General features: G+C 34.3%; 4 protein-coding genes across 4 annotated transcripts; 3 read left to right on the top strand and 1 right to left on the bottom strand.

Moving 5' to 3' along the window:
* The first annotated feature begins 12715 nt into the window (after positions 1–12715).
* Positions 12716–13695, top strand: LOC131056719 (uncharacterized). Its single transcript, XM_057990977.2, has 2 exons — positions 12716–12881; positions 13019–13695. Exons 1-2 carry the CDS (start codon positions 12716–12718, stop codon positions 13693–13695), a joined length of 843 nt encoding a protein of 280 aa, XP_057846960.2.
* Positions 13696–43682: 29987 nt separating this feature from the next.
* On the bottom strand, positions 43683–46337 carry LOC131056718 (probable LRR receptor-like serine/threonine-protein kinase At4g36180). The gene has a single exon (XM_057990976.2). It carries the CDS (start codon positions 46335–46337, stop codon positions 43683–43685), a length of 2655 nt encoding a protein of 884 aa, XP_057846959.2.
* Positions 46338–54225: 7888 nt separating this feature from the next.
* LOC131857105 (receptor-like protein 33) lies at positions 54226–54828 on the top strand. The gene is made up of 2 exons (XM_059209192.1): positions 54226–54370; positions 54488–54828. The coding sequence occupies exons 1-2, from the start codon at positions 54226–54228 to the stop codon at positions 54826–54828; spliced, it is 486 nt and encodes a 161-aa protein (XP_059065175.1).
* Positions 54829–55205: 377 nt separating this feature from the next.
* Positions 55206–56879, top strand: LOC131056717 (LRR receptor-like serine/threonine-protein kinase ERECTA). Its single transcript, XM_059209189.1, has one exon. The coding sequence runs from the start codon at positions 55206–55208 to the stop codon at positions 56877–56879; it is 1674 nt and encodes a 557-aa protein (XP_059065172.1).
* The last annotated feature ends 15210 nt before the right edge of the window (positions 56880–72089 follow it).

Raw genomic sequence — 72089 nt, 5'->3', positions numbered from 1 at the left:
TATCTCTCTCATCTCTTATTTGGGCTCGTTCAGTGCTTTAACTCTAGTTTTTATGCCATATGCACCTACCAAATGATTCTCGAGAGGGGTGTCCACTTTAGGCCTTAATTTTGGTCCCTGGTCGAGGAGCCCTTCAATGGGAGCTAATTTTCAAGAGAAAGATGAGACCTATCTCTCTAAAAAGAAATAAAATTGGTGGCTCTATATGACTCTCAAAGGTTGGCCTAATTGGTAAATTGACCTAAGATCCCATATATAAAGGCATTTGATCAACCTAATTTCATCCTAGCAAGTTCTAAATCTCCATATCCTAGAAATCAAGTATTCAAGCATTGAAGCATTCATTATCAAGGTTGCATTTCATCCATTCAACCATTGTGGAGAAAAAATTACATTATTCTTATGCAAGCATGTGTGTGTGATTAGGGTTTTGTCATGTTCATGCCATTTCATACAACATATGTGATTACATTCAAGAAGAAAATCATCATTTTGAGTCATTGCAAATCTGAGGTATATCTTTCCATTGTTTATTTCAGTATTTGCAATATTTCATTTAAGGTTAATTCCTAAATCGGGGTTTGAGGTAGGAAAACCCCTATTCCCAACCTATTTCTCTTCTCTAGTGTGCGCATGAATAGGTAAGTAGTTGTGATCTTCATAATTGGCTTTATCTACAGTGATGAGTATATTACACTTTGGACAATGAAAAGTGTAGAGGATCAATGCAATAGGTATACGAATCTGTATATTTAAGGAGCTTGTTCTAGGAATAGATTTGAATATACTTACATTCCTCAAATATAGGTTTGTGTCTTGATTCGGTGAATTTAGCTTACTATTCACACATAATCACATCAATTCCAACACATTTACCCTAATTTCAACATTTTTACAAGTCAACTTAAAAGAGGGTAATCAATTCAAATCGAGTAAATCCAATAGAATTCTTAGCCCTATCCTTGTTTATTTGTGGCTAGATCTATTAGGTTTACCCCTCTTTAATGTACTGGTCCCTAAGCCTAAAATTATTGGTTTATACTATATCTAATTGTGGAAACCTTAGTTTTACACCATTATAGTCCCTAACTGAAGGTCCCCATTCCCTTACAAAATAATCTTTGATCCTTTCTATATTTAGGAGATTTTTAAAATTGGATATGCTCCCTAAGAATCTTGCCAAAATTAAGCACTCCTACCATAAGTAATATCCCAAGAAAATTATTCCAAAATAATGTCTATATTTTAGTATAAATTTCTAGACCCTCAATCGGTGGATTTGATGCTCTATCTCAAGAAAATTGTTTTGAAACAATATCTCTACATTTTAGTATTAAATTCTAGATCCTCGACCCTTTAGGAGGATTTGATGATCTAAAAATGCCAATAGGATTAAAATCTTCTAAATATTTGCCTTGTATAATTCGAACCCATTTAAGATTAGGTTCCTTAAACATCTTCCATACCAATTTGGCACCTAAATCTTTTTTTTCCATAAATGATTTCTCAACCGTACCCCACTTGCTTCTTTAGGTTTGCAAATTTTATCCCACGGTATACTTTCAACAACTCCTTTCCAAAAAAAATCTCGTTTTTGGAATTAGATTCAAATTTGTTCATGTTGAGAGAGGAAAACATGACATTTCATATATTGGAAAAGATGAAAAGACTACCTTAAGTAATGTAGTTCTACCTACCTAGGATAACCATTTTCCTTTCCAAGGTGACATCCTCTTATCCATCGTTTCCTCAAGCAGATTCCAAACATTATTTGATATTATCCCTTTATCAAGAGGAAGGCCTAGATACTTATAAGGACACTGTCCTGCTCTAAAACAAAGGGTTTTCAGAATGATTCTTTCTTCCAGCTATTCAATAAAGCAAAAAAATATTTTTGATTTTTCTTGATTAATCATTTGACCTAAGTCCTAGTAGTATTTGTGAATAGTTATATTGAGATAAGCTACTTCTAGCCCCTCTCCTTCTCCAAAAAACATTATGTCATCCACAAACTATTGATGGGTGATAGATAGCATTGAAATTAGTAATTCTAATTCCTTTGACTAAGTCTAACTCTTGTGATTTTCTTATGCTCCTACCTAAAGCCTTTTCCATAATAATTAAAAGAAAGGGCGAGACTGGATCCCCTTGTCTAAGCCCTCTTGATGATTCAAAAACCCTTTAGGAGTCTTGTTGATAAGCACTGAAAAATATTGGAATAGAAATGAAAAAAAAGATTAGATTTATGCACTGCTTACAAAAATCAAGGGCTTCCATGCACTTGCAGCGGAATCTCTAATCAACTTTATCATAACCTTTCTTTATGTCTAATATCATGAGCATACTCAGGTATTTATTATTCTCAAATGAGTGAATAACTTCTTGAGCTATTATTACCCCATCTAAAACTGATCTTTCAGGAACAAATCTTGTTTGTTCCTCCAACATAATGAGAGGAAGGATCTTCTTCAATCTGTTGGCCAAGGAAAATTTAATAAATTGTATTGCAAAGTGCTATTAGTCTATAGTCCTCTCATCCCTCTGTATATTCCTTCTTATAAATAATAGTTATAAAAATGTTATTAATCTGTCTTAGAAATCTCCCTGAGTTCGTAGCTCTTTCAATGGCTTCCACTAATTCAAATCCTATAATATGACAACATTTTTGGAAGAAACCCAATGGATAACCATTTGGGCTAGGAGCTTTATTTGGATAGAGTTGGTTCAAGGCTAGCTTAATCTCCATTTAAAAGAATTTTTCAATTAATATCTTGTTTTGTTCCCCTTAAATGATTTTTGGAATATTCTCCAATAGAGCTACTTGGGCATTATAATTAGATCCTTCCTAATTATTTATAATACTCTCAACAAAGTGAAAAACTTCCTTTTCAATGTTCTCATGATGCTCTATGATTCTATCATCACTACTTTTTACTTTAGATATTCTATTAGTGCTCCTTCTTATATTAGTGTTCTTATGGAAAAACTTCAAATTTTTATCTCCTTTGGCTAGCCAAGTCTCTCTTGATTTTTGTCTACAAAAGATCTCCTCTTTTTATATTACCTCTTCATATTCTCCCAAAAGTTCTTTCTCTAACAAAAAATTCACTTGGTCCATGTGTTGATAATCTCATCATTTAGACTTTCAATATCTTCCTCAATGATTTTTTTGACTATAAATATATTCTTTAAATGTTCTCTTTTCTATTTTAATAAGTTTTTGTTTAAGATATTTCAATTTTGAAACAAATAAAAAAATATTTGATCCTACATATTGAGTCTCCTTCAACCATATTTTAATCAGTTCAATTTTTTTTCCTTCATCCACATTTTTTCAAATTTGAAAGGGCAATTTTGTGGTTTATTATTCCTTCATAAACTCAACTTCATCTAAAAGTGATATGAACTTGAATAGGTCATTATAGAGGAATTCATTTCTGTAGGAAAATTAATTAAATATTCTCTAAAGAGAAACCTATCTAATCTTTCTGCTATATAGCTAAATCCCAATCGCTCGTTGTTCCAAGTGAATGACCCATTACCTGCTCCAAAATCTACAAGATTGTTTTGAAACACCCATTCTCTAGAATCAATTTTAGGTTGCTACTCCTTTTGAATTATCCCCCTTTTGGCACATAAATAAAGGATTGCATTGAGGTTTCCGCCTAAAATTGTATGGAGAGAAATATTCTGGTTTAAAAAGGCTCCAATTCCCTCCAAACCTCCTTCTTACTATGGGTGGTAGTTGGACCATATACATTAATCAACTGAAATTTTAAATTATAACCAATAGTAGTGTTAATACCACACAACCAAGATCTGCCTTTTGATGATAATTCAAAGATTGTCCTACTAGCTTTCGAAAGAATGGCCAAACCCCTCGATGTTAAGTTTAAAGTTGGTTAAGTTAAGGTTATATTTAAAGTTGGTGTGAGGTTAGGGTTAAGTTAAATATGTTAAGGTTCAATTACAGATATGATTAGATTTAAGATTAAGTTAGGGTCAATGTCATATAGATAGACATTAGGATTCTTATATTCTTATATGTTAATTATTATTATATTCTAAATATATTACAATTATATACTAATAAATACATGATCTATCGAATACAATCCAAAAAATAAGTTTGGACAATGGTTAAGTTAGAGTTACATTCAGAATTGATGTTAGGTTAGACTTAGGTTAAAAATGTTAAGATTCAATTAGAAATATGATTATATTGAAGATTTAATTAGGGTAAGAGTCATATAAATAAGCATTAAGTTTCTTGTATCCAAATCACTTTTGACTAGAGCTATGAACCACTTGAACCCAAGACCTCCCATGTAGGAGGCTCCTATCTAACCATTGCATCATGGGGTCATCCCTAGTTTATTAATATAAATATTAGTACTATATTACTTAAAAAAATATTTTATTATAATTTTTTATATTATTAAATTACATGAGGAAAACTAAAATAATATTATTAATTTATATTTTTTAAATTTATATATGTTTATTTATTCATATAAAGTTTTAAAAGTTTTAGATATAGATTCTAAATAACTTTCTAGATATTTGTTTATTAGATGTGTAAAATAAATTTGAAAAGAAAATTTAAACATATCAAATATTATCTTAATGTACCTAAAAATTTGCCTAAACAAAATCATTTAAATAGTTGATCGAGATGTAATTTTTTTGAACCAATTAGATTGCATCATACCTTTTTATTGACAAAAAACTAATATATATATATATATATATATATAAAAAAAAATTTAAAGTAAAAGTTGTATTAGATCTTAAAAAATTATTAAAAACTCTAACAACTAGGTAAAATAAAGGATTAGTGGAGTGGCCAAGAGGAAAGGTAGTAAATTCAATCTCTAAATGCTAGGAAAATAAAGAATAATAAAAATTAAATATAAAAAATTTAAAATTAAATTATAGATGTAAAAAAGTAAGTAGGGTTATAACGTGGGATAATTTTATTTTATTTATCAAAATAATAATAAGGACAAAGATGGTTCGTTGGGATAATGAGGTAAATAAAAACATGTACAAATGATCTAAATATAGAAATGTGCAGATTATAATAAATCAAACAATATTAAAGAAAAAGTATAATTATAATATAAGTAGTAAGAAATAAAAGAATATATTTTTGTGTTGTAACTAAATAATGGTTTATATTCATAAAAGATAATGAAATTTATCTTCAAAAAATAATACACTTTCATATATAGTCTTATATGTAGATAGAAATCATAATAATCCTTATTGTGAATCTAATTCATAATTGTAACCTCACTCTATTGCTAACAACTTGACCTCTATTAATTTTTGGGCTCTATCTTATGAATTATGAGATAAATAAACCTTTTGTTAGTGTTATTCTTTATTGTAGTCTAAAGATTTTTTTTATCAGCTCATAGTATTTAAAAATACCATGATATGCAACAAGTTCTATTGGTTTTTACTTGATTCATTTGTGTTAGGAAGAGTGTGAATAGATATGATAACTTTCATGGCGACAATTCTTGTGATAATCAATGGTTCTATATGTATAAATATGTTCATGTTGATTTTTATACATAAATATAATATCAAATTACAAATATTTGTAAAAAAACAATTTTGGACCAAACCATAAGATGATATCAATTTCTTACAATTTTATTTTTTTTGTATTTTAAAGAATCAAGATTGTAACGAGTTGTAAGGATGAGCTTGCAATTATAGACATAAGTTGTGTCTTTATCGAACATGATTAGATTAATGATTATTTAGCTAAACATATAAGTCAATTGGATTAGTATAATGTCCACTTAAGCATAGTGATAAACAATAAATATATGAATAGGTAGAAGAAAATGTAACTGGGTCAAACTATGCATAACAACCTCCATTTGTAGCTATATCGATGCATTAAGGTAAATCTTCAAACCATACACAAAACTAAATATGAAAATGCAATTAAGATTTTTTTTACCATTGTAATCATTAATAATAGAAATCACATATTAAATTATATTTCATAAATGATTTTTAATATAAAAGTATTCAAGATAGTTTTACTAAAAAGTGTAACTACAATAACAAAAGAAATGGAATGTGATGATGTAAATGTGATAACAAAAACTATTGAAGAGCACACATATATGCCCTTAGCCATGCTTATCCACACAGTATATTCGATGAGAAAAAGATGTAGTGTGGGCAACGCATCTCGAAATTATCTGCAAGGCCATATCCTTAGTGTGTACCGCCTAATATACTGTTATGGTTAGTTTTATATTGCTTCTTTTGGAGTACTCATATATTTGTATCAATACAGCCATGAGGTAGAATGCAATTCACACTTAAGAATGGAAAATATATAGCATCGTAATGTCATCTACTTTGAGGTTCGAAAATGGAAAATATCGATAATAATAAATATTTGATTTCTTGTCCCTCCTTCAGAGCATATTTGCGAGAAGAGCAGGAAACTGTCAAACTGTAAATTCAATGTGTTTATTTATTAATATTTTATTTACATCATTTTTATGAGATCAATAGCTTTTAAATTTTGTAGCATAAAATTTTAATCTGAATTGCATTATGAAATCATGGGTCTGCCAGTTTTAAAATATTTCTAAAAAATTGCAACAGCATCTATTGAAATCACTTGAATATGATGACAACATCCTATGAAAGAAACTGCAGAGAATTTCATGAAATCATATTTATTTGGGAGATTTCAGTTTTCATGTCTTTTTTTCTAATAATGACCCATGAACTCAAATATGCTTATTGCAAATTTCTTAACATATGAATGATTCAAAATAGTTTTTTATTTCGAAATAGAACATATACAAAATGTTCAAAATTGAAAAAATGTATGCTTTTATTTATCTCTAATGTTTTGAAAAATTTACCTTGTACATCATTCTTAAAACATAAAAGACAACAAGTTCACATATACTTAAGAGATGGTAGAGATTAAACATTCTAACCTTAAAGATAATTGAAATAAATAAGATTATACTTAAAATATTAGGTTTCTCTAATCGATAATGTTAAATGCATGTAGCCTTTGAATTCAATTAAGTTAAATTGAATGCATATAGTTTTTGAACTCAATTATATTAAATTGCAGCAATGTTTGAGATCACACTATGATCCATCAACAAAATAGTAGAGAGCTAGAAGAGAAAAAATGATTTAAAATGAGGTAAGTCAGGGTTATAATATAAGGTAAGCAAGGATTTAAAACATGCTATATGCATTCATTGGTGAGGCTCAAATACTAATATGTTGATATTACATTATTGATCTTGTTTGTGTAAAATTTAAAATTATTTTTTAAAAGTAAATATTTACTTTTAAAGGCAAATGGCTAATGCCAAGTACCAAATGAGAAAAATAGAATCCTTAAACAATGCTATAATGAAAGGTTCTTTGAATCTTATTAGACCCCATCAACTTCTTTTATCTTTCAGTGCAAAACACAATTTACTAAAACTTCATATTTCATTACTAGCTAATGCTTCTAGATATGATTGTGTGTATCTTTTTTGCATCAACATTTGGGATCACTCTATGTGATCCATCATCATTAGGATGATAGAGAGCAACAAGGAAAAGTAAAATGGATAATGTTGTAGACCTAACCAACTAAAAAGAGAGAGGGAGGTGGAAGGAGAGCGAGGGTACCATATAAGGACAAGTGTCAACTGAAGAGAAGGGATTGAAAATAAAATAAGAGATATTAGAGGATATGCAAAAGAATATAAAAAGATAACAAAACCAAACAAATAGAAAACAAGGAGAAATCAAAGAAAGAAAAGAAAATAGAAAAATAATAACAATTAAAACAAGTGCCACATAGTGGGAGTACTTGCCTTAATAATTTTTAGTTTAATAATAATATTTGTTATAAATATTAGAAATATTTATTTATTGTAACTAGTATGTTATTTTCTTAAATTTAACATGTGTACACTTTTGATATTTATAATGTTTTAATATATATATATATAAACCTTTTGATTTATAAACTAGAATTGAGCTAACTATTACACCTCAAGCTAATGAGTTGATAGGCTATTTCTTATGGGGGAGCTCCCCACGAGAAATGTGTAATTTGAATGCATAACTACTTCAAACTATTAATATGATTAGAATTTTAATTCCTAAGATTGAAACTAAATTTTTTATCTCAGTACACAATGTTTGATGAATTCCAATAAATACTAAGTTAATGTGGTTATTGAGTTTTGTAGTTTGTAAGTACCAACTTGTGAAATTCAGTTCAAACTTAATCCTCACTAATTCTTGAGAGACTCCTTTGGAAAAAAATCATGTTTATATACTTTACAAAAACATGATCAAATAAAATAATTGAAATTTACAATCATATCCATTAAGGCTGCATGAGAATATTTTTTCAAGAAATTGTGTAATCTAATTGCATGGTGGGTGAACAGGTGGGTACACTTGAAACGAAGGAAACTCTTCAAACACTAGCCAAACTACCATCCCTTAAAAGCATGATTTGTGATGAGAATGATGAGCAGCTCTTCAAAAGAACCTCTATGACCGACCTTTCATCCCTTAAAAGCATGATTTGTGATGAGAATGATGAGCAGCTCTTCAAAAGAACCTCTATGACCGACCTTTCCTAGAATAAAATAGAATAGAAAATTTTGAATTGTTTTAAAAAAAAGGGATTTTTTGATTTGTGATTGTGACAGTAGTATCTATTTGTTTTATATTTTTTATTTATTATATAGATGGTAGAAATTGGTTTACAATAAATGATGATAAAAAAGATGTGTTAAATTTAATTTATAGAAATGGGATATATAACAAAACAAAAACAAAAAAAAGAGTAAAATGAAAGAAAGACAAAATTTAATTCATCAATCCATATTTTTCATTCATTTTGATTTGATTTCAAGTGCATCTTTTTAATGGAGGTCTTAGATGTTTCTAGACTTCATCACATGTAGAAATGTGTTGGAGGTATCTGGAAGAAACTTCTAGAATTTTTATACCCTCCACAGTATTTTTAATATCATTTAGTATTTCAAGAGACAAATGGAACATATTTTTGGGCAAATCAACATATTTTTATACCCTCCACAGTTTTTTAAATATCATTTAGTATTTCAAAACCTTTTTGTTGCAACCTTAAATTTAAACGCAACCTAAACACACAACCTAAAAAAAAAACCCACAAAATTGATGCATGTTCATCATTTGTATATGTAATATCAAGATTCTATACTATTTTACAACAGAAACTCCCGTAAATAATTCAGACTTTTAATATATAAATATTTGTGTTTATTATTATTTTATATAATTTTATAATTTCAAAATAGATGGCAGGCAAGGGGGTTTTGGGTGAGATATATTCATACCATTTTACCTTATCATAAAATTGCTTAGAAACATCTAATGGGAATGGTCAGTTTAACTGTAATCTTTTTCTTCATGAAATATTTCTTTGAATTGAAATGGAGGCTAAAATACCATGCCGGATTGTTCGCTATGCATTATCACCCTTACCCAAAAGTGTTGTCAGCAACCTGATAATAGCTTTGCGTGCTGCTCTGGCTGCATATCACCATAAACATTACAATTGTAGCCAATCATTTTTCTTTCTTTTCTAGGATCTGGTTTTATTTAGAGAATAAGAGAGTGAGAAGATATCACTGAGGGGTCTTTTGAGAGGGACTTAAGTTCTATTTTAGCAAAATAACAAAAAAATCTAGCAAATGGAGAAAATATTGAGAATATTTATACTTATCACAAGATTTATGTCAAAGTGTATGGCTCCATAAGCAATCTAAATTAATCCATTGGCAAACATGGGTAAAGAGGCATGTATTTCACACTCTTCTCTCGAATAACCTTTCTCTGAAGAAAAATTACAGAATTATTTATCAATGCCGATGTATTATCAATAAGGCTAATTTTCGCCATTGGAAAGGTAAAAAAATGCCGCTTACCATGATGGACAATGGAGACGCATACATAAACACATTAAATATAATGCAAATGGTCCCTATGGTTGTGTATTGCTTTTTGTGAACATGAAATTTCAAAAGTGTTGAAAGTGTAACAGCCGCAAAGAATGAAGATATCAGAAAGATTAGCCCCAGCATCTTCAACTGCAATACAAACAAACAGAATATGAATCATCCACTTTACATATAACTGGCATTCACTATCTTGTGGAAACTCAAAAGAAACCCTACAAAATAAGAGATATAATGCTGCTTCTCGAAACGAGATACAAAGAAGGAGGAATGGTATCGAGAAAAATGGAACTTCAATGAAAACGGTGTGATACAAAACAAGCTAAAAATCAATATGAAGAAGCTTAAGGTGAGATTAAATACTCATATCTTCCACGGAGTATGCTTCCGAAAAACCTGGCTATAAGAGCCAAAAGAATATTAGCCAATCATTTACAAGTAAAATAATTTTTGTAAATTATAAAGTTAAACAATATGCATCTATATTATATATAAAATTAAAAAAAATTAAAGAAAAGAAAATATTTGATTTTCATTGGTCTAAATAATTTTATTTAATAACTATTTAAACATGACAAATGAATTTTCATTACAATAGTATTACCTAAAGGCAAGCATTAATAAAGACAAATATATGAGAAAGAAACAATATTAGAAAAGTTAAAAGAAAATAAGAAAGTAAAAAAACTAAAAAAAAAAATAATGAATAATAAGAAAAAGCAAAAATCTCTTAGTAGAAACATCAATAAAAAGTAAATATATGGGTATATATATATATATTAGAATACAAAAATATAAAAAATACTAACAATGTTTCTCTATGGTTTGTCTTGTGATGGATGTTAATACCCTGTTTCCAAAGCTCTTGTTTTGGCTCAGGCTGAGAGGATGCTGGCACAACGCGCGGGAAAACTCTGAACTTGAAATTAACAGAACGGAAACGGATGTTGGCGACCATAACTGGCCCACACTTGCCAAACAAGCAGTCAAAGCATCTTAGGGTTAAGCTTTATTTATAGAAAGTTTAGGTATTTTCGTTTGCGATGATTTCTTAGCAGTTTTGCATTTGACAGTTTCCTGCTCTTCTCGCCTGCAATATGTTCTCAACGAGGCACACGAAATGCAAATATCATATCTATTATTATTGATATTTTCCATGTTCGAACCTCAAAGTACGTGACATTAATATGCTATATATTCTCCATGCTTAAATGTCAATTGTATTCTACTCCATGGCTGTATTGATACAAATACATCCAGTAATGGATATCATCTTATGGTTTATCCAATGTTATGTTTTTACAAATATTTGTAATTTGATGTTATATTCATGTGTCAAAAATCAACATGAACATATTTATACATCTAGAATCATTGATTATCACAAGGAACATCACCATGAATGCTCACAAATGGATCACATTAAAATCAATATGGAATTCATTAGCATGGTGGAACTTGTTTCATATGGAAGTATTTTTAATAGAGGTCAAGTTGTTGGCTATAGAGTGAGGTTACAATTATGAATTAGATTTGGAAACCTTATTTGATAGAGAGTGATAAGGATTACTATGATTTCTATTCGCATATAAGACTATTTGTAGAATTGTTAATTATTTGAAAGATAAATTTCATTATCCTTAACAAATATAAACTATTATTTCATTACAATGCTAGAAAATCTATTCTTTTATTTATTATTACTTATATCATAACTATACTTTTTCTTTGACATTGCTTGATCCATTATTTTTTATCTATTTAAAATCTACACATATCTATACTTAGAACCATTTGTATTTTTTTATATAGCAAATTATCCAAATGAATCATATTTGTCATTATTATTTTGATAGAGAAAATAAAATTATTCAACTTTACTTACTTTTTTCATCTATAATTTAAAAAAAAAAAATTATATTTAATTTTCAATTTTAAAAAAAATAAAATTATTATCCTATATTTTTCTAACTTTTCCATTTAGTTCCTATCCTCTAGGCCACACCACTAATCCTTTACCTAGTTTTAAGAGTTTTAAGGATTTTGTAAGATTTAATGCAAATTGTACTTAATATTTATTACCATTATATAAATCTAGTTTACATACACTTTAATATATTTTCCAATAATTACCATTATATAAATTTTTCTATACATGATTACTTATGCATTTACAATAATGATTATATGGAGGATCATAATGATAGTATATCACTTCCTTTACATAATGAGGATATGGCTCTTTTGAATGATTATTATAATATTTTTCTAGATGTTTAATTAACTAGCTTTTGTGTATGAAGCAAGCATCAATAATTATATATATAGAGGAGTTAAAAAAAATTGAATTTAATAATGTTATATTATTTAAGTAGAATGATAACTAGCATATGAATATTTTAAAAAATTGAAGTAAAGTATGTCTAGAGATATCAAATTTGAATTTTTTTAATATTTATAAATAATAGTAAAAAGTTGATTGTAATGAGATTGATTTGAAATGATTCAATACATTAAAATTAATGATAATGCTAATTCATCCCTAACTCTAATCCTATCTTTAATTCCAATTCTAATCCTAACCTAAACACTAATTTAACATTAAATCTAATAACATAAAAAAGAGGGAGTGATGCGGGAGTGGGAGAAGGGAGCGACTTTGAATTTGAAATTAGGATAGGGTGAGAAACCCTGCAATGGACAGGCGAACCAGGGGGAGGGCGGAAAGGATGGATACTGAGACTGCCCTGATTCCTTTGAGTCGAATGGAAAGGACCCAGTGGATGGGGGCCCAGAAGCTGGCGACAAGCCTCTCGATCCTGATGGGGGGAATGAAGAATCACATGCTAGAGACAGCCCAAGGTAGGGACATGTTTGAAGAGATAACAGTCAGTCGTGGATGTCTCTATTCGGTGTCAAATTGAGTGGAAAGTCCTCACTCCCCCCAGTTCGTAATATCTCAGAACCAGAAAAGGGTAGATTTGCTATTGTATTTCTAGACTCAGTGGTTGAGCATAACATTAGCCTTATGGCAATGACTCTGGTTGGAAAATTTTTGGGCCCGAGGTCAAATATTGATGTTGTCAAGGTGTTTGCTAAATGTAAATGGGCGCTTAAAGGTCAAGTGGAGATCACTGCTATGTCCAAAGGTGCACTGTCGATGGCCTTTTCATGTGAGGAAGACATGTCGATGGTGCTTTGTGATGCTCCTTGGTTGATTGTAAAATCTACGCTTGCACTACAAAAGTGGTCGCCTATGATGGCCTTAAATGAATCCTTTTTTGTACAAGTTTCTGTTTGGGTCAAATTGTCGGGCCTTCCTCTAGAGTTATGGGTTGAAGATGTTTTTAAAGGAATCGCTAGTTCCTTTGGGGAACTCTTATCTATGGATCCTATCACAACAGCTAGAAGAAGACTTACCTTTGCAAGGATTTGTGTGGGAGTTATGCAAGGCATGGACATGCCCTTATCTATCAAGATTAACTCCAGATTGGGGAAGTGGATCCAACCTATGGAATATGAAAGTGTCCCTTTTGCATGTTTTCACTACAAAAAATCAGGGCATACTGCTAGAAAATGCCCACTACAGGTCGTCAAAGAGAACGAGAAGAAAGATAAGACAACACAATGGAGAGCCAAAAAACCTGCTAAGCAACAAGAGATTGTTGAAAAATAAAAAATGATAGAAGAAGCCCAGAGTGTTATCATCCCTGACACCTTTTTAGCAATAGGGGAACATTAACATGGAAAACCCAGAAAACTAGATGGTTGAAGAAGGGAAAGAGGATCAAACAGGCAAATACGAGAGAGAATGACAAAACAACAATCGGGAGGAACAACGAAGTGACAACCCGGAAGATGGAGAAATACAGGTGTTGTTGTAGACCAAGGAGGAAGCGGATTCAAATTGCATTATGGAAAACACTAACATAGATGGCTCTAGATCCTACTATGAGGAAGCCCAAAGGTGTTTGATCCTTGGAGGGATCTCATTGTCAGAATCACAACAATCAGTGGATATGGTGAAATCTGCCTTCCAGCAGTCCCCAACAATCTCATTGCTTAATATAAGTGCTAAGTGGGTTGAGGATGATGATGTCAAGCAGAAGAAAATCACCCAGAACATCCAAGAGGAAGATATCCAAAATAACGAAGTTGCGAAATGAAATAAAGTTGGGAAAAAGGGGCTGAAATCCACCCCTCAGACTACTCTAGTCAAGACAAGAAATTGGACTAAAGCCGATACAAGTTTTATCCCCTCTCAACCTGGAAGAAAATCAGAAAGCCAGATTAGAGATCAAGAGGCAAGCAAGAATATAGCAGATGGTACTCAGATGACCATCCTTGAGGTATGTTCCTTGAAAAGAAAATGAAAATTACTTCATGGAATATACGTGGATTGAATAGTCCAAATAAATAGGATGTTCTTAGAAATTTAGTTAGAGAGCATAAACCGGACATTGTTCTTATCCAAGAAACTAAAATGACTAAAGAGACAGTTGAGAGGATTAATCTTTTTAAGAATACAGGAGTTTTAGGAGGTAGCTCGGATGGTGCTTCTGGGGGCATTGCCATTTTTGGGAATATAAGGCATGTTACTGGGGTGCTTGTAAAGAAGGATAGCAACTTGGTCTTTGTTAGGTTTCATCATTTAGGGGATGGTACCTCTTGGCCCCTGACTAATATTCATGCCGCTAATAATAGACTTGGTAGATGTAAATTTTGGAAGAAGTTGGAGGCCATTTGGTCTCTTTTTAAGAATGAAAAGTGGATGGTCATAGGGGACTTCAACACCCCTCTTTGTGATAATGAGAATTTTGGGGGTGTCCCCTCTCAGTTAGAAAGTAGAATGGATCTGCTGAACTTTATTAATAACCAGGGTGTGCATGATATTGATCTCCAAGATGCCAATTTTACCTGGACCAACCGAAGGGCGGGGGAAGATCTTATTCAAGTCAGACTTGATAGGGACCTTATCTCTAATGACTGATTTAACCATTATCTATGCTCCCTATCGACTATTTCTCAAATTGGTTATGACCACTTTCCTGTGGTTTTTATGGTAGAGAATATAAGTGTTAAAAGAAACTTCTTGTTTAGATTTGAAAGGATGTGGTTGGACGATCCTAACCTTGAGAAGGCCATTGAGAAGTGGTGGTCTATTGATGTCAAAGGTACCGTGATGTATAGAATGGAGAAAAAATTAAGGCATGTGAAAGATAATATAAAGAAATGGAACAAGGAAGTTTTTGGTGATCTGTTTGTTGCCAAGTCCAATACCCAGCTTGAGCTAAAGGAAATAGAGGATAAAATCCAAACCAATGGATATAATGAAGTGTCTATCAGGGAGGAAAATGAAGTGCTTGTTAAGTATCATAAGATTATTAGAAGAGAACAACGGTCCAGATCTCTCTGGCTTAAAGCTGGGGATAAAAATACCAGGTTCTTCCATATGACTGCTATGAAACATAAGGTTGCTAATAGGATCTCTAAATTTAGAATTGGTGGAATTGAAACAAGGAAGGATGATGAGATTGGGAATGAAGCTAGGAATTTTTTCAAATCTCTTCTCTCAACGGACTATGGTCTGGATGATCTTTCTCAAAGGGCCCTCTTAGAGACCATTCCTTCCATCATTAATGATTCTCAGAACAAGGCTTTGGTGGCCATTCCCTCTAAGGAGGAAGTTAAGAAAGCGGTTTTCTCCTTTTATGGCAATAAACCCTCGGGTCCAGATGGGTTCCCATTGTTCTTCTTTCAAGCCTTTTGGAACATTCTCAAATGTGATGTGGTTAAAGGAGTGCAAGAAATTATTAGGGCTAGGATTATCTTAAAGTAATTTAATGCTACTTTTCTGGTTTTGATTCCCAAATGTCTTGGGATTGATTCCTTGGATCAGTTTTGACCAATAAGTTTATGCAATTCTTTCTATAAAATTATCTTGAAGGTGGTTATTGGCAGAATACTAATGATTCTCCCTTCTATAATTTTTCCCCAACAAAGTGGCTTTGTTCCTGGTAGAAAAGTCCTTGACTCCATCATTACTATTCATGAAAACATACACTCATTGGTGGAATCGAAGAGACAAGGCTTCCTGAAGAAGTTGGACTTGTCTAAAGCCTATGATTGTGTGGATTGGGGCTTCTTGGGTAAGGTGCTTGGTGCTTTTGGCTTCTGTGATAGGTTTATTTAGTTGATTGACCAACTTATATCGACTCCTTCCTTCTTTGTCATTGTGATTGGTGTGCCTTCCCCCTTTTTTAAAATTCTAGGGGCATCAGGCATGGGGATCCCATTTCCCCAATTCTCTTCATTATTTTGGCTAAATGTTTGGGTAGATTTATAAGCAAATTTCTTTCTCAGGTTCTTCTATTGGGAGTCTCTCCCTCTTCTGGTTTCAAAGCTTGTTCCCACCAGCAATTTGTTGATGATACCATCTTAATGGGCACTTCATCGATCAAAGAAGCTTCTTCTATGAAAAACCTTCTCAAAATTTACAGTTTTGCTTCGGGTCAAATGATTAATTGGGAGAAAAGCTCTATTTTCTTCTTCAACACCCCGAAGGATAGATAGAATAGGATGGTCCAAATCCTTGGCTACCAAATTGGTAAGTCCCCATCTATTTACCTGGGTCTTTCTTTAGGCATGAAACCTATGGATTTGTTTTGGAATAGTCTTGTTGATAGATTCAGTAGGAAGCTGGCTGGTTGGATAGGGACCCTTCTTAGTCAAGCTGGTAAAATCTAGCTTTTAAAATCTTCTCTCTAGAGTCTTCCAGTTTATGCTTTAAGCCTATTCAAAATTCCTGGAAAATTTGCCAATTCTATTGAGAAAATTTAGAAATTTTTCCTCTAGTCCATGGTTGAGGAGAAGAAGAGAATTGCCCTCATTTCCTGGGAGAATGTCTAAAAGACCAAAATGGTGGGGGGTCTAGGATGAAGAAATATTAGAACCCTGAACAAGACCCTTCTGGCTAAACAAATCTAGAGAATCTATCAGGGAAATGGCGAGTGGAAGGATATTTGGAAGGATAACTACTTATGTGTGATCCCTACCATGGAAGATTTCCTTGCCTCTGATCAAATACCAAGTGACTCTACTATTTGGAACAATGTTATCCATGCTAAAGGTATTGTAAGTTTAGGCAAAGTTTGGGCTGTTGGTAATGGAAGGAAGGTGGATTTCTTGGATGATGTCTGGATTGGAGGAGCTCCTCTCAATAATAATTGTGTTTCTTAGATGATCATCCAGACATGCAAGGATAAGTTTGGTGTTAAATTTTCTAACTATTGGAGAGATCAAAAGTGGGTGAACCTCAGATCTATTGATCTCAACCTAAAGCAGGTAAACTTAGTGATCAACCATGCAATTTGAAATCCTAGAAGGGAGGACCACTTGGTGTGGAGCAGTACCTCTTTAGGGATTTATTCTATGGTGTCTGTTGTCCTTATTTTGGCTCAGTCTCAAGACCTTATCCCTTGCTGGGCTAAGGCTTGGCATTCAGGTTTGACCCCTAAAATTAATATCTTTTTATGGATTCTTTTGCAAAATAAGATTCTAACCACAGATAACTTAAGAAAGAGGGTTTTCTGCATCCCCAATAGATGTTATCTTTGTCTCAATGATGAGGAATCCGTGAACCAAATTTTTATACACTGTCCTTTCATCCAACCTATCTGGGCTATGCTTTTCCAGCATTGGGGTTTGAATTGGGTGTTCGCAGAGAAGATTCAAGACTGTTTCAAGAGTTGGTATTGCAATACAAACAATCCGACCATAATAAATTTATGGAAGTTTTCCTTTCCACATATCCTTTGGGGTATCTGGAAAGAAAGGAATAACATAATATTTAGGAATGATATTAACCCCTCTAAGGTGGTTTGGGCTAAGATAAAATACAATTTTGTTGAGAATGTGATGGCTAGGGGAGATCATTACTACAATAGTAAGGAGGATTTTGATGTTCTAAAAAGCTGGAAAATCCCGACCTACATAGACATCAATACCAACCAATTCAAAAGAAGTATGTGCAATTGGTCTTTTCCTCCTAATGAGTGGTTTAAGGCTAGCTTCGATGGGGCTGCTAAAGGGAACCCAGGGCCTGTTGGCTATGGTGGAGTTATTCTAGAATGGTCCTGGCTTTTTCATTAGGGTGGTGGCCTTTCCCTTGGAGAACCACACTAATCATTTGGCTGTAGCTATGGGCGCTCTCCAAGCTATCAAATTAGCACACAATCTAGGAGTCAAATTGTTATTGATGGAGGGGGATTCTAAATACATTATCAATTGCCTCCTTAGTAAACACCAACCCTCGTGGATGATTAAAAATATCATTGATTCGGCCAGGGAGATGCTTGAGGGTTTCGATCAGTGCTACATTTCTCATGATTATAGAGAAGCCAATAGGAGTGCTGACTGGGCCACCAATGAGGCAGTATGGAGTGGACAAATCAAGATTTGGAATAGGGAGGGGGAGCTCCCTCATGTGGCACGTGACATCTTAAATAATGAAAGATATCATGGTAAGAAAGGAAAGATTTGAAATCATTTTCCGAGATGAGAGGGGAGGTCGTGGCATCATGAAACGGATTTGTATGCAGCTGAGAATGAGGTACATTAATAATTACCGGATCATCTTGGATGCTTTGTGATTTTTTCCTTTTGTAGTGGACACGTTAGAAATATCCATTGGCTTCTAGAGGCTTCTTCCCTGTTAATTAGAAAGTCCACAACGAAGAGTGATATTTGATGAAAATTACAGTTGATAGAAATAGATAAGAAAATGAGAGGAAATCGCAAGCGAATAGAGGCAACTAAAATTGATAAATGGCAAGACCGCCCCCAGGTCTGGGCTATGCTGCAAGCAACAAAAATGACTGATTTTATGGAGAGAATGAAAGAGAGAGGACCAAAAATCACAAGTATTTTAAAAAGGGATGAAATAAGGACACCTTGACCATTGGCAGTTGGAAGGTCAAGGTGAATGAGACCATGATTGTTGAGGCTATGGGTCTACCGATGGACGCCATAAAATTCTATAGGGATAGGAAGCTGTCAGATGCTGTAGTGAAGAAATTCCCTAAGGAAGAGGAGGAGAAAGCCAGGCTGGTGAAGGGAAGTCACACTTACAACTCCCCTAAGGTAATTAAGATGATTTGGCGATGGGTTTTGTTTGCAATTATGGAATTTATTACTTTAGATGGGAGATTTACCAGGGTTTACAATTATCATTTTGTTATTCCCAACCATTTCCGGTATAAGGATAAAATTTCCATCCCATATTATTTTTGTGCCCTAAATGCTGGGATAAAGGACGCTATCTCCAATCCAAAAACCAATCCTGCTATGCATGAGGGTCTTATGGTGATTTTGTATAATCACATCAAGAATACCATGGTTCAATTAAGCATTGCAGAGGTTTCTGAGTCGGATGAGGAATTGGATGACTCAAATGATGATGATGGTGAAGGTTATGACACTAAGGCTGATGTTGAGGATGACCCCCATATTGCTAGGTCGAGCAAGCTAAGAAGAAAAATAGGGCAAGAGGATCAGAGAAGAGCATCAGCCAGAAGCAAATAGAAGGGCTAGGATGATGAAAGTTGGTATGAGGAGGAAGATGAGACTGAAGGTGATATGGAGATTGATAGTGAGGAGGTCCAAATCCTCTCTAGCTAGAAGCATAAAGGGAAAACTTTGAAAAATGAGGATGTGGGAGCTAAGAGTCATTCGCCCTTCTCGACTAGTTCTAAGGATAAGGGCTTGGCTGGGGAGGACACCTTCATGAAGGATGCTAAGAGTGCAGATTTGAAGGAGGTGTGTTTGGAGGTGAATTTGGATCCCGCAAGAGACAAGGCCCAAGATGGCTCCCATCTGGATATTGACCTATGTTTCAAAAATGGCACAGGTAACTTCAACAAGGTTATCCTCTAGGTTCAGAAGGAAATAACAAGCATAAAAGAGAAACAAACCCAAGAAGCCAGCAAAATTGAGACCTTAGAAGCTATAGGAACTTGTAAATTTAGCTCCCTCCTTAATTATTTAAGTGAACTTACCAAATAAATCAGTAATGTTGAGGAGATCATTGATGCCCAACATAATAGCTTCCAAATCTTGGAAAACAGAGCTAGACCTACTAGAAAAAGGCTAGAAGGGGTTGATAATATGCTCAAAAAGATTGGGGAGTAGAGTCATAAGATCTTAAAGGCCGCCTCCGAATGAATGAAGGTTCTTATCAACAATCTTGATAGTGATCAAGGGGAAAAGACCTCTGGGGACACCATTGACATTAAGGAAGACACCCATGAAGATAAGGAAACCAATCATGGTAGAAGAACTCGTGCGAGTACCAGAAAAAAGAAAAGCCAAAGCATGGAGATTGAGGAAATTAAGCGGAATGCTGAGAACATGGAGCAACTAGAGTTGGAAGCTGCTGAGCTGCTTAAGAACTTTACCTAGCCTTGGTTTTTTTTCTATAGGGCCTGTTTCCTATTTTGTTGTCTTTTTATTGGTAGCCTTTTGTTTGCTGGTCAGCTATCTTTTCTTTGTGTATTGGCTCTTTCTTTTTCATAGTGCTTTAATGCTAGCTTTTGATCTAATGTTGTAATGGGTTTTACGGGCCCATCAAAACCTGTTTTCCCTTAATCAAAAACATTAAATATAACCCTAATTGACCCCTAATGCTAACCCTCTTTAAACCCTAATCAAACATTAACCCTAACCATAATTAATCTCTAACCTTCACCTTATATAAATCCTAACCGTAATTTAACCCTAACTCAAATATTTATCTTATAACTATAACTTTATCCTAGCCCTAACTCTTATTGAACCCTAATCTAATACTACCCTAACCCTAACCTTACTAATCTAATATTAACAATAATAATATTCAAACCATAGTCATGATTAAGTCCTAATCCTAACCTTATTTTAACCCTAACCCTAACTTGAAGATTTCTCTTAAAACCCTAATTTTACCCTAACCCTGTTTGAAACTCTTATCTCTAATTTTAATTCTAATCTTAACCCTAATTGAACTATAACATAAACTCTATTTGAACCTTAACTAAATCCTAACTTAATTAAATCATAGGCCCTAACTCTAACACTAACTAAACCCTAACCATAATTAAACTCTATTAATAACATTAATTGAATATTAATCCTAATTTAAATGAACCCTAACTTTAATACTTATTAAGTCGCAAATCAAGTTGAACAGTAACATTAATCTTAGTCATAACCCTTATTGAAACCTCGCCCTAATTTAACCCAAATCCTGATCCTATGTCTAAGTCTAATCATAACCCTAACCTTAACCCTAGTCTAATATTGAATTTAACCCTAATGCTAACCTTCTTTAAACCTTATCCTAACATTGATCCTATTGGTATTTTGGATATGCTGCATTAGTTTTGTCATTAATGTCAACAATTATCCTTCTAGAGATCTACATTGTTGTTTTGGCACTATGGTTATATTGGTTTACTGTTGAACCGACACATTGTGTTTACTGGCAAGGTCAGTGACTTATGCACAGTCATCGGTATATGCTCACTGGCATGATTTATGGTTCATCGACACTGATGATGACTTGTTATCATCTGGAGATCACTTGATTATGTTGAAGACATGGTTTGGATACTTGGTTTTGGTATTTTGGTTATTGGTCTAATCGGGTTGACATATTTGTTGTTACCGACAGATTGGTCTAGGTTATGGACACATATACATTATCTATTCTAGATCAGCATGACACGTTATGGAGATGATTTATTTATTGGATATTGTTGTAAATGTATTGAGCCGACATGATGCATCGCATCAAGACTTATTTATAATTGATTTAATTGTAATATTCTTAGTGAGCCGACCTACACATTTGGTTTTAGGTTTTGTATATATGTATGATCTCATTTGTGAGATAAACATATGATATGGTTATGGTATGGTATTGTAACATGGTATGTGTGAATATTGAAGATCATATGAGCAAACCATAGAGAAGGTTCAAGGAAGGTTTGAAGGTGTTTATCAGAGCATAACTGGTACTGAATCTAGCATTGGAGATGCTATTTTGAGCAATACATTATTCTAGGATTTAACCATCCTACTGTAGTCATTGCGACTCCCATTTGAGAAGTGTGCTCTAGGCGGTTGGCCTTTCTGCATGTGTAGACCCCATTTGTATACACATACTATCTGCAGTAGTATCATTTGATTGTGGGTAAGGTTTCCCACCATGGTTTTTCCCCTTAAAGGGTTTCCATGTCAAAAATATATGTGTTATGTGTTGTGGATGTTGTTTCTCTTTCCATTTCATGCATTAAGTCTCATCGGTATTGATATTAACTGCTAATCTGTTAAGCGACATTAAGTTTGGTTTACCGGTATTAAGTATTAAGTCTGATTAAGTTATAATTGGGTTGAAATTCATTGACAACTAATTCACCCCCCCTCTCAGTTGCCCTTCCGGTTCCTAATAGATCCTAACCCCAATTTAATCCTACCCCTAATTTTAGCTACAACCCTGATTAAACCCTAAACATAGCCATGATTCAACCCCATTTGTAATTGAAATATTTCTCCCTAACTCATCCCTAATCTAACATTAATCCTATTTGTAATTGAATCCTAACCTTAAAATTAACCCTAATCTAATATTAACCTTAATGCTATTGAAACTTTATTCTTAATATAACCCTAACCCTAATCACAATTTAACCATAGTTCTAACCCTAACTCAAAGATTTCTTCTATAATCCTAATTGGTACCTAATCCTATTTAACCCTAGCCCTAACAATAACCCTAATTGTAATGGCAACCTTTATTCTAATTTTAATCTTAATAACCTTGAACCTAAACCCTAGTTTAAACTTAATGCCAATTATAACCTTGATCCCAAACTTTATTCTATAACTTTAACACTAACCCTAAATCTAAGCTAATGATGTAGGACATTCATTAAATTTTCTCTACAAATTTATTAAAAAGGTAGTCATCAAACATAATATTTAAAATTGAATAAAAAATATTTTTTTGGAATATTTACAATTAAATATAATATCTTTAAATTGTATGTCCTAATTAAATTAGATAGTATAATTGTTTAAGTTCAAAACTATTAGTTAATAATTTTTGTAAAGCAATTTATATTAAATTATCTAGAATAATGAATAACTATTTCATGTGTACTCAATGTTTTTATTTATTTTTGTTTAAAGAAAAAGTAATTTCCTTTATAGAAGTTATTAAAGATAGACATCAAACATAAAATTTAAACTTATATATATATATATATATATATATATATATATATATATATATATATATATATATATATATATATATATATATATATATATATATACTATCTAATTTTGAAGTTCAAAAAATTTAGTTTCATTAAGAAAATTCTATTAATTTAATAGTATAATTAATAACTAACTAATGCATAATCAATGCAAATTTAATATCTAAAATTAAATATAGTCTCTATGTGTGTCCTAATTGAATTAAATTGTATAATTTTGAAGTTCAACAAAATCAATTAAAAAATTATAGACACCAAATCTTTATGGCAAAAATGATTCAGAAGCACAAAGTGATAACCATAGACACAAGAGTATCTACCATCAAGAGTAACATATTGCATGAAAACAAACAAAACCCATCTCCATACCTTTTTATCACCTTTGGTGAGTAGTAGGTCTTATTGGATTTCACGAACTTGGTTTTCTCAGACGACTCCTTCGAGAATCGCTTGATAGAAGCCTTTGTAAGCTTTTTGTCTCTGTAAAAATTTCTGCCTCCCATCGGCATGCCAGTGACTTCCGTGATCATCCCTTCATCAATTTCAACCTTTCTTCCTCCTATGGTAATTTTTTCGTCTTTCCAATTCTTCTTGAAAATTCTGGTAAGGGTAGGATTTTTCCCAACAATTCTCTCCATATACTCTATCATCTTGGTCATTTCAAGAATAGCACATGCCTTCGGCTTATCTTTCCTTTCATTATAGGAGAGTGACTCAATTCATTTCATGCTACCTCCCATGGTGTTAGCTAATAAATTATTCCTTTCCTTCACAATGCAGAACAGGGCAAAAACAAAGATCAAAGTGTAGAGTAGGAAGGTCTTCAAAATAGAAATGGGCAGCCACAAAGCATGTGGAGTCTTGTCTGCATTAAATGCCATCTCAATCTTCAAGCACAACTATTTCCGATAAATTATGGCCTTTTTCATTGATAAGTACGTTGTCATTATTCCTTATCACTCCCTCATAACCATGCACTCTATCATAAATGAGGAAGGCACAAGCCTCATGAGGAAGATCTAGGTCACCTCTCCAGCTCATCATGTGATCAGCACGGACAACAATGTTGGCTTCCTAATCAGCCATAGTGTTGATTTCTCTATAATTGTGAGACACAACACATTGCTCAAAAGACTTAATTATCTCCTGAGATTGAGATATGATATTTTTTATGGTCCATGATGGGGAGGATAGACCCAATGAACAATATTGTTAGAATCTCCCTTGAGCCAGGCTTTACTAAATCCCAATGATTTAACAAGGGCAAGGGTTTGGTAGGTAGCCATGGCCTTGGCTAAGTGGTTAATCTGACATCCCATGGGGAGTGCCACCAATGCAATAAAATAGCCTACCTCATTTCTTATCTCTCCCCCACACCCAGCTGGGCCTAGGTTTTCCTTGGCCACCCCATCAAAATTAGCTTTGATCCAACCAGTTGGAGGAAAAGACCAGTTACTACTTTCTCTCTTATTTTTCTTGTCATCTTTGTCTATGGAAGAAGAAACATTCCAGTTTTTGAAGAAGTCTGAATCATCCTTGCTCTTGAAAAGAAGAGGCTTCCCATCAACTTTCAAATTTTCCACAATGGCCCGCTTAATTTTAGTAGACACCACTTCAAGAGAGGAGTAGGAGTCTTTGAAAATCTTGTTGTTCCTTTCTTTATAGATTCCCCAAACCACATGAGGTACAGTGAGGTCCCCTAGAAATTTGATGGATTTGTTGAAGGAAAGGCATCTCCAACTAGTGAAATATTCTTGAATAGAAGTAGGAAAGACCCAATTCAGATTCCAAAGCTGCAAAATCTATGACCAAATAGCATGGGAGAAGGGACATTGGATAGTTATATAGTTAACATTCTCTTCCTCATTATGGAAAAGGTAACACCAATTGGGTAGATGGAAGCCTCTTTTGCAAAGATTATCACTGGTGAGGATTTTATTTTGTAGAAGGATCCAAAAAATATATTGATCTTGGGAGTAAGACCACTAATCTAGGCTTTAGACCACCAAGGGGGAGGTTCAAGAGATTGGGACATAAAAAAAAATCAGAGGCAACTGAATAACTACCAGAGGAAATTCCCGCCCAAATGATTTTATCTTCAGGCAGAGGGTCCATCAAAATAGAACTAAGCAAAACCTTAACAGGGTTGAGGGTTGGGTCTATGGAACTCAGATTCACCCAGTGATTATCCCTTTAGTAATCAGCCACCTTGGTACCAAATTTGGCCTTGCACTAAGAGGTAAAGGGAGAAAAACAAACTTTATTGGAGAGGGGGGTCTCCAACAACCAAGAATACTCCCAAAAATTGACTTTTCTACCATTACCAATAGTCCATCTTTTACCTAATCCAGCGACCATTTTAGATTGGACAACATTGTTCCAAATATCAAAACCAGAAGGGGAATCATAGGAATTAAAAAAATATGTAATAGATGTCTGAGGTTGCATATATTTGGCTTGCTAGATTGAATCCATTCACTAGTTTTTCCAAACAATCTCTAGATTTGTTTGGCGAGAAGGGATTTATTAATGGTTTTTATGTTTCTCAGAACAAGGCCACCCAATTTGTTAGGTCTAAAAACTTTGTCCTAGGCTATCAAAGATATCATTTTCCTCTCACCTGTTGGCATTTTTGATGTTTATGTTGTGATTGTCATTGATGGACACACACTTGCATTGAGATCCACTTTATATGTATGATCTAGAGCTCAACCAGTAACTGTTCCAATTGGTATGTTGTATTCTAGTCTTTAGAATATTAGTGATTTTGTAGAATGCGTTTCCCGGTCTGAAGCGGCATGTCGACCCCAAGCGGTTCATAGATCTCAAGCGGTACGAGGGAGCTAAGCGACACAACACATTCTTACCTGTCTTCATTTGTCAAACTGGAAATCGGTATTTTGTATGAACTGGTAATACTCTGTGATGAGTTACCAACCGGCATTTTGTGATGAGTTACCAATCCATCGTTTGTTTGACGGTGCCGACACACTAACGGTGCTTTTTGTGTCATGTTACAAGAATATGTCTAGATGCATTGAACCTAGGAAATTGTAAAGTAATCCTATTGGACCGACATGAAATTAGATTCCTTTAAAAGGACATCATGTCTAGGGTTTTAGGTTGTTGCTGAAAGGGTTTATGTTGTGCTAGGGTTTAAGGTGGTTGATGAGTTGTTGTAAGAGCGATCTTATCTGAGAAGATCAAGTTGTAACAAAGTGAGACTTATAGAAGACTGAAGTAATGTTGGAATGCATTAGAAGTGAGCTATCAAGGATCTAACCAAGCAGTTTGTGCTACCTGATAGATCATATACTTGTTGATTACTCACATCTTTGACAAGTCTGTAGCCCTTAACCGGGTAGGCCCAAAAGGCTTTTGTAAAATCCTCTAACCAGGTGGTTCACCTCTGTGAATCTAAAATCCTCTAGCAAGGTAGTCCTTAATCGGACTTATCTCCTAATAGAGATTGAGATTCCTAATAGGATCTGTTTTGGTGAAGAACATTGTATGACCTTAACTGGTCTGGCCTTAACCAGTCTGGTTTCTATTCTGCAGATAGTGACTTGTGAGTTCCATCTCACTATGGTTTTTCCCATTTGGGTTTCCACGTCAAATATCTTGTGTTATGGTTGTATTGCTTTTGTGGGTGAATGCTTTATTTGCATTTTGGTTTGTATGTGTGATAACCGGTCTGTCTGTTAAACTGTTTTACCGGTTTATCTTCAGACTATTTAAGTGTTTAAGTACTGAGGTTTTTGGCATACTAATTCACCCCCCCTCTTAGTATTTATCAATTGGCATCAGAGCCAACCTTTCTATAAGTTTAACCACTTGGAAAGAGATATGGGGGAATACACCTTGAGGGAACTTACTCAATGGCTCACTCAGTCTGAGCAAGCCTTTGATGATCTTATGGTCAATACAAGGCATCTCAAGCAAAAAGGAGAGAACATGCAGAGAGGCTAATGGAGCTATCTGAAAATAGTTCTGAAGATGAAGCAAATATGGAAGCCATGATTGCAGAAGTAAATAAGCTGAATGATTCAAACTCCAATCTGAGAAAGGAGTTAGAAGGACTAACTATCCGGTTTAGTCAAGAGCTTGAGAACCAAAGGAAAGCTGAAGATCTGGTAAAGGACAGAGATCATGAGATCTCCAAGTTGAAACAAGAGATTAGTGCACTAACTGCTCACCTTCATGAGAGCAGACTGGAAAAAGGAGTACAAGATGAACTGAACTTAGCCATCTCTAAAAATGCAAGCCTAGTGGAGGCAAATACTGCTATTTCCAAAGAACTCTCTGAGTCAAAGGAAATACTTGCTAAGTTCAACAAAAGCACTGTTAAGCTAGAGAAAAAGCTTGAGTCATCAAGACCGGTAAAGAATACCAATGGACTTGGTTTCTCTAGAAATGAGGAAGGAGAATCCTCAGGAACAAATGCTGAAGCATCAAAGAAGCAACTGACACTCAAAGGAAAAGGTAAGCCAAAATTCAAACCTGTTTGCTTTAACTGTCTTAAAGAAGGACACACTGCCAATGTATGTAGGAGCAAAGCCTACAATAATTTTCCTTACTTTATTAACAATGTACCTAGCTCCAATAAGTTCAATGGTCATTGTTATGCATGCAACAAGTTTGGGCATAGAGCATTTGAATGCAGGTCTGTGATGAACAACACCGAAAGATATCCTCAGAGGACCCAAGGAGTTGGTCCTGAACCTTTTGTAAACCGGAACTACAACCGATTTAATGTCTTCAATCATGAGTCAAGAAGCGGTAGCCATCAAGCGGCAACCGGATGGAGAGAAAACTATTGGATTTGTCATAGTCATGGTCACACTGCTGCAACATGCAAAAGGAAGAATGGAAACATGAACAATGGACCTTGGAGAGCACCTGGATTGGTTTGCTACCACTGTAACAAACCGGGTCACATTGCAAGATTCTGCAGAAGCAGAAAGAGTATATCTGATGATATACCAGTCACTTAGGAAGGACAAATTGATGTTCAAATAGTTCAAGTGGACATGAACAAAACTTGGAGGAAGAAACCAACAATGTTGGAAGAGGAACCAGTTTCTGCACCTAGTGTGGAAATATCAGAACCGGAAAACTAAGCTCCAAAAAGGCTTAGGGGGAGCAAATGGAAAAATATTTTCGATCCCCTGGTTTACATCGGTAAAATACCTTAACCGATATGTGATACCTATCACTTGGCAGAAGACCGGAAATGGTAAAAAGGAAAATTAGGGTTTCGCCCTAATAGAGGAGCATTAATGGTGGTAGGTGAGAGACATGTATAAAAGCATATTTCAAATCATTTCTCACTATCTGTTTTCGAGCGAAGAAAAGTTTTTCAAAGTTCAGAGTGAAGAAAAGGCGGTTTGAGCTGAGATTTCAAGGAATTAATAATCTTGAAGGAGATTCAAATTCAGTCTGCAAACGGTCAAGTGGAGAACACAAAGCGGTGATTTGGCAACTGAAGGACTGTGGAGTGAAGGAGAATCAGGAAGCCCTAAGTTCACGTTTTAAAAGTAATTTTCGTGTTTTTAAAATACTCTACAATGGCTTCCGCATCTCATACCAATTCTAGCAAATCCATTGAGTCAGAAAGTTTCATTCAAAGGAAGTCCAAATATAATGCCCTATCACAAGTTTCGGCTGGAGTAATAGTAGAAGAGGGAATCTCTAACTATATTGATTGCAAAATTGAAGACCTAGGGTCTTTGGCTATTCACACACAGTTAGGTTTATTTTGTGGCAAGAATAAGAAAATCAAACCAGAATTTAGTATCCTAGAGAAGAAGAAACTCCATAATGCAGTATACTTTCTGGAAGACTTTATAGAGGATCATATTAAATTCATTTTGAGTAGAGTCCATGGTGACAAGATGTACCTAGAGAGGACGCATGATATCATGCCACAGGAAATTCATGTAGTCATCGATTTCTGCAACATAGGGGAAGTGCCAGCCCTAAGAACGGTAAGCAAAATGGAAATGGCCAAGCTCACCGGTTCAACAAGTGACTAACGAGGTATGATAGTTAATCCTATCAAGGATGATCTGGTGAAGTACACCTGCATGGTGATAGGCTACAGAACATTCTCAGCCAGCAGGATTAATTTTGTATCTACTGTAATGGTAAATGCCGCTTATTGGATGATTAAAGAGGATGCATCTTTTGACTTGTGCACCGGCATGCAGAGGCAACTCCTATCTAATCTGAAGTCGATTAAATAGGATAATGCACTAAAATTCAAGTTCGGACAACTATTGGTTGGGTTGTTCTTCTATTTCCAAGGCTACTTTCCTGGAGTAGGAGATGTCTAGTGGTCCCCTGACCAACCGGTAACCAAACAGATCAAGGAAAGCATTCAAGCTATCGGAACCGGTTACCCTGATGTACTGAACAAGTATTTTGATGAGTTCAGAAGGAAGATGAGTCAAAGGGTGAGCATCTCAGGTGATATTGTTAAGAAATATCAAGATGACATCTGTTTCACCATCCAGGTGGACAAATGCTTAATGGAGGCTATTGAGCCTAGAATGGAAGAAGTGGAGCCAATGGGCTATGAGGTAATGAATGATATGCTAGAAGGGTATGCCTCAACCCTTATTGCCCCACCTCTTGATCCTAAGGCTAAGAGGACCAGAACCTATTTGGAGAGGATTGCACCAGCCGAGGAACCCTCTGATAAGAAAGGAAAAGAACCAGCAGCAAAGAAAGCAAAGGCAGTGCCTGCAGCATCAACACCGGCTACTACTGCAACTCCAAGAGTGACCAAGTGGTCACCTGCAAAGAAGAAACCGGTAGTGGCACCAGCTAAAGTCTTTGAAAGAAAAAGGAAGACTAAGTCAAATGAACCGGACTCTGAGGAGACTGAGTCTGATGAAATGCCAAAGAAGGCCAGACAGATAAAGAAGACAAAGAAGAATGAACCGACAACGTTTGCACCGGTAAATATCGATATCTCCTCATATAAACCTTTGACACATTGTCAAAGAATAGTAAAAAATATTAGGAGAAAATTACTTCATGATTTAGTAGATTATTATGATGATTTTAGTGATGAGGAGAAAGAAGAAGTACTACAGGAAATTATTATTTATTTGTGTAAAAATGACTGGTCACCATCAGAGATTAAATCTCAGACACTGGATTCATTATATAAGGCATTAGATAATAAATGGCGCATTGCCATAGAAAAAGAATAGGAGATTAGGGATAAAGTCTTTGCACAGTACTTTCTCGACCTCTCAAACTCAGAATTATTTGATGTATTGGACCAAAATAAAGGACTCTTCTTCACAAGGAGAAGAAGACTCTAGCTGTTGGAGGGAAGAAGTGATGATGTTGAAAAAGACACTCATCAGCATATGAATCATGCTATTCAAGCTCACAAAGCTCATATGACCAACCTGCAAGTGGAAAAAGAACCGGTCATATCCAAACCGGATGAAGTTTTTGATGAAGAAGGAAACCCCGTTGAAGAACCAATCAACACTATTGATGTCGATGCCCTGGAAATAGAAGATGTCACTCAGGATATACCTTCTGAGGGAAAAAAATAGGGGCAACAAGCCGAACAGGGCAGTGAGCAAGCCAAGGACACACAGGAAGTGGCTGAGGAATAGGCAGTGAAGAAGAAGAGGGATGAAGAGGAAGAGAAGAGGAAAGAGGAAGAGAAGAGGAAAGAGGAAGTGAAGAGAAAAGAGGAAGAGGAGAAAAGAAAAGATGAAGAGAAAAAGAAGCAAGAAGATGAGAGGAAAAATAAAGAAGAAGAGGAGAAGAGGAAGGAAGATGAGAGGAAAAAGAAAGAAGAAGAAGATAAGGAAGAAAAGAAGAAGAAGGAAGAGGAAAAGAAGAAGAAGGAAGAGGAGGATAAAGAAAAAGAAAAGCAGAAGGAAGAAGAAAAGAAGAAGAAGGAAGAGGAAGAAAAAGAAGAAGAGAAGAGGAAGGAAGGAGAGAGGAAAAAGAAAGAAGAGGAAGAAAAGGAACAAGAAAAGAAGAAGGAAGTGGAGAAAAAGAAGAAGGAAGAAGCGGACAAGGCAGCGGAAGCGATGAAGAGCACACAGATGGAGACTCCGAAGGCAACCGGGAGTCAAGCCAAACTGGCTGATATCTCCAATCCTATCAATCTCCAGTCTGCAAGTGAGTCAAAGCTTATGCAGAGCATCAAGGTTGCTCAAGAGCGCCTTGAAATCATACGAAGGAAAAAGGAGCAAGACATAATTCAAGCGGTTGTAGACACCCTTACCGATTTGATCCCTGGTACCAACCTTCCCACCACTGAATCATCACTAGCACAACTTAAGGTCCTATGTACTGTAGTGGATGATCAGGTGCAAAGCCTGGAAGAAGCAGCTGAGGCAAATGTCAAGAAAGAGCATCAAAAGGCTCTTAACATTGCTCTGGTGAAAAAGTTGAATGAACTCCGGTCTGAGCTTCTGAAAGACCAAAAGGATATAAGGAATGCTTTGGATGAGGGAAATCTGCTACTAAGCAAAATCTGTCAACCCCATCTATTCTGCGATGATGTGCTAGCCCAGAAGCAAAAGCTTCAAATGGACTTACAGTCTTATTTAAGCACATTTAAGCCACCTTATGATTCCTTTGCAACTTATAGGCAAACCGTTCACCAGTTTCAGATCCAGTCAGCCAAAATGGAGCAAGAGATCAGTACATGGTCTAGGGATTTGCAGGAGCTTCAACTGGTTTTACTTCCACGTCTACAAATTCTTCATAAGTGTTATCTAAACCTGGATGCCTTGATAGTTACATAGGAGATGAGCACAGTTGATGCCATGGAGGAACAGGTATCCCAGATGCAAATAGAGAAAGAAGTGGCCACCTCCCTACTTGAGTCCTAGTCTCTATCCTTGAAACAATTTTTGCAGGACTATAAATTAGTTTTTGACAAGTATTATTCCTTGTTGTCATAAACTCTTATTATTTTAATGGAAATAGGGTTGTTTAGTGGTACTTTGTCATTGTTGGCAAAGGGGGAGAAGTACTCTATCTATTTTGGAGTAGAATAGGGAGAAGTATCTGGCTTTAAAATTTTGATATATGTTTTGATATATGCTTTATGCTCTGATATCTCAATGTTTATACTCTATATGCAAAATTTCTATACATTGTATTGATTAAGGGATAGTGTATATGCTTAGGGGGAGCAATTTTGTTAATGGCATGTTTTTGCTGAAAAACACTTAGATGTCAAAATTTTATTTTTCTAAGTGTTGCCATCAATGCTAAAGGGGGATATTGTTGGCATTTTTGATGTTTATGTTGTGATTGTCATTGATGGACACACACTTATATTGAGATCCATTTTATATGTATGAGCTAGATCTCAACCGGTAACTATTCTAACTGGTATGTTGTATTCTAGTCTTTAGACTATTAGTGATTTTACAGAATGTGTTTCCTGGTCTGAAGCGGCATGTCGACCCCAAGCGGTTCGTAGATCTCAAGCGGTATGAGGGAGCTAAGTGGAACAACACATTCTTACCAGTCTTCATTTGTCAAACCGACAACCGGTCTTTTGTATGAACCAGTAATACTCTGTGATGAGTTACCAACTGGCATTTTGTTATGAGTTACCAATCCACCGTTTGTTTGATAGTGCTTTTTGTGTCGTGTTACAAGAATATGTCTAGATGCATTAAACCTAGGAAATTGTAATGTAATCCTATTGGACCGACATGAAATCAGATTCCTTTAAAAGGACATCATGTCTAGGGTTTTAGGTTGTTGCTGAAAGGGTTTATGTTGTGCTAGGGTTTAAGGTGGTTGACGAGTTGTTGTAAGAGTGATCTTATCTGAGAAGATCAAGTTGTAACAGAGTGAGAGTTATAGAAGACTGAAGTAATGCTGGAATGCATTAGAAGGGAACTATCAAGGATCTAACCAAGCAGTTTGTGCTACCTGATAGATCATATACTTGTTGATTACTCACATCTTTGACAAGTCTATAGCCCTTAACCGGGTAGGCCCAAAAGCCTTTTGTAAAATACTCTAACTAGGTGGTTCACCTCTGTGAATCTTAAATCCTCTAGCAAGGTAGTCCTTAATCAGACTTATCTCCTAACAGAAATTGAGATTCCTAACAAGATCTGTTTTGGTGAGGAACATTGTATGACCTTAATCAGTTTGACCTTAACCAGTCTGGTTTCTATTCTGTAGATAGTGACTTGTGAGTTCCATCTCACCATGGTTTTTCCCATTTGGGTTTCCACGTCAAATATCTTGTGTTATGGTTGTATTACTTTTGTGGGTGAATTCTTTATTTGCATTTTGGTTTGCATGTGTGATAATCGGTCTATCTGTTAAACTCTTTTACCGGTTTATCTTCAGACTGTTTAAGTGTTTAAGTACTGAGGTTTTTGGCATACTAATTCACCTCCCCCTCTTAGTATTTATCATCCCCAACCCCTGACCAGAGGAAGGACTTTTGAATCTTTTCAATAGCATCAACAAATTTGGTCGGAATTCTAAACAGACAAAGCATACATAGGAAGACTCTGGAGGGAGGATTTTAATAATTGGATTTTCCCCACTTGGCTCAGAAGGTCCCCTTTCCAGCCGGCCAATTTTTTGTGGAATCTATCCACCAAGCTACTCCAAAACGTCTCAGGGGGATTTTTGCACAGAGGGAGACCGAAGTAGATAGAGGGGAGCAAGCTAATATGATAGTCCAAAATTCTAGAAATTCTTCCTTGCCTATCTTTGGGAGTTTTGAGGAAGAATAGGGATCTTTTCATCTAGGTAATCAGTTGAACCCGTGGCTTGGAAATAGTTGACCAGAGCCGTGGCTTGGCGATAGTTGACCAGAGTTGATTTTAGGGTTCTGGCTTCCTTGATAGTAGATGCACCCATCAACAAATTCTTGATGGGAGCATATCATGTCAGCCGACGATGGTCTGGCATCTTTCAGTTGACCTTCAAAAACAAGTTTGCTAATATATATGTCTAGACTTTTAGCCGAGATAATAAACAAAATAGGAGATATAGGATCCCCTTGTATGAGACCCCTTGAAGACTTGAAGAAGGGGGTAGGAGAGCCATTGACAATAATCGACAGTCGGGGAGTAGAGATGAATTGGGAGAGCATCTGAATCACTCTCTCACAAAATCTGAAAGTTTTGAGGATTCTAAGAAGAAAGCACCAATCCACCCGATCATAAGCCTTCGACATGTCAAGTTTCATCAGGAAACCTTGGTTTTTAGAGACTTCCAGGGAGTGAATAACCTCATGGACCGATATGATTGAATCCACAATCTTCCTTCTAGGAATGAATCCGGTCTATTGTGGAGAAATGATATCTAGAAGAATTGAGAACAATCTAAGGGTGAGAATCTTAGATATAATCTTGTAAAAGGAATTGCATGGACTAATCGGTCTGAAAAGATCCATAGAGTCAGCTCCCAAGGTCTTACGGATAAGTACCAAAAATGTGGCATTGATTTCTTTCAAAATCTACTTAGATCCAAAGAATTATTTAACACCCTTAACAATGTCCTGGCTAATGATGTACCAAAACAACTAAAACCATAACATCGAGAAGCCCCCCGGGCTAGGGGATTTATTACCTTCAAAGGAAAAGATAGCTCGCTTGATCTCAACATCAGAAGGGATACCAGAGAGAAATTTATTCTGGTCTCTCTCAATCATCTTTGGGATAGCAGCACGGAATAAGTCTTGGGAACTTTAACCCAGATTGCAATCGGCCGATAAGAGAGACGAGAAGTAGGATCTAGGTTCCTTTTTTATTTAATCTTCCTCAAAGGACAGAGTCCCCCCTATGGACATTTTTGATATTCTATTGGCCGCCTTGTGTTTCATGGTAGTCATATGAAATAATCTTGTATTCTTATCACTTTCCTTAAGCCACAAAGAACGGGAGTGTTTCTTTCAGAATATCTCTTCTTTTTTAATGATATCATGATACTTAGATAATATCTCATTCTCAGAAGTGATAGAGACCTCACTATACCCATTAGCTTAGATTTTGGCCGAAATATCCTTAAGATCAATCTAGATCACAAATTTAGAGGCAAAAATGTCACCAAAAACTTCCTTATTCCATCTCTTAACCTTTTCCTTCACATGCCTTAAATATTTGGCCACCCGAAACATGGTAGATCCCTCCACCAAAATGTTCCACCAATATTTAATAGCTTCCTCAAGCTTGGGGTGGCTCATTCACATATTTTCAAATATGAAGGGGAAATTTCTCCTCCCAGAGACGGGGTCTACCACAAAATAAATCGGATAGTGGTCCAAGCCAATACGAGGAAGCACATTTAAGGAACATATGTAATGATTGAACCAATCATTAGAGATAAGGGTCCTATCAAGTCTCACCTGGATAAGATCGGAGTGATTTCTTCTATTAGTCCAAGTATAATTAGCACCTTGCATATCCATATCATGGAGCGCTTGATTATCAATGAATTTCATCAAATCCGTCCTACTATCAAGATGAGAAGGAATTGCCCCAAATTTCTCATTCTCCTTGAGGGGAGTGTTAAAGTCTCCCATCACCAGCCAACCTTTAGAATTGAATTGAGTTCTGATAGAATCTAACTTTTTTCCAGAATCTACTTCTTCCAAGTTTAGAATTTGGGGCATAGATATTAGATAAAAGCCAAGTATTCCCATCTTTAATGTGATGAAATCTAACAAAAATCATATTATTGTCAAGCCAAACTAGATTCCCCTGGACATGGTGAAGGTTCAAAAAGAGAGAAATGCCTCCAGAGGCACCATCCGAGCTACCTCCAAAAACCCCACAGTTCTTAAACACTTTAATTTTTTCCACTTTATCCTTAGGCATTTTAGTTTCTTGAATCAAAACAATATCAGGTTTATGATCCCTGACTAAGTTCCTGAGAATCTCTTGTTTATGTAGACCATTAAGTCCCCAAATGTTCCATGAAATAATCTTCATATTCATTTAAAAGACCATACCTCATGGATGGTCAATTGGGTACCATCCTTTATATTTTTGCTGGCTTCCGACTCCCTCATTTGAGTAGCTGATCTCCTTTCTGGCATTGCTAGATTTGAACCCACATCATCTTTGGTCATCCCTCTAGTTTTCACAGGAGTAGTCTGGGGTGTAGATTTGGGACCCTTTTTTCCTGCCCGCTTTTTCTCTGTGACATTATTGATCTAGGTTTCATCATCCATAAGGTTTCGGGTAGGGGTTTTTTGTAAAGCATTAGATTTTCCTTCTTCATCTACCCATTTAGAGCTTATATTGAGAACATAAGTTGTCAGTGACAACGAAAAAGTGGATTTAACATACTCAAAAGACTTATGGGATTTTGAAGAGGAGTTTCCACCAAGAATATTGCATTGTTGGGCATCTTCAAAGCTAGGATAAGGCTCCTCATTATTCAAGTCCTTAGAAACAAAGTTAGAGTCCTCCTCCATATTGTTAGCTTGCAGAACAACATGGATTTCACCTTCCTCTAGGTCTTCATCCTTCTGCTCATCATAGTTGGGGCAAGGCTTTTCTCCTTCATCAGATCTGGCCTGATCGCCTTTGAAATATTCCTTCTTTGATTCCTCGGTAAAAACCATATTACCATTTTCCTTCTGATCAAAGGTATCAAGAATAATGGCATTCTGGATCTCTGCTTCCTTCTTGTTAGTATTTTTAGCTTTCCACTGCAACCTCTTATCTTTTTTCGCTTTATCCTTTTCAACTTGCAGGGGGCATTTCTTGGCAATATGTCTAGCTTTTTTGCAATGAAAACACGCAAATGGAATGCTCTTATATTCTAACGATTGGATCCATTTCAAAAGCCTAGAGTTAATCTCAATGGAGAGAGGCATATTCGTTCCTTGAGAGACACCCACACAAGTTCTTGCATAGGTAAGTCATCTTCTGGTTGTTGTAGTGGGATCAATGGAGTGGAGTTCACCAAAGGAATAGGCCAAACCATTAAAGACATCTTCAACCCAAAATTCTAGGGGTAGACCCAAGAGTCTTACCCAAACGGTGGCCTGAGAAAAGAAGGGAGCATTAAGATCCAACAATGGGAACCACTTCTGAAATGCCAAAGCAGTTTTCCCAATCACCCAAGGACCACCACAAAGAATCTTAGTCATATCTTCTTCATAGAAAAGTTGAGGGAAACAGCCCCTTTTGGCATAATTGTTATTCCACCTGTCCCTTAGGTCTAGGACCCAGAAATTTATCGACCAGAGTCAAGGCCATCAAAGCAATATTGTGCTCAATCACCGGAACTAGGACTTCAATATAAAATTTCCCTTTCTTAGGGTCGGAAATATTGCGTACCTAAGGGAGAGAAGACTTCTCGCATAGTTTGACGTCAAACAAAGAGGACCAAGGGTGAGATGTGTCCACTCGATTGGGCCCCTTTCTTGATAAATCTCCATCACGTCCTATTCCCCCTCCACTCGGATCCAAGGGTTTGTCACCCCCTTGTGGGTCCCTGATGACTAGATCCTTTGCATCCTCCTCAGGATCTGCAGTCTCAGAAGCTTCATGTGATCCATCCTTACCACTAGCATCCTCTATTGCAAGGCCAACATAGGGTTTCCTTCCTAAAGAAGAATTTGAAATTCCTCTCCGCATCTCCGCTATATTATAATTATTTAATATTGGGTTAAGATATTTAAAAAGAGAAAACTTAGTACCCAATATTAAATGTGGGGTCAAGTGTAGTTAGCACATGGTTTAACTTTACCACTAGTTGTTTTTGTGTGAGATTTTGTCTATAAAAGCAAGCACATGTTTAGTGGTTAAAGTTGGATGGTGGTTTTAGATTATAATTGTATTGAGTCATTTGGAGGATTTCATTTGTGAAGCATGACATGGGATGTGTGGATTCATGCTTGGATACATGGGAATGCATTGGAGGGATTGATGGTTCGAAGGAATTCACTGTAACTCTATGTTTCTTTATGCCTGATTAATGTGATGTAGTATGGATGCTTTTGGAGGTGGGTTTTTCCCTCATGAGGGTTTTCCTAGGGTACATATTCTCTTATCTTATGGATTTCTATTTTGATCTTTGCATTATGGTGATTTTGTAAACTTGTATGCATGCTTTTCTCTCATGGGTTATGTAGGAAATGGATTAAATGTATGTAGGTTTAAAGCACTATTTCCTAATAAATAAAACTTAAGGGGGGGGGGAGAGAGAGAGAGAGAGAGAGAGAGAGAGAGAGAGAGAGAGAGAGAGATTCTAAAAAGACTTAAGTAGAGAGAGAGGTTCTATAAAGGCTTAAGTAGAGAGAGAGGTTCTATAAAGACTTAAGTAGAGAGAGATAGACTAATTTCAAAAAAGATTCTTTTTAATGCATCAATTCCAAATGTTTGATAATCTAAGATAGTGCAAACACACTCATTTAGTTAAATAATAAATAATAATTAAAATAAAATTATTAAATAAAAAATATTTATTTAATCAAATAAGGACAATTTTAGGTACATGATATATGTAAAATAAAATAGAATTTAAGTAAATATGAATACATGCTTCATATCATTTCATTCTTTGTTCTTGACATCTTTGCTCCATCTCAGGTGAATGCTTCCTTGAAGCCTTATTTTCCCTTTTCTTTGTATTTCCCATGTCCTTTGAAATTATGGCCCTTAAAAATTTCACACAAAAAGAAATCACCTTAAAATTCCTTCTCTCACAAAAAATGTGAATTAATTTTCTATTTTGTGTTTAAAAAAATGAAAAAAACATCTATGTTTATGTGGAAATGTTTAATAAAAAAAAAATTATGTCAGCTTCGTGTTTGAACGAATATTAGAAGTTAAAAAAATTCATGTTCATATGAACATGTCTGTAACAACAATGTTTGTGTTGGATGTGTTTGTACAAACTTGTGTTCAAGCAAACGTTATGGGGTTTGAATGAACCCCCTTCATTCGAAGGGGTGTTCGATCGAACCCTTTTTATATGCATCTCTCCCCCAAACTTTATAAATTTATGCATATTTTTGGTCTTCAAACCTTTGGTTGAAGGCTCAAATGGAACACTCTTGACAACCCACAATGCAGGATGGTAGTCCTCGAAGCAAGCTTTCCAATTACTAAAAATTTATTACATATTGAGTTTATTATGAACTTGTTTTTTAAATTTTACTAAACATCTAGGTTTTTTAGTGAACATCAACTTCTTTGTTCAATGCATTTGGAAAAATAGTAAACTAATTCATAATTTTTTTGAAAAGTATCTATGCCCTAGGTATTGATGTCCTCTTTCCAACCAAAAAAATAATAATTGAATTTTGATATATACATAACAAGTTATGAGTTAAAACATACACCTATGTCTAAATTATAATTATTTCAACTTTAAAACTTAATAAAATAAAAAATATTCAACATATCATTATTATACCAATTACGTGCCTTAGGTATCGATGTTACAAACCTAAATTCGAAAGAATCAAGTTTTTATCATTTGCAGAAAAAAAAAAGTTATGTGTTATGGAATGCACATCACTCTTAAAAAATGTTGTTTGGTGTTAAAACTAGTTTTCAAAGGAAATGGAAAAATGAATATAAATTTCTTCAAATGTTTTTGAAAAAAAAAATATTTGGAATCTGTAGACAAGATATCACAAATCACTAGTTTTCATCATTTTAAAATTCTTAACAGTTTAAAAGTTATAGATGTCAGAAAGTGAAGATTTATTTCAAAATGTTCATTTAAATGTCAGTTGGCCAAAAAGTGTAACCCGCTATTGTGGGATCACCCGATAAGATTAATTAGGAGGACATGAGAGAGACGATGAAGGCTATTGAGGTGTTATAGAATAGTCAAGTGTCCCTTAAAAGAAAATTGGAGGAAGTAATGGCTCTAAACAATGAAATTTTAAAAAATAATTTAGCAACTCTACAGGCCATTCATGAAGAAATTGAAAAGAGGCAGGCAAGAAAGAAGTGGCATTGGATTCTTTCCCTACTACTAGTTTAGAGGCGTCAGTGTCTAAGGTGAAAAAAACTTTGGAGTTCCCTACTATCGTGTCTAGTAAAGGATCAAACAAGAGGCTATCCTTCTCAGATAAGGTGGAGGCTATGAACTAGGATTGGAAGATTGAAAAGCCCCCCACTAGGTAGGCCATCGGTGGGGTTGGGTCTATTGGATTTTTCCTTTATTTATCTATAGTCTAATCTAGTCTTTGGGTTTTATCGTGTCTGGCTTTTGGGTGTGTGGTGGGCTCTGTTCTTTTTTGGATAGCTAGTACTCAGGTTTTGGGTTCTCACTCTTGGTGAGTCCCATGGTTTCTCTCTTTTTTGATTAAGTAGTGGTTATGTAATGGTTTGGACCTCTACCAATTTAATCTAATTAGAACATAATTTGAACATAAAGTTGATACATTTGGAATTAGTGTAATCTAAATTTACAGTGGTAGATAGTAAACAAGAAATAATATTGTAGCTTCATGCTTATCCACACTAGATTGTAGATGCAAAAAAAATAGTAAAATCATAACTTTATAGAATTTTTTTATGCGTGGCTATAGAAAACCCTAGTAAAGAAAATCATGTAGTTATGGCTATTTTGTCAAGTAATGAACTATTTATGATCTATATAACTTTTTATGATTGGAAGATATTAAATTATTAAGATTGAAGCATGTAAGATAGAGAACCAACAAATGGATTTGATATATTTTAAAATCTTAGAACTATGATTAGAAGTTTGAATACATTTGTTTATTATTATGGTTTCTTCATTCAAATTTATCTTACATTTTGATTATAAGGTGCAATAACTTCAACCATTCATTGTCTGAATGACTAGTTGTTAGAAAAATATTACTTGAATATGTTATGTTCATGAGGAGATATGGGACATTCAAATTTATTTTGTGAGATAATTGATAATAAATTTTGTTATTAAATGATTATATATTTGTATTCTATTCTTTTTTAACTCAATTGCATATGCATTCAAATGCAATTCTTTTATAATTTCACATCTTTTTTTGACATTCAATATGCATCCTTTTTTAATAGATGATTTATGTTTGAATATAAGCTCTCCGAAATTCTAGATAGATATTTGTATAGCTTATACCAATTTGAAATATTAACAATGAGATCTATTCACATCAAGTCTGTAACATTTATCTTGATTAAAGATTACTGATTTAATAAAATATTTTTGATATGAACATTGATTGCATATTGACTATATAATATGACCCTTACACATCCTTTTGTGTTGGAATAAAGAATACTAATTAATAATAGTTGAAACACATAATGATATTAAATTTTGACAATTCATATTGTTGACTGTTGTTGTTTATGATTTTGATTTTTTTTAATTTTGAGACAAAAAACTCAAACAGAATCAAATATAAAATAAACAACAATTAGTTAAAAAATGTTAATTTTCAAAACATGGTTAATGGTGGGTCTCACTTAGTTAACTTCTTTACCAATTATAAGACTAACAAAACTATCAAGCTCTCTCCCTTAATCAAAATGTAATTACCTCTCTGCATATCCATATAATTTCAATTCATTACTATTTAATCTTTCTTATGCTTAACCAAAAATATTAAATATTGATAATTTCTGTAAATTTATTGTAATAGAAGTTAAGGTTTATTCTTAAATTATAAGATTGAAAAAGAATATTTATTCATAAAGTATAATTTTTTTAACAAATAGCTAATTAAGAAAAGGAAACTAGATAAACAATATTGCTGCACAATAGTACCTATCGTAAATCACATAGCAGTTGTTCTACAAATATGTAGGTAGGCTTTTTTAAGTGTCTATGCAATATATGGAATGCGCTTGATTAGATAGTTTTCTATTAACTATTAATTAAATTGCAAATCACAAAATGGATAGGCATGTCCCTTAGTTTAGGAAAGAAAATATATGTAAAGCTACATGATGAGCAATCAAACATATAAAAATATTTAAATTTTGTGCTTTTAGCATAAAAAATCATATAAAAATAGTAAATCATTATTTTTCAATACTCAATAGAGATTGAACTTCTTGAAAACTCATTAAGATAATAATGTTTTAGCCCATTCAATGTGGATATCTATATACTCCATAAGATGACATTTTAACTACACTCTCAATAATGAGATTGCTTATTCTTTTTCTTAGATACATCGCCATTAAGACCAAGGCAACTCCCATCACATAAAATACAAAAGATTTGTTACAATCATGAGAAGTTCCTAGCCTTTTTTAACCTTGGAGTGAGAAATCTCACTTTGCAAGAGAGTATATCTCTTTTAGATTTCTTATTGTTGTTCGTGTTATCACTGCAATCAATAGTGTTCATGGGGAGATGTGGGACATTCAAGTTTATTTCATAGGATAATTGATAATATTTTCTTTTATTAAATGATAATATTTTTTTTATTTCATTCTTTTTTACTCAATTGTATATGCGTTTAAGATAATTAATATGCAATTATTTTATACTTTCAGATACATTTTGGACAATCAATGTGCATACTTTCTTTATGGAGGACTTATATTTGAATATAAGCTCTCCAAACTTCTAAATAGATATTATTTCTATTTTATGCCAATTTAAAATATTGATTGCATCCATTAACTATATAATGTAATCCTTACACATCCTTGTATGGTGGAACAAAGACAACTAATTAATTGTAGTTGAAATACATAATGATTTTAGATATTCACAATTAATAAACAACAACAACAATTAATTGAATCCTATTATAGCTTTCAAAGTGATTATTGATGGATCTCACTTGATCGACTTCTACATCAAGTATAAGACTAACATAACGATCAAATTCTCTCCCTTAATCAAAATATAATTACCTCTTTGCATATCCATATAACTTTAAATTCATTACCATATAGCTTTTGTTGCACTCAATCAGAAATATTAAATATTAATAATTTCTAATAGAAATTGCAATAAAAGGTGAGTTTTTTCATCAATAAAAATATCGATAATTTTTAAAAATATTTTAATAAAAATTTCTATAATTACATTGCAAAAACTAAATATTTAGTCTAAGTATAATTTATTTTAACAATCAGTTAATTAAAACAAATATAAATGATAACTAGATAAACGATACTGCTTGCAATGGCACCTGCCTTAAATCAGATACCAGTTGTACTAGAAATATGTAGCTAGTTTTGTTTGGGAAAGCAAATATATGTAAAACTGCATGCTGAGCATTAACCATACTGAAATCTTCAAATTTTGCGCTTTAAACATAAAAACCATAGAAAACCAGAAATCACTGTTTTTTAATACTCGATACAGATTGAACTTCTTGAGAACTCATTAAGATGATACTGTTTTAGTCCATTCAACGTGGACATCTATATAGACCATAAGATGGCATTTTAACTGGACTGCCAAGAATGAGACTGCTTATTCTTTTGCTCAGATACATCGCCATTAAGACCAAGGCAACTCCCATCACATAACCTATACCCATACCCGCAAGAAATTTCCACTCATCCTCTTCATCATCTTCATCATGAGAGGCAGGCGGAGGAGCAAAACCAGATGATGAAAGGTTGAGGCATGTCGTGGGTAACGGTGATCCGCAAAGACAACTGTTGTTCCCAAAGGCTTCTGCATCAAACGTAGAGAACTGAGTGCCACTTGGAATTCTCCCACACAACTTGTTATATGAACAATCAATCTTAGCCAATGTTGAGACCGAACTCAGGCTAGAGGGGATCGTCCCTGAAAGCTGGTTGTGAGATATATCCAGAGTTTCCAGAAAACCCAGATTCCCAAAGCTCTCTGGAATGTGGCCGCTGATGTTGTTCCATGATATGTTCACGGAGAAAAGCCCATGAAGTGACCCTATTGACGATGGAAGCTCTCCTGTAAATCTGTTGTCCGAAAGGTCCAACAGTTTGTATCCCAGTACTTTCACCTCCCTGAACTTGCCCTTGTAATTGAAGTAAACGTCGATATTGTGGAAGAAGTATCGTTTGTAGGGTGGCAGATATAACCCAGAAGAATGCTGCATGCCTCTGATTTTTCCAACTTGTGCAGGTATAACTCCATGAAATCTATTCCCCGACAGATCCAGGACTTCCAGCTTAGATAACTGGGATATTCTCACAGGAACTGTTCCCCAAAGCTCGTTTCGTCGAAGAATCAAAACTCTTAGGCCCAAGAAATCCAGAACAATATGTGGAAAAGTTCCCGAAAGCAAATTTCCACCCAAGTCCAGAACAGACAGTCGAGACAGGCCCTGCAATGCTGAAAAAATATTACCTGTGAATTTATTGTTTGGAAGCATCCAGTAATTGAGATCTTTTAGAATCCTCAAATTTGTGGGAATAGCTCCAGAGAGACGATTGTAGCCTGCATTGAAAAGATTCAGAGATGTGCAGTTAGCTAAATCCGGTGGAAGAATGCCCATCAGCTGGTTGTTGGAGAGGTCTAGCAGTTGCAGGCTTGATAGACTCGTTATTGACCTAGGTATCTCACCGGTCACAAAGTTTGTGGAAATATTGAGGAAATTAAGATTAGTGCAGTTCCCTACCTCTGCTGGGATTGATCCCACAAACAAATTCTGCGAGATATCCAAGAATTTTAAGGACTGTAAGCTAAACCATTCTGGCGGGATGACTCCACTAAACATATTTTGTGCCAGGTTTATAAATTCAAGGCTGTCTAACGATGGAATCCAAGACGGAAGGGTACCTGAAAACTGGTTCTCACTTACCTCTAGAAGAATGAGGTTGTACTGGGTGGATATCCATGGCGGTAAGGGTCCACTTAGAGTATTGGCAGCCAATAACAAATGAATCAACTGAAATTTGGGTATAAATGTTTCACTTCCGCCGTCTGTCAATTGATTCTGATAAAGAAACAACAACATCAGTGACGAGGCGTTTCCCAGAGCATCAGGAACTCCGCCGGATAGCTGGTTATCAGAAAGATCAAGCAGAATCAAATTTTCTAGACCGCCAAAGGTAGTGGGGATCGATCCATTCAGATAATTGGAAGACATATTTAACGAGACAAGATTGTGGAGCTTTCCTAAAGTAGATGGAATGGAGCCGCTCAATTCATTGAACCCCAGATATATATACTGTACATTCGAAAGATTGCCTAAGGACGCCGGTGTTAAGCCGGTTAGAAAATTCTCTGAAAGACTTAAGGTCTTGAGAAGCGAAAGCCTACCGAGTGACCACGGAATGGGTCCACCCAGAGAATTTCGGTAGAGAAACAGATTTTCCAAGCTGGATAAATTGCCGAGCTCTTGAGGAATGGAGCCTGTGAGTTGATTTTCAGAAACATCCAGCTGCTTCAAAGAGGTAATATTCCCCATTGATGAAGGCAGAACCCCGCTTATGAGATTCCTTGCAATGCTAAGTTCTTCGAGGCTAACAAGGTTGGATATGCTTGCTGGAAATTGGCCGCTCAGGCTGTTGTCTTCAAGGTACAAGTATCTCAGGCTTTTAAGATTTGTGAGAGCAGAAGGAATGATTCCTGATAAGTTATTTGCGGTGAGATCTAAGTAATCCAGATGACGCAGCTGATGAATCTTGCTGGGTATAGGTCCAGACACTCCAGCTGATGATATTGTGAGATGTGAGAGGTTCCTCAACTGGCATAGCTCCGGAGGCAAAAAGCCATGGAAGAGTTTTCCATGAACTTGAAGAGCACGCAAACTCCCAATACGAGCCAATTGAGCGAGGCTTCTTGTGGAAGAAGCTACTGAATCACTACTATCTGAGAAATTCAGGGTGATTGCCTCTATAAACCCGGTATTGCCATTGCAAGAAACTCCACTCCACTCGCAGCAATTAGGAGATCCACCCCACGAAGGCAAGATTACATGACTACCCATCAACAGTTTTTTGAAGCTCAGCAGAGCTTCTAAATCTTGGTTACCGCAGGGCCTCAATTCACATAAGGCGCTGCTCCATATTAGTGCCATTGTTAACCATACCCTAATGGCATTTCTCATCTCGTTCCCAGGACTTGCCATTTTCATAGAATTCCCGAGAAAATTATAAGACTTGCAAAACTCCACATGAATGATTGTTAACTTATTAGGTAGCTGCTGTTTTACTCTGCAATTTCAAAACTATTTTTTAATGTGGAATGCAAACTTCCTTCAACCGATGTCAGGTAAGACATTGTTGCAACGTATGGATGAAGAGAGAGACACAGAGATCACGGTGACCTTAGATTTTTTTTATCTAAATCATCCTTACAAGGGTTGTAGGCCAAATATGCATTAATCATAAGTCAGCGTAAAACAATAACATATATAAAAGAAAAACTATTCGAAATTATGTAAACTTATATTCAACAAATAAAAATTATTATGGATCAATTATATCCAAGATTGTTTAAGAATATAATTTAAGGAATAATTAAGGTTTCAAAAGGCTGGTATTTTAATTATCTATGTTTTATTTCTTTCTACAAAAGAGAGTTCCAATCCTAAATAACTTCAAATGGAGTCATAGATATCTTAAATAATCTTGTTTTTAAGGTATAATTATTGCATAACTACAATCTTTATTTATTCTAGAAATGTTCTCTATTTCTATAAAAAAAAATCAAACTATTGAAATATTCGTAAAGCTATTGAATAGGATTGCTTACATAGTCACATCATTATTCCGCATCAAGCATAATATTCTCCTTCTGTTTCTTATATATGATCTTGAAGTCATAACCCAACATCTTAATGACTTGTTTTTGTTTCTCTACATATGATAACTAATACTCCAAAAAATACTTTGTACTATCATCATTTTTCTTCACCTTAATGTTTAATTCCATTAGATATAACTTCAATTGTTGAACTACATGAGGAGTAGGTAGCATTTGCTTCTAATAAATAAGTGCAATTTAATTATTACCCTTCAATTGATGACTTTCAAAAGTATTGTGTGTAACTTCCTACATCAAAACTACTATTACATCATTTTCTAATCAATCATACTCTACAATACAATTCTTGGTCAACTATGGAGTGATGATAACTATAGTGGTAAATACAGAGTTCTTCAACCTCTCAAATTTAGTATTAGCTAATGCATTCCATTGGAAGGTATTGTTCTTTAATAAAGTTGTGAGTGACAATGCTCTACAACCATATTCTTCATATTTAATATTGTAAGTTATCTAGTGAATACTAGGAAAATCTTCATTTTCTTAATGGTTTTAAGAATATACCACTACATCATAGCCTTCTATTTGTCAAGATCAATCTTTACTTCTTTATGAGATGCTAGGTAACCCAAGTACACCATAATATTGTGCCAAAACCACTATTGGAAAGTTTAACATAAAGTTAGTGTTATTTGGGGAATTGTAGTTCTCGTTCTACATATTAAAAACATGTTTTTCCAAATCTTTTTACAAGTCAATATATCATCTAAGAATATAAAATCCGAACATTATCAAAAATAAATTATGGATAAAATTCATCAAACATTTAAATAAAGAATTCATAACATCAAATGACATCATTAAAAACTAATGATTATTCTCATGAATCCTAAATGCTATCTTTGTGATTGTTTAATCTAATATTAAGTATTATATTTTTATAAATAGCTCCATTTAATTTCTGGAATCGGCTAATATCTATATCATAATAAGATTGAAAATCATGATAGCCAATCCGCCACTTGGACTTAAAAATCATATAATGTTACCTCTGACTCATTACCAACTAGACGAGATAAGATTGATGTTCTTGCAATGTATCACCCATTGATTCAATACCGTAGCATTACTTTTGCGAGCCCTTGCTCAAGAAAAGAACCATCATTATGATAGGACACTTCGGTGTAAATATTCAAAGCACTTTAAATTTGTGGCCATCATTAAATATTCCACCATGAATATGGACAAACTTATCGTAATTTTAACGCAACAAATCCGTCAATTTTTCCAAGTTCCGTGTCAAAGTAGGTGTTGAAACCTGTATGCGCATCCTATGTTTCTGAGTGATACCTGACTTGACTCCAAAGAGCCATATCGTACTCTTTGGATTGGTGGTCTTTCGAATGAGTTTCCATGGAGATGAGGCTCCTTTGTGGCCATCATTAAATATTCCACCATGAATATGGACAAACTTATCGTAATTTTAACGCAACAAATCCGTCAAATCTTCCAAGTTCCGTGTCAAAGTAGGTGTTGAAACCTGTATGCGCGTCCTATGTTTCTGAGTGATACCTGACTTGACTCCAAAGAGCCAAATCGTACTCTTTGGATTGGTGGTCTTTCGAATGAGTTTCCATGGAGATGAGGCTCCTTTGTGGGGCATCGTTCGTTTAGTCTCATAAAATGTTATTCAGTACTTTGAAAAAAAACAAGAAACAATTGAGTATGTAGTCCAAACAATTCCAGGTGTAACCTATAATAACCTGCCTCTCACGTGAATCATAGAAAGTTTTACAAGTATCTATTGACACCACTATGTTAAGATCATGGATTCAAGGTCTTTTTGTTTACTTCTAGAAACAAGTTACATTTTCACCAAAATGATTCAAAGGTCTCAACTCTAGATTGTGGATTCATCTGATATAAAGATGTCTTCTAGAATTCTGGATGGAACATAAGCATGTATCATATAATATTCAACATTGGATTCTATGTGGAAGTGTCCAAATCATCTTTGTTGATTTTTCACTTATTTATGAACTAAATAAACATGTTTTAGTGATTGCTTTTATCTTATCTTTAAGATTTTGATGTATCCATAATGACACATTTGCTTTAATTTAGTCTAGAAGGGATATTTTTTTTTATTGTCTCTTAGATTTCATATGTATTTCATGTGAATAGAACACTTTTTTTGTTTTTGTTTAGAGGGGTTATTTTTTATTTTATTTTTCAAAATAACACATTTTTTTTTCAGTTCTTACATTAGATTCTAATCTAATTTTATTCTTATTATGTTTTCGTATTTTTTATTTTGTGTTTCTTTCCAAAGTCTCACAATCATCCTTATCCCCTTTTGAGAATCTTCTAGTAAACCCTACAATGGTAGTGAATAAAGTTAAAGATGGTTTGGTCGAGAAATAGGATGAAAACACTTATTTTCATTGAATAGAGATATTTTATGATCATACCAATATTAAATTGATGCATATTAAAAATATCACCTAATGTCACAATGTTATCTTACAACTTACAAATTTGGATAATGATATAAATGTTGCACCTTGCTTGATGCCCTAAACAATACTTTTGAATGAGTAAAACATGTAAATTATATGTTAATAAAGGTAAATATAAAAGGATTGGTTTTTTGACTCTTTTAGTGTGATGCATCACTCACTCTCTTATACAAGCTTCCTATTTATTTTTTTCGTCATCCTAATTCTATTCCTTGTCACAGTATGCCTTTCTTCACTCCCTTTTAAGATAAGTTGGTTCTCAATTTTTCCTACTATCTTTTTCAACTCATCCTTATTATTTTGCACTAATATTTTGTGCTCATCTCACTAGTGTTATGCCTAACTCTCACCCTTCTAATTTTGTTTCTTCTTTATTCTATTCTTCCACTTTTTTATTCCTAGTTATCATGTTCTTTTACACCATTTTGATCCATTGTGTCTCATGTTATCACTACCATGTTTAGTCCAACCCCTACTGTAGTCTTTCTCTACTATTAACACACTTATTGAAAGGAATGATAAATTGGAGAATATATTTGATGTATTATTGTAAGGAAGTTAAGATAGAAAAAGATTTCCTACACTAATATTGAGGGGAGGAGATATTCATAAAATTTTAGATCTTTTATAACTGTTAAAAATCTAAAACAAAGATAAATATAAATATCGTACATACCATAACATAGTGATCTAGTAGAACGAGAGGGATGCAAGGGGGGTTTCATTTGCTACTTCTACGAATGGAATGGGAGATGCAAATGACCCAAATAGTGATGGGGATGAAGATTTGGCATTGGTTTTTATGGTTTGTAGCTAGGTGCCTTTGTCAATCGTTCGACTCCATGTTTTCGAGTTTGGTATGGTGCTTCTGGTTGTGGGTTTGCCCTCTTTTGTCCTTGTCCTGCGAGAGATCTAGTGTGGTTTTTCTTTTCTCTATCCTAGGCCCATGGCTCTCTACATGATGGGTTTTGGCTCTTGGTTGTGACTTCCTTGGGTGTTATTTTGGGGTCCTATTTTTTGGATAAGGCTTTATATTTTTTTATTTTTTTGGGTTTGCATTGGTTTGTGGGGGATGGTAACCTATTCTTCTACCCAGTTGTCTTTTGGACTCTTAATGATGGTTTCCCTCTCTCTCTCTTTCTATTTCAGAGACCTTTGCTACTTTTTCTCTGATGGGGGTTGTTGTTCTATTAGGCCCTTCTATGAGAAATGTCTTTATTTTCATCATAAAGGTTGTGGTGTTGCTCATAGAGAGGGTCCTTTGTGTTCTTTCCTTGAGTTGTGAGATCTCTTTTATGCAAAGTGGTTTTGTTGCCCATGGTTTCTTAGAGTTTTAGGTGTAATCCAGATTCTCTTATGCTGGTTGTGGGCTTGGGTCCCCTTTCTAGAGCATTGTCTTGGACGATTTCATGGATATCAGTGATTTTATCTTTTGGGCCAGCCACAAGGTGCTTTCTAAGGTTTCTTCTTTTGGTCTGCCTATGGAGGTGGTCCTATTTATTTTTGAGGAGGAGACAGGTTTTTGTAGAGAAGATGTGTTTTCCAGATCAGGGGTTGATGATCCCCTTTATTTTTGTGGTTAATTAATATATTTTAGCACTGGTTCATATAATTTTTAAAATTCACATATTTGAGAATAGAGGGTTTCCCTTGAGAACTCTATAGATTACCCAAGCACCTAGCTATTAAGACGGTGTTCTGTGAAGTGACAAGATAACTTTTTTCTCTTATAAACTTCAAAAATAATTACATAGAGCTTTTATGCCATATGCCCTTATTGTTGAAATGAGATTGGTTTCTTGTCCCTCCCCATAATCTATGAAAGAAATTTTATAATTTTTAATTACAACTATACCATATTGTGTTTTATCAATTAAGACCACAATTTAAGGCCTATCACAAATTAAAAAATAATATCATAGAGAAATAATTCCATGTGGAGAAACTAGATGACTTCTAGTTTAATTATCCTAAAGAATACAAGATTAGTAAAATATCTTACTCTAGAATTTATTAGATTCCTTTTGATATATTAGGATAATTCTTCTACCTAAGCAATTGATAGCTGATGGATGGTCCAGGAAGAATAGTATAAGTAATTGCTTGATAATACATTTTTTATCTCTAAATTAGGCTAAGAAAGAGGTTAGTAGTCTTGATGATATCATGAAGGTTGTTATTAGATATGGTAAAAAATGGGTAGATATGTAGGTGGCCATCTTGATAACACATAATATTCTATTGACACATAATCCTCTAGAGCCTAATAAGAAGGCTAAGCATATCATATTAAAGCTTAAAATCTCTTGTATGGAATTGAAATTACATTATTAACTTATTGTGAGAATCAAGTTTTGAAATTTAGACTGTCTTTATAATTAATTTTTATTATCAAAATTGTTGAATGTTCATTAAAGATTAATGTGTATTGAAATACATTAACACATTGAGTTCTATTTGGTTTCAATGAATCACAAATCGAAGATCAATGTATCCAAACATTATGTATCATGATCTAAAATTGAATTTATTTTATTACAAATTTAAATTGACCATCTTGAGAGTGTGATATTTTACATTAAAATTACATATTCTATAAGTTTCCTCTCTCAACCTCTTGCCTCCCAAAAGGTGTGATACTTCTCCCAAGAGGTGGGAGAGAATTAGTTGAGAGATGAAGTGGAAGAGGACAGATAGGTGGATGCTTGGGGATGTAGAAATGTGGCATCAATTTAGGGATTGGATGGATGGAATGAGGAGTGGCCCATTGGTCTCATCTCATCCATTCTCATACTCAAACCTCTTGGCTATAAAATTAAGTGTGGATAGTGTTGTGGGGATTTTTTGGCCATTTTTATTTTCAAGTGTTGGGAAGGGAAAACGGACGAGGAAAGGGAGAGAAGATGTGGATAGAGAAGTATTTGAGAACATTGTAGAAGACCTATTGATACACATGAGTTGATTTCTCCCATTTATTGTTGTATATGATGTTCGATCTTTGTGTATCTCTGATCTTCAATCTATTTCTTGTATTTGGTTATTTGTGTGGTTGCATGAGTGTTGGTGGGAATTTTGGGAGATTTGGATATGTGTCTTGCTAACATGTTGCTTCTTAAATTAGTTTTCCTTTTGATTGAATTTCTTTGTTTGTGCTGAGGAGAAAACCCATCTTTCCATGTGGGAAAAGAGAGAGGATCTTCTTGGGTTGTCCAGGTGTAGGGTGTGGCACTCTCGAGAAGGGGTATGAGTACCCATGATATTTCTAGGTTGTATGAGTACCACCTTGCTATTATGTGAATGTTGTTTTGAAGGGTGTGAATACCCATGACCATCATTCTATTATGTGAATCTTTCTAAAGGGTTATGAGTAGCCATGATATTAATTTATGTGGCATGAGTACCACTTTGATACTATGTGGAATTCCATTTATCATATGCTTATACTTGAGATGAGAATTGAGAATTATAATGGAGATTTGATGAGTATTTTTCTAATATAATACCTCGAGAGGTGCCCACTACACCTTTTGGAGGGTGAAAGCCACAATCTCCTTATGTGGATATGATGTGATGAACTTGTGATGTGATTTTGTGTGAATGAAAGTTCAAAGTGAATATTATATGTATGCGTATGGCAGTTAAAGTGTTTTGGTTAAATCTTAATTTAATATGATGATTGTGTTGATATGGGTGTAACCCAGAGTAGAGACTCAACCCCTAGCTCGGGGTGGGCTAATATTCAGCCCTATAGATGGGAGGTGAGCTCCCCATTATCTCCCTTAGCATATAAATTTATGCTGCTTGTTGGGGTTGCAAAAGTAAAGTATTGTGCTAGTTTGGTGGAGTTATCAGTGCTACCCAATTTAAAATTTATTCTCTAACCATTTGTAGAATGTATCCCTTCATCAAGTGGTATCAAAACATGTGTTTGGCTCTGTAAGGGGAGTCCCCTTAATCATGTACTCAAACTACCAAAAATCTTTGTAATAATTTCACCATGTAGGGTTAGCTATCACTCAAAAAAAATAAAGAATAAACTTTTATCACAAATTTGACACATAACTTGAAATATAAGAAACTTAATAATCAATTGTTACTCAACAAATATTAGAATCTTCCTAATAAAATTGACTTGGAAAGTAAGAATCATAAGAGTCAGCTATCACTCAAGAAACATAAGAATCAAACTCTACAACAAATTTGACACGGAACTTGGAAGATAAGAGTCACTTGAGAAAATGTAACTCCATACAAAGTTTTACACGGTTTTTCTGCATATGTGCTGCGACATGTTTGTCCATATTCATTTTGGAATATTTAATGGTGGCCACAACTTTATAGTGCTTTGAATATTTACACAGCGGTACAGCGATTATATTGTGGAAGTCTGTGTCACATGCCCATGAGTCACGCACAAATTAAAAATCACAGCTACCTTGATTTTGCTCTTGTCCGAGTCTTGTGACGAAACACACTATACTATAGCTGTGGGCATCACAAAAGAGCGAGCGCAGTAAGATAGCGTGTCATTATACCTACCATTAGATTTTTTAAAAAACTTTACAGATCTATTTTAAACAGGTAATAATGTTTTGACTACAAACCTGAATGATAGATCCAGCCAACTACAAATAACTTGAAATTACAGGGCATAGAAGCAGCTAGTTTATATGACGACCATCATTCAAAGTATTATGCTAGTCGTGTAATTTCCTTCGGAGTTCTATGAAGATGGCAAGTCGCGGTGGCGAGATAACATATGTGATGACAATAGTGTTAACAGTGGCGTTAATATGGAACCACGCCCTCTGTGAATTAAGGCCCTGCAACAGCCAAGACTTAGAAGCCTTGCACAGCTTCAAGAATTTGTTGACGAGTACTCAGGTCGTGATCTAGCCTTCGTGGAATGGGTCTCCTAATTGCTGCGAGTGGAGGGAAGTTTCTTGCAACGCCCACACCGGGTTAATAGAGGCCATCAATCTCAATTTCTCAGATAGCAGTGATTCAATAGCGAGCTCTACCAGAAACCTCTCTCAGCTTGCTGGCATTGGGAGTATGCGTGCTCTTCAGATTCAGGGTATATTGTTTAACGGCTTTTTTCCTCTGGAGTTATGCCAATTGAGTAACCTTTCACGTCTCGCAATATCATCAGCTGGGATTTCTGGTCGTATTCCTCACAAGATTCGCCACCTGCAGCTGCTGGAGCACTTAGATCTCACTGCAAATAACTTTTCGGGAACCATACCTTCTGCTCTCGCACATCTTAAAAGCCTTAAAAACTTGTATCTTGATGACAATGCCCTCAGCGGCCAAATACCGGCAGAATCTTGTTAGTCTGCAAGACCTCAGCATTGCCAAGAACCTCATAAGCGGGCGTCTGCCTTCATCCGTGGGGAAGATAGCTTGTTTGAAGCTGTTGGATATTTCTGAAAATCAACTCACGGGATCCATTCCCCAAGAGCTCGGCAATTTGTCCAGCTTGGAATATCTGAATCTGTACGACAATTCATTATCAGGATCCCTTCCATGGTCGCTCGGTAGGCTTTCTCTTTTCAAAACCTTACGTCTTTCAGCAAATTTTCTAAGTGGTTTAATACCAGCGTCCCTAGGCAATCTTTCTAGTGTCGAGAGAATATATCTTGCGAACAATAAAATGAGCGGCCCTATTCCAACAACTTTCGGAAAGCCTCACCAACTTGTCTTGGTTGAATATGTCTTCCAACTCTCTGAATGGGTCAATTCCCTCTACCTTTGGCGATCTGAAAAGTCTAATGTTGCTAGATCTTGGAGCCAACCAGCTATCCGGCGGAATTCCTGATGCTCTGGGAGATGCCTCGTCGCTGATGCTGTTGTTTCTTGATCACAATCACTTTACAGACGGCGGAAGTGAAACATGGATACCCAAATTCCAGCTGATACATTTGGTTTTGGCTGCGAATAATATCAGCGGATCATTACCGCCATGGATATCAACTCAGTACAACCTTATTCTTCTAGAGATCAGTGAGAACCAGCTTTGGGGGACCCTTCCGGCTTGTACTTCATTAGACAGCCTTGAATTCATAAACGTAGCTCAAAATATGCTCGGTGGAGTAATCCTGCCCGAACTGTTCAATTTACAGTTAATGAAGTTTCTGGATTTCTCGCAGAATTTGTTTGCAGGATCGATTCCGGCAGAGAGAGGCAACTGTATCAACCTCATATACCTCAACGTTTCTTATAACAATGTGAATGGTGAGATACCCTGGTCAATAACGAGTTTATCAAGGTTACAGCTCCTAGATCTCTCCAACAACCAGCTTACGGGCATTCTTCCACCACATTTAGCCAATTGCACAGCTCTGATATATGTATATGTTGGTTTCAACAATTTCTCCAGAACTATTCCCACCAGTTTGGGGGTTCTTAAAGATCTCAACTATTTGATGCTTCCAAACAACAAATTCAGAGGTTTAATTTCTTCAGCAGTTCACGACCTGTCTCGATTGTCCGTACTGGATTTGGGCGCAAATTTATTATCTGGATCTTTTCCAGAGTTTGTTCTCAATTCCTCAAGACTATCCGTCTTGATTCTTCGAGGAAACAAGCTGTGGGGAACAGTTCCTATGGGAATATCCCGGTTATCTATGCTGGAAGTCTTGGATCTGTCAGGGAATAGATTTCATGGAGTTATACCTGCACAAGTGGGAAACATCAAAGGGATGCAGCATTCTTCTGGTTTATATCTGCCACGACACACAAGAAGGGATTTGTTAATCAATATCGATATATACTTCAACTACAAGGGCAAGGGCAGAGAGGTGAAGCGGCTGGGATACAAACTGTTGGATCTTTCTGACAACCAGTTTACAGGAGAGATTCCATCGTCATTAGGCTCACTTTATGGGCTTTTCTCTGTGAACATATCATGGAACAACATCAGCGGCCGTATTCCACAGAGCTTTGGGAATCTGGGTTTTCTGGAAACCCTGGATATTTCTCACAACTGGCTTTCAGGGGCGATACCCTCTAGCCTGGGTTCGGTCTCAACTTTGGCAAAGATTGACGTTTCGTATAACAAGTTATGTGGGAGAATTCCAAGTGGTGCCCAGTTCTCTACGTTCGATGCAGAAGCCTTTGGGAACAATAGTTGTCTTTGCGGATCACCGCTACCCACGACATGCCTGAACATTTCATCATCTGGTTTTTCTCCTCCACTTGCGTCTCAAGAAGAAGATGATGAAGAGGACGAGTGGAAATTTCTTGTGGGCATGGGCATAGGGTATGTGATGGGAGTTGTCTTGATTTTAATGGGGATGTATATGAGTGAAGGAATGACAAATCTGATTTTAGGCAGTCCAGTTAGAGGGCTTCCACATTATGGAGTATATAGGTATCCCCATTGAACAGGCTAAAACTGAATCTTCTTAACTGGTTGAAACTCCAAGTCTCTGTTAGAATGAGTAAAGGTGAATTATACACATAATGCTCATGTGTCAATGGTGTTTGAAATAAAGAACGGTAGAGCTGTCCTTCAGTTTCAGCTTGCTCTTATTCTTTAGCAGTTAGTTTCGCAGTTAGTTCACTTTGTTTAGTTGTCGTTCTTTAGCATTGTCAGTTTGTTTAGCAGATTTATAGTGCAGATAGTTGTCTCACATGTGCATATATATCTTTTGATCAGTACAGATATTGAGTTATTCAGCTATTGGCAGTCTCTGTTTTATCTTTTTTGTTGTTTTCATCCATATTATTATATTTTGATTTGGAATTAGAGCTGGTGTCGGTCAGCACTGCTATCCAGCCGTATAAAATGGGTGGCAATCTATGCGATGAATCAAATGAATCCAATACCACCGTAGCAGATTTTGTCAGCAGCATTGCTACCGCAACGAAGATTTTACTTTTAGTTTTTAATTTAGATTTTATTTTTTAACTTTTTATGTTCCAGTTTTGTTAGTTAACAGATTTATCTTTTACAAATTTATAAAAAGAAAAAGACTCATAGTTCACAAAAAAGAGTCATCCATCAAATAACAGTTGGGTAAACTTTTAACTAGTTTCCCTCTGAATTTTTGAAAGGTACATTACCTTTTGTAAGATCAAAATATTTTTTCATTATCCTCTTATGTTTTTCATTATTATAAAACAAACACACATATACTACTTCCCAAAACACACAAGATGATAATACAAAGATTATCTCTCACTATATTTTATATATAAAACATTAACATATATAAGCTAGTAGGAATCACGGTCCAACATGGAAGACATTAAATAAATTAATATATAATTATACTATTTTATTATTAGGCTCAGGCTTAGAGTTTAGGGTTAGGATTATGGTTAGGGTAAGGTTAGGGATAAGTTTTGGGAAATGGTTAGGGTTAAGGTTTAGGGTTATAGCTTACATCATGGTTGGGGTTGGGGTTAGGGTTATGATTATAGTTAGGCTTAGGTTTTATGGTGATTGTTACAATTATGGCTAGGGTTAGGGTATACATCATGGTTAGGGCTAGGGTATACATCATGGTTAGGGCTAGGGTTAGGATTAGGGTTAGGATATGCATCATGGTAAGAGTTAGGGTTAGGATTATGGCTAGGCTAAGGATTTAGGATTATGGTTAAGCTTAAGATTTAGGGTTATCGTTAGGGTTAGGTTTACATCATGGTTAGGGATAGGGTTAGAGATATGGATAAGCTTAAGGGTTAGGATCAAGGTTTATATTATAGTTAGGCTTAATGTTTAGGTTTATGATTAGGATTATGGCTAGGGTAAGGGTTGATATCATAGTTAGGTTAGGTTTAGGGTTAGCACTATGGTTAGGGATAGGTTTAGGGTTAGGGTTAGGATTTACATCATGGTTAGGGATAGGTTTAGGGTTAGGGTTAGGATTTACATCATGGTTAGGGTTGGGGTGAGAAATATGGTTAGGGTTACTATTTACATCATCGTAAGTGTTAGGGCCAGAGTTATGGTTATGGTTTGTGTTAAGGATTAGGGGTAGGATTAGAATTATGGTTAGGGTTAGGGTTTAGGGTAAAGGTTATGATCAAGGTTACAATAAGGGTTTAGTGTTAAGGTTAGGGTTTAGTGTCATGGTTTATATTAGGGTTAGGATTAGGGTTAGGATTATGATTAGGGTTTACATCATGTTTAGTTCTAGGGTTTGTATTAGGGTCAGGGTTATGATTATGGTTAGGGTTAGGGCTTAGGATTATGGTTAGGGATAAAATTAGGGTTAGGTTTACATCATGCATAAGGTTATAGTTTATGTTTAGAGTTAGGGTTAGGATTATGGTTAGGTTAAGGTTAAGGATATAATTAGGGTTAGGATTATGGTTAGGGTTAGGTTTACATCGTGATTAGAGTTAGGGTTATGATTTTGCATCAAGGTTAGAGTTATGGTTAGGGTTAGTCTCTACGTCATGGTTAGTGTTCGGTTTAGGACTAAGGTTTATTGTTAGGGTTAGGGTCTAGGGATATGATTAGGTTAGGATTAGGATTACGGTTAGGGTTAAGATTATGATTAGGGTTACGGTTTATGGTTATGGTTAGGATTATCGGTATTGTTATGGTTTACATTATGTTTGGGGTTAGGGTTAGGGCTAGGATAAGGGCTTAGGGCTTTTGTTTAAATTGTGGATACAGTTAGGGTTTTCATCATCGTTAGGCCTAGGATTAGGTTTAGGATTAGGGTTAAATATTATGATTAGGATTATAGTTAGGGTTTGGGGATAAGGTTGTAGTTATGATTATGGTTAGGATTTACATCATGGTTAGGGATATGAATACAGTTAAGGTAAAGATTTACATCTTGTTTGGGGTTAGGGTTAGGATTATGGTCAGGCTTAGGGTTTAAAGTTATAGTTAAGATAATGGCCAGGGTTAGGGTTTGTATCAGGATTAGGTTTAGGGTTAGTGTTAATCATTATGGTTAGAATTATGTTCAGGGTTAGATTTAGGGTTATGGTTATAGTTAGTGTTATAGTTAGGGTTAGTTTGATTTAGTGTTAAGCTTAGGGTTGTGGTTGAATTTGGTAGTTATAGTTTTCAATTTAAAAATAAGTTATTATTGATCAATTCATTAATTTTAAATTTAATTATAAAATGTATTATTTCTCAAATTCGAGAGTCTATATTTGTTATATTTGATATAGATGTTCTTCTATGGTTAAGATAGTTTTCTATGGTTCATTTATCTAATTCAATTGTATGATTCCTTTCAATAATATATCTATATAATTTTTTATTTTCTTTCAAAAATATATTTAAAATCATTAAAAATATTCATATATCAAACTTTAAATAATTATACAAACAAATAGTAAATTTTCACTTGCATTAACCATATAAAAGAGGTACTACATTGAGAACTTTTCCTATTCTAGTAAGTTAAAATAATAAATATTTTTCAATTATTTTATAAATGGCCAATGTTATTCTTATACAACTTTTATGTATTAATCTTAAATTTTATGATTAAATTCTAATAGATTGTTACACATTTGAAGGTCAACTATCTCAATCTTCAAAAAAATTATATTAAATATCTTCATTCATCTCTTTTTTAAAATCGTTAAAATCCCAATAAAACTTATATAAGGATACAAATTATGTTTAGATCTTCAAAATGAAATAAGCTATACAATTGTTTAAATATTCAAGAATAGAGTAAAAACTACATTGTCAATTTGAACACACTTCAATTTGGTTTCCTAATTATGTTATAAATAATGATTTATTTAAGTATTAGGGTTCATATTGGTTTAGGGCTACTTAGAATTAAATTTGGTTTAGGGTTATGATGTATGTTAAATTTGTTTTATTATTAGGTTCAAGATTAGATATAAAATTATAGGTTTGGGATTTAATAAAGGTTATGATTAAATTTGATTTAGTGTTCAATTAGGTTAATGGTTTGTTTTAAATTTGGTTTAGTGTTAGGGTTAAATTTGGTTTTAAGGTAGGGCTAGGTTTATTCATAATTTTCAATTGTAAAAAAAAAGTCAAAATATTGAATAATTCATTAGTTTCATTTTTATGATTATATGTAGTGTTTCTCAAGTTTAAGAGGCTATGTTTATTATATTGACATATATATTCTTTGCTTAGTTTATTTTTTGGTGGTTTGTTTATTTAATAACATTACAAGATTTATTTCAATAATATATCCATGTTATTTTTATTTTCATTCAAAAACATATTAAAAACCATTAAAATAATCACATATCAAACTTTAATATATATGTATATGTATATGTATATGTATATGTATATGTGTATGTGTATGTGCATGTGTTTGTGTATGTATATGTATGTATGTATGTATGTATGTATGTATGTATGTATGTATGTATGTATGTATGTATGTATGTATGTATGTATATGCTTATGCTAGGTTCATAACTTTTATTAGTTTTAAATTAAGAAATATGCTTACATTATCTATATAAAAGAAGCACTACATTGACTACATAGTGTTGCTCAAATTTGAGAAGTTATTTTATTTAATTAAACAAAATGATTTCTTTAAACATATATCTATGTTATTTTTGTTTTCTTTCAAAAATATATTAAAAAATATTAAAATATTCATTTACCAAACTTTAATTAATTGTAATAACCCAATATACTTAGCCCAAGAAAATTTTGACCATTTTAATTTATTTATTTAATCATTTGTGTTTGATTCAATCGCATACTCTGGGCATCTATCCATTTGGATTAGGAATTCATCCATCCAGGATGAGCATCTAACCCTACGGGTTAGGCATCTAACCATACGGGTTAGGCATCTATCCATATGGGACAGGAGGTTTCATCTATCTAATACGGGATATGCATCTATCCAAACGGGGTAGGCATATATCCAACTTGGGATAGGAGGTGCTCTGGCCAGAGACTTACTCATCGGGACCATTCGGGTCCTGAGTCACTCACTAAGAACTACACTCCTTTAATAGGTGTGCACCGAGGTCGCTGTCCTTAGGAGAAAGTAAAATAATATATTGCAAGCTTGAATTATGCCTCAAAATTTGGCATAAAGCCTCGAGAAGTCAAGTGAATCCATACGAGATTCCCTCCGAGTATGCGTTGAATTACTTTTTCTTTTATTACATTTATCTTTCAATCAGGGGACTTCACAATCCATCTACTTTAGCAAATCCTAGACCCCATCCCAGAACGCCTGAGTACTAGGGACAACTTCATCCCCAGACTGCCTACATACCCATTTCGGCACGGGATCAAGGCGTAAAGTATGTAGTTTTGTTTTCTAATCTATGGTTTAATGTAAACTATTTTGGTGGGTACGCAACCCTTTCTAGGGTCAATGTCCTAGACAATTTCTCTGTGGTTGCTACCCACGATGGTAGCTTTAAGCATAGGGCTCAAGGTGGCCTAATGATTGTGGCCTAAAACAACTAGGTCGTAATTACTATCATAAGCGTCATCCTTGACCCAATTGACAATCGTCAAACAACCTTCAAGATTCAACCAAGTTCTATAAAAGATTTTTGCTTGAACAACCCTAAAGGGGTTTACTAAGGTTTAACTAGGGGCTGCAAATTTGTTCAAAGATTATCTTATTAGGTTATCGATCCAAGGGTGATTACCTACCCCTTGGATTTTAACTTCCAAGTGACACTTATTACTCTCTGACGATTTAAAGGGACGATGCCACAAACTTTATTGATGTAGCTTTATTAGGCATTAGGTGCAGTAGTTCAACATGACGACAACACCCGTAATTGTGACCCAGAGGCACCATAGATATCGAAAACTGCTAAGGTTTTTTCGTTTTCCATCTCCCTTTGTTTCATTTTCTAACTAGGAATTAACTCTGAACTCATGAGTAATGTGTACAAATATAATAATACAACTATGGAAATGAACTATTTCATGCTTTATATTAATAAATAAGTAATTGAAAGGAACATAATTAAACAACTACTTTGGAATAGTATTTCCTTGAAAGAAACTATGATTTAAACTCTAAGTGTTGAACTATATACACAAAGTACTAATTGTTTGGAAACTAGGATACTTGTACAAGATAACTCATGAAAAGATTTGAATTCACTTGTAAGATATGATTTGTTTGGAACAACCATTACTCCAAAAAAAAATGACTCCTAATACCTTAAAAGCACTAGATCGCTTAAGGAAAAAATTAAATGATTAAGTAGCGAAACTTTAGAAATGAATTTTACACTTATTTGTTTGAAGGGAGGAAAGAAATAATTAATGACAAGCTTAATAATAACCACATTATTGTTAACAAACAAATTCTTCCAAATAGAAGTAACGCAAAATTAACCCTTAATCATTTCCTACAAATGATTATCCTTTCTTTAAGTATGAGTCCTAATAATTGTTTGAAGACATTTAAATCATCAAATAATATTACTTTCGAAATGAATCTATTACTATCTTGTTTGAAGGGAATCCATTCAACTATAATCTTGATACCCGCACTACTTTTAATTACCAATGTTGAAAATAAGATAAGAAGAGAATGCAGTTTGTTGCTAATTAACCAATATGAATAATTCTAAAAATAAACCTAATTCTAATTAACCAATGTGAATAAGACTCCTAAAAGATTCCAATCAATCTCCTTTTAATCTCTCTTATTATGTTATTTACAACAATTGTAATTGATAAATCAAGCAAGTACTCCTCTTGATGTAACATTATTCTTAGATATTGATTTCACAACTCTTTGTAATTAGCTAATGCTTTCTCCTAAGTTTTACTTCTATTAAAATGATCACAGATTAGATCTCTCGAAGACCCCAATTAAGGTAAGAACCCATTAATAAAAAATTATAACTTATCTCATTCCAAGGCTAGGTTTCTTTAGATATTCACAAAGACAAGTTTGAGATTATGTAAATAGGGTCAAGTCTAATCATTTCTTGTAAAAGGTTATAGTTGTTGTTCCATTTCCATTTGCTAAAAAACTATTTTGATTTAACTAATGTTCTTCCGAATAGGTTATACCATCTAGATTGTATGAAAGAAATTCATAGCTAATTTCGAACGTTAACTATATTCATCTATAGTTGTAATATAAATGTGACTTCTCCCTTTCACTAGTCTTATGCACAAGTACAATGGTCTAGAGTTTCCAACTAACATAGGTCAATGTTCAAAGGCAATAACACAATCATAATGAACCGAACCAAAAAAAATGGAAACGAATCGCAACAAAACAAACCATAGAGGAACTTAACTTATGCTTTACCCAAATAATCTTAAGAATGTTAATACCTCATACAATAATTAATTTCCATATTATTACCTTAGCTTTTACCTTATTTACATTAGTACAAAAAAAGCAATAAAGTTTGCATCGATACATGAACATATTCACCTTATACTATACTACACTTCCTTATTTTTTTTGGGTATAATAATTGTCCCTATCTTGGACTTTATAATCTTTAAGATAAATTTTCAATCAATACAATTTTCTATAAAGTCTACCCACTATACTATATATTTAAATGAAAAGATAACAAGTCTCCAAATATTAATTTTTACAACCCTATAAGACTTATGAAACCAATGCTAAGAAAGTAAAACTGATTAAGATGTCACTAATGATGGAACTCAACAAGGACAAAGGAAGTTTATAGGTAAAAATATACATAATCAAAAGAGAGGAATATCCTGTCGACATCTTCGAATACCTCAAGGTGTAAGTGCATAGTACCGACGGTTTAGACAATTCAAAAGATACATGAATGAGATATACTAATAATAAGAAATAAACTCATACAATTCGACTGGTAATAACTGATAACACCTAAACCCGCACACCCATACAAATCAATTCTCTAAGGTGGTCGATACTCAAGCAAAACTCAGAGCATCCATATAACCACACAATCTGATACTCCCTAAGAAATTGAATAATAATAACACCACATAATTCCACACGACAACTACACGACACATAAACCGGTTGATTTCATAGTATCAGGTATCGATTTGCAAAAGAATAACATAAACAATTTATAACACTATAAGGGAAATAAGAACAAGGTCCGAGAACTTAGGAATTCGAATGAAAATTGAGAGAGAGAGAGAGAGAGGCATAATACGAGATTCTAGGCACTGGAAACATACCCAAGTACACACACACATATAAAATAGAGCGTACCGTTGATGCAACAGAACAAACGAAGAGATGCAAGTCAAAATCTCAATTACAAATGTCTATTTAAGAACATAATACAATTTCCGATACATTCACCCCGAGGAAGACAGATAAAGAAAAGTTGTTGAATGGTCAAAAAAAGTGGGATAAACAAGGGAAGAAGGGAAATGAAGGTCATGAGTTTAAGAAAATAGGGCCAACCCCGCCATGACTTGCACACCGCAGATCGATCATAAAGGAATAAACATAGACTGCACACAAGGAATATATTTAATTTCCCCCAATTGAACAGTAGCCCGAACCTAAACTAGCAACAAGACGTTCTCCATCCCTCACGGAATGTATCGTTCGGTCGAGGGGTACAAAGAACAGAACCAACAAAGGAATTGACAATCCAAAAGGGAAGTGATAGATAACAGAACCACCAAGCAAGACAATTCATATGCTACGAGAAGAGATGAATAGAAAAATAAAAGCTTCCTTAACTGAGCAGGCTGCTAGATAGCACTACCGAAGACAAAAACATCATGACTTCTCCTATGTGTGCAAGCTAAGAAAATTAGCTACAATGCCACCAAAAAGTATCTGGTTGTAGGCAAAAAGAGTTCCAAAACAGAGCGACATCACCCTATGAATACGTACTCCCTGTCAAACACCCTAAAGTGAGGTTCAATCAAAAGATGCAGACCAGAACGTATACAATGGAGGAACAAAACCATTTTCTTAATCTCCGAGCATGGATCGGATTCATAGTATCGACCATGGTGGATCGCGGAGGTGTTAAGCCACTCGAAGAAAGGAAAGGGGTTAAAAATATCTTATCCCTAGACACGAAAATACTAAAATAAGCAAGGTAAACATAGATATGAAAACATAATGATATATAAATAACCAACTCCCAAATTAATAAACAAACATAAGGGAAATGAAAGTAGATGCTCGCAGTGCGATATGAGACAAGAACAAGAAAAATTATCAAGAGAGGAGATTAACCCAGTCATTGAAGAAGTAAATACGCCTAATCTAATGTCATTCCAATCCATCTGTAAACAAGAACTTAGGAAAATATTCAGGGAAAGAATGCATATAAGATCATGATAATCCAAATTAAGACAGAACATAGACATATGCTGAAGTAGTGATTTTAAGGTAATTCCTACCTGAAGTCCGATGTTTGACTTCAGATCAATTCGAGAATTCCCTCTGTTCCTTTGAAAGAGCCCCAGAATCCAAGGTCTCAAAAAAAAAACCGTGACTCCTCCCCTTTTCATCTAGAGAAGTACGCTTACAGCCAGACTTAGTTAACAAATCAACCAAAAGCTTGTTACTACTGGAAAATTTGCTCCATCTCCCAATTATTAACCCACCCCCCTTTTTTTTCATTTTCTTGTTTACGAGGACCCTGTCATACCCCAATCCTCAATCTTTTGCCCCCCCAATCAAAAGTTTCACATACGATATAAAGAAAGAGTGCACCATAGTCTACTTTCAAAAGAATTAATTTCAATGGATATTCTTTCTAAAATTGTCTTCATGCAACATTGATTGTCAACATAGTGAGGGTTACATGCAAGAAAAGGAATTTGAACCCTTCTTTTTCTTTTTTTTTTTTCCTACGACTTGTGCTAAATTAAAAATATTGAATGAGTAAATAGAAGAAGAAGAAGAAGAAGTAATATTTAAATATTATTTAAATATTGAGTAAATATAAACATAAATAAATATCTTCTAAGCTTCTTTTTAATTAAAGAGCAAATTAGAAATAATAAAAACTACAAGTTAGAAAATTATAGAATACATTATTCTTAAATTTTAAAAATGTTTGATATGACAAAAAATAAAAAGACAAAAAAAAAAAGAAAGGACCAAGACAGCATCAGTCATATTCATAGAAATTAAAAAACCTATAATTTCTTAATATGGAGCTTAATCAGTGATCTAATACTTGCCACTTCATTTCAGATTCGGTCAGAATTAGGCAAGCAGTCAGCAAGAATATAAGCCAGTCAATTTCAAAGTTCTCAGAATAATATCACAATGAAAGGTTCACTACACAATTAAATGCTTCTTGAATGCAAATGTGTACTCTTTTAATCCTTATGATAACATTACAATAACCACTACTATGTAAAACTCCTCAAAACCTGTACATTGAGCATGCAAATATTAAATACCGATTAAAAATAAACAAGAATGCTTCTTGTAAACATTCTCTAACACGCAATAAATTTTTCTTTCTAAACTTGCAAGGAACGTCAGAAGCTCCAACTCATTGTTTGATCACACCACCTTTGAAGTTCTCAAATGCACTCAAGGCTTATATAAATAGACCTCCTTCTATATTACGCACCCAAATAATGGGACATATCGGTTGCTGGCTTAGCTTAGATTGCCAGTCATTGGATTATAAATGAATTAGACTCTCGTAAATCAACCAGAGCTCGAAAGCTCTGAAAACAGCTGAGGATTGTGAGAGCTCACCACATCACGACCTTAAATTTAATATTCTAGTTAGGTCAATCCTTTTTATAATACTTTGTATGACTTCACTACCACTGAAAGCACTATTGATATGCTAGATGTGAAACGCAACTACATTTAAAGAAGGTTAAGAAGCAATCAATACAATCTTTGAATAGAAAAATTACCTAATAAAGATAACGAAGCTGAGCCAGTAAATGTATTTACCAATAATGACCAAATAAAAAGAAGGGTTTGTTATTATTGTAATTGTCTAGGTCATATTGAAGAGAAATGTTTTAAACAAATAAAAAATATTAAGTATATTATATAAGCAAAAAAGTATGATAGCTGATGGTGATATTGAAGATGATGATAGTTATAAACTGTTTATAATGGATGGCTCTAAATATATTAAAAATAATGATGTTTGGATTATCTATTCAACAACTACTCATCACATGACTGACATTATTGATAATTTGAGAAATATAGTAAAGCAATCAAGAAATACAATTACATTGAGATATAATTCCCGATTAAATGTTAAAGGTATTTGAAAAGTTATTCTAGATGTTCTCACCCAAGGTGAAGCAAGTATTGACAATATTTTATTTGTTCTAGGATTAAAGAAAAACCTTATTTCTGTTAGTCAAATTATTGCAAATAATATGACGGAGTGTGTGAAGTGTATGATAGTGAATGAAATTAATATGTGGTGGATATATGAAAGGAGGCCTATTTTATTTGAGGATAAACTCCTCTCAAGCTTTAGTTTCAAGTCTTGCATCAACAAGTCATCTATGGCATGAAAGGCATGGCCATATTAACCTTAAATCACTAAGGAAAATATTTGATCATAATATAGCATACATGGTCTTCTACCCATCACCACAGAGAAGTGTTTTTGTGAAGCTTGTATCATAGGGAAACAACCTAGATAAAAGTTTGACTTTGAAAAAGCTTGGAGAGCCTTTGATAAGTTGAAATTGGTTCATTATGATCTATGTGGACCAATGAAGACAATTTATATAGGACAATCTCGATATTTGATGAATTTGCTTGAAAGGTTTGGGTTTATTTAAAAAAATAAAAATTGAAGCATTTGATAGTTTTTAAGAGTTTGGACATCAATTTGAGAATGAAAGTGATAAAAAAATCAAAATGTTGAGATCAAATAATGGGGGGAATATACATTAGACGAATTCACCAATTTTTGTAAACAAAAAGAAATAAAGAGGAAATTATCAACTCCATATACTCCACAACAAAATGGAGTAGGTGAAAGAATAAATAAAACACCTAAAAAAAAGCTAAGGCCATGCTTAAGACTAGTAATCTCGATGACAAATTATGGGGAGAAGAAATCTATAAAACAACTTATTTGATCAATAGAAATCTGACTAGTATTCTAGAAGGAATCTCTCTAGAAGAAGCATGGTTGAGAAAGAAAACAATAGTTAGAAATTTGAGAATTTTTAGGACTATTTCCTATAGGCATATTCCATAAGAGAAAAGAAGAAAATTTGATGATAAGAGTAAAAAAATCATCATTGTACGTTATGATGAATCCTGTAAAGCCTATCAATTATATGATGCTAAAACAAACAAACTTCACATCTCTAGAGATGTCAAATTTAAATAAGAGTGTTACCTTCCACCCATTCACCATGATGATGTATTAGAAGAGAAAACAAATAGCGACACATTATCATCCTCAACTAAAAATGATGAACTAAAATTAGAAATTCCTATTGAATGTATATAAGGAGAAGAAATTGATGAACCAAAATCAAGCATAATTTCTACTCCACAATCTAGTGTTCCTCTAAGGAGATCCAAACAAGATAGGAGAAAACCTATCAAGTTGCAAGACTATTAGATAAACTATACATTAATGTCGAGTGTTCTAGATGCTAATGAACCAAGCACTTTTGATGAAGTATTAAATGATGAAAAATGAAAAAATGCTATGAATCAAGAGATAAAAATTCATCAAAAGAAAACATGGGAGTTGGTTCCTTTACCTATTGGAAATAAGTCTATTTATTGTAAATGGGTATTTAAAATCACTTTTAAATCTGATGGATCAATTGACAAACACAAAGCTAGATTGCTATCCGAAGGCTATAAATAGATTGAAGGGCTTGACTATGAGAAAAAATTTGCTCCTATTTCAAGGATAATTGCAATTAGAATTTTGAGATCACTTGCTTCTCATCACAGTTGGGAAATTCACTGAATGGATGTAAAAAGTACCTTCCTAAATGGGGAATTGACAAAGGTGGTATATGTCACACAACCACCTGGATTTCTTGAAAAAGGTAAGGAACACATGGTGTGTTGATTAAAAAAGGCATTATACAGTTTGAAACATTCTCTACAAGCTTGCTACTTAAAAATTGAAAGTACTCTCTTCAAAGAGGATTCCAAAAATCTGGCGCTGATCCAAATCTATACATTAAGAATTTTTACAACAAAGTACATAATTATTAAATTGTATGTTGATGATTTTCTCCTTATGGGGAACATGCAATCACTAATACAAGAGATGAAAGAAGACATGAAGATCCATTTTGAGATGTCAAATCTTGGATTACTTCATTACTTTCTTGGAATTGAAGTCGGGCAAACACTTGGAAAAATATTTCTTTCTCAACTGAAGTATATCAAAGAAATTTTCACATGATTCAACATGCAAGACTGTAAACCTTCATCAACACCAATGGAGACAAGCTCTAAGTTGAGTGAAACCCCAAATGATAAATCAATTAATAAAACACTATATAGGAGTTTGATAAGAAAAATGATTTATTAACCAATACTCGGCCAAACATATCTTATGCAATTGGAATCTTATCTTGATTCATGGCTCACCCTAAACAAAGTCACTAGTTATATACAAAGATTGTTTTGACATATCTTCAAGGAACACAAAAATTGGATTGGAGTATTTGAAAAATGAAGATTTTAAACTTATTGGTTTTATTTATTAAGATTGTGTAGGTTGCATAGACTCTACAAAATCAGCTTTTGGTTATTGTTTCAATCTTAGATCTGCTATTGTCTCATGGATTTGTAAGAAGCAACCTAATTGTAGTGCCCCTCCCTAATTCATCTTGTCTTCTTGTACATCAAAGGATTATGTTGATCTAGCTTAGTCTACTTTATGATGATTTGATGGTATCATTCTATGTAGTAACACTATTTCATGATTGTATTCAATATGATGATGGATCTATATTTGATGATTTATATTTGTTCATTATTCATGATGGATCATATTGCTTATGGGATTTTTATGACATTATGATTACACTAACCCTAATCTATAATTGTGATGTTTGAATTTATGCTACGATGTTTGTGATTGTCTTCTAGTCTCTTCATGATTAGAGATGATGTCGTACCACTCATTGAGAGCATGAATGTTTAACTAAATTAATAATTGATTTTATTGTATAGTTACTTAAGTGGTTAAATTAAGGTATTAATACCATTTTATGATTTATTATTTATTTAATTTAAATGGTATTGATGATTTATTGTTTAATTATGATTTATGGTTTATTTGATTTTAATTAATTAATTAATTATTGTGAAATTTATTTATATAGTTTTATTTGATTTATTATCTATCCTTCGGATATTATATTTCTTACCTACCCTAATATCCTATTGGGTTTTGATTTATTATTAATTTTATAATGTTTATAATATTATTGTTATTAAACATATATTAACCTTTGTTATTATACGGTAAATGGATACAATATTATTTACCTCTAAATCAAGCATGGTAGGTATATTATATAGTTTTATAGAATATTTTGGTTGGTGGATAATTTTTATAGTTTTGAATTAATTGTTTATTTATTGAGCTTTCTGTGAATGTTACCATGTTGGTTTCCAGATGGTTTTGCTGGCATTTTGGGGTTTGATTTTGTTGGAGCTTGGATTTGAAGATTTGTTACTTCGTTTGCTAGATTGGATTTTCTATACCACGAAATTTCTTGCTATCATTATGTTTTCAAGGTTGGAGCTTTAACTTTATTTTGCATTTTGGTTTCCAGAAAACCTTTGTATTCATTATGCCTTCTCAAAGATTGCTTTCAAGTGTTGTTTGGGGTTGGATATTGATATCATGTTATTTTTATTTGATATGGGAATAGTTTCAAGATTTCTAATTATCCATATGCTCTTATGAAATGGAAGAATGTGTTTATGTGATGATTGTGAAGCAAGTAGTTGCCTTTGTTCTGCATATTGTTAATCTCATCTTCTTTCATTCTATACTTATAATATCCTTGCTTCTATTTAACATGGTGTGAGAGCCCTTCTTTTACTCTAGTGAATCCATTGGTGAAGTTTTGTGCAATCTGGGTGTGTTCGGTGTAAGTCTATGTTCAGGAGGTGCATAGTTTTGATGCTAAATCTCGTTTGTATGATCTTGTAAATCCAATTTAATTTTTTCTTAGTCCTATTTTTTCCTTTGCATCTTTTGGGAGAGTTATTTATCAATTTTATAGGCCTACGTGCTATCTAGGAAAGTTTCATCACTTGTATTGTCTATTTTTCTTGATTGTTTCTCTCTGAACCCAAAACACTAAAGAATGGAACCAAAATCCCAAAAGAAGTGTTCGAATCATGGATCACTGAGAGTGGGGTGGGGGGGGGGGGGGGGGGGGGTGAATCAATGATCTACCAAATTGTAAATTTTTAAACTTAACTTTAAACCACCGAAAGCAAATGCTTGAAATTGAAATACATAAAAATAAAAAAAACAACCATAAAAGCATAACATCGGATTTTTACTTGGAAAACCAAATGAGAAAAACGACGGTGGGATTTGAACCTACAATAAAACAATATTATTCCACTATGGCAGATAGAAAACAATATTACAATATGGGAATACATAGGCATTTAGGCATAATGCCTAGAGCTCACTACTCAATTACAATAACCTGAAAGGCTACAACCCTC

The sequence above is a fragment of the Cryptomeria japonica genome, chromosome 1 (assembly GCF_030272615.1).
Source record: "Cryptomeria japonica chromosome 1, Sugi_1.0, whole genome shotgun sequence".
In the NCBI taxonomy this organism is placed as follows: domain Eukaryota; kingdom Viridiplantae; phylum Streptophyta; class Pinopsida; order Cupressales; family Cupressaceae; genus Cryptomeria; species Cryptomeria japonica.
This window is presented reverse-complemented; position numbering and strand designations above follow the sequence as displayed.

What these genes read in the sequence shown, in the direction of transcription:
- LOC131056719 (XM_057990977.2), top strand. Translation starts at nt 12,716, where the DNA reads ATGGACAGGCGAACCAGGGGGAGGGCGGAAAGGATGGATACTGAGACT. An exon ending in CATGCTAGAGACAGCCCAAG is followed by an intron (nt 12,882 to 13,018) that starts GTAGGGACATGT and finishes TTGTATTTCTAG; the next exon opens with ACTCAGTGGTTGAGCATAAC.
- LOC131056718 (XM_057990976.2), bottom strand. Translation starts at nt 46,337, where the DNA reads ATGGCAAGTCCTGGGAACGAGATGAGAAATGCCATTAGGGTATGGTTA.
- LOC131857105 (XM_059209192.1), top strand. Translation starts at nt 54,226, where the DNA reads ATGGCAAGTCGCGGTGGCGAGATAACATATGTGATGACAATAGTGTTA. An exon ending in CTTCAAGAATTTGTTGACGA is followed by an intron (nt 54,371 to 54,487) that starts GTACTCAGGTCG and finishes TCAATTTCTCAG; the next exon opens with ATAGCAGTGATTCAATAGCG.
- LOC131056717 (XM_059209189.1), top strand. Translation starts at nt 55,206, where the DNA reads ATGTCTTCCAACTCTCTGAATGGGTCAATTCCCTCTACCTTTGGCGAT.